This window comes from Perca fluviatilis, chromosome 2, assembly GCF_010015445.1.
Source record: "Perca fluviatilis chromosome 2, GENO_Pfluv_1.0, whole genome shotgun sequence".
Classification (NCBI taxonomy): domain Eukaryota; kingdom Metazoa; phylum Chordata; class Actinopteri; order Perciformes; family Percidae; genus Perca; species Perca fluviatilis.
This window is the reverse complement of record NC_053113.1, coordinates 6493704-6565792: the sequence shown is the minus strand read 5'-3', so window position 1 is coordinate 6565792 and position 72089 is coordinate 6493704. Positions and strand designations below refer to the sequence as shown.

General features: G+C 39.8%; 7 protein-coding genes across 7 annotated transcripts; 1 reads left to right on the top strand and 6 right to left on the bottom strand.

The window, feature by feature from the left end:
• Positions 1–14162: 14162 nt before the first annotated feature.
• Positions 14163–15103, bottom strand: LOC120545393 (olfactory receptor 142-like). Its single transcript, XM_039779672.1, has one exon. The coding sequence runs from the start codon at positions 15093–15095 to the stop codon at positions 14163–14165; it is 933 nt and encodes a 310-aa protein (XP_039635606.1). The 5' UTR covers positions 15096–15103.
• Positions 15104–18775: 3672 nt separating this feature from the next.
• Positions 18776–19702, top strand: LOC120545387 (olfactory receptor 49-like). The gene has a single exon (XM_039779658.1). It carries the CDS (start codon positions 18776–18778, stop codon positions 19700–19702), a length of 927 nt encoding a protein of 308 aa, XP_039635592.1.
• Positions 19703–23412: 3710 nt separating this feature from the next.
• Positions 23413–24430, bottom strand: LOC120552719 (olfactory receptor 11A1-like). The gene has a single exon (XM_039790945.1). It carries the CDS (start codon positions 24372–24374, stop codon positions 23448–23450), a length of 927 nt encoding a protein of 308 aa, XP_039646879.1. The 5' UTR covers positions 24375–24430; the 3' UTR covers positions 23413–23447.
• A 5961-nt stretch (positions 24431–30391) lies between these two features.
• On the bottom strand, positions 30392–31324 carry LOC120572775 (olfactory receptor 2A14-like). Its single transcript, XM_039822208.1, has one exon. It carries the CDS (start codon positions 31322–31324, stop codon positions 30392–30394), a length of 933 nt encoding a protein of 310 aa, XP_039678142.1.
• Positions 31325–39629: 8305 nt separating this feature from the next.
• On the bottom strand, positions 39630–40585 carry LOC120552698 (olfactory receptor 10A6-like). The gene has a single exon (XM_039790925.1). It carries the CDS (start codon positions 40560–40562, stop codon positions 39630–39632), a length of 933 nt encoding a protein of 310 aa, XP_039646859.1. The 5' UTR covers positions 40563–40585.
• A 4423-nt stretch (positions 40586–45008) lies between these two features.
• Positions 45009–55048, bottom strand: LOC120545383 (olfactory receptor 52D1-like). The gene is made up of 2 exons (XM_039779645.1): positions 55004–55048; positions 45009–45800 (listed from the first exon to the last, which is right to left on the bottom strand). The coding sequence occupies exons 1-2, from the start codon at positions 55046–55048 to the stop codon at positions 45009–45011; spliced, it is 837 nt and encodes a 278-aa protein (XP_039635579.1).
• LOC120572075 (olfactory receptor 11A1-like) lies at positions 49277–53616 on the bottom strand. The gene has a single exon (XM_039821263.1). The coding sequence runs from the start codon at positions 51153–51155 to the stop codon at positions 50238–50240; it is 918 nt and encodes a 305-aa protein (XP_039677197.1). The 5' UTR covers positions 51156–53616; the 3' UTR covers positions 49277–50237.
• Positions 55049–72089: the final 17041 nt, after the last annotated feature.

Here is a 72089-nt window from a genome sequence, read left to right as displayed (position 1 = left end):
CCATCCTATTGATCGACACATTAATGGCGTTTTTCCATTACACGGTACTTGCTCGATTCTACTTGGCTCCTCCTCCTTTTTCTATTGCAGATTTCGTACCGTGTCATGCCTGAGGCGAGCGTGGCTGGTCGTTATAGCGACGCCGCAGGAAACTACCGTGACCTAACGCGACACACAAACAGAACGTGGAAGGTGTGTTGTTGTGGCCACAGCCAGAAGACAAATTTTGTTTCTAAAGAAGCTGGAGGCAGCAAAAAAAAAAATGAATATGGCTAAACTATTTAAAAATGGCGGGTTTGTTCAGGACACCCCCGTCTGTCGCTAGCAATGATGATGCAGTGATTAGTGACGATTCTCTCCGACCAATCAGACAAGGGGCCTGGTTCCCTGGATCACAAGTGAACTATTCTGATAAATGTGAATCTTTTCAAGTTTCTTCACACCTCTGTGACACTAAACTCAATATATTCGAGTTGTGGACAACACTGTGATGTGTTGGGTGGTGTCATGTTCTTAAGTCTGTGGCCCAACAGGAAGATTAGCTCTCCAAGCTAAGGTTAAACAGTGTTGAGATATGAAAGCATCAGAAACGACAGAAACAACGCACTATAGCTTTAATGCTACAAGTCTAATATATTATATTACTCACGTGCTGCTGTTGTTTTAGCAGCTTTCTACTTCCAGAACAGACATTCACCATTTTGGTAATCATTTAAATGATCAACACAGCACACAGGAAACCGCTGTTCTGTTCCTTGATTTTAGCTCAGCTTTTAACACCATTATCCCTGTCAGACTGTACAACTCTCTCCTAGCCATAGGTATTAATGCTCTACTGTGTCAATAGATCTTGAACTTCTTGTCCTGTAGCAAACAATATGTCAAAATTCATAATCGTGTCATTAAGCAGGGTTCTTAACACCGGCACCCCATAAGGGTGTGTTCTGTCTCCTCTTTTATATTATCTTTATACCAACAACTGTACATCCCACTCAACATCAGTTAAACTGTTAACATTTACAGATGATACCACTGTATAGGTCTTATCTCTGATGGTGATAAATCTGTTTACCGGGGTGAAGTAGTACAGCTGGTGAGGTGGTGTGAGGACCATAAACTAATCCTCAATACATCAAAAACCAAAGAGCTGATAGTTGAGAGGTTGAGAGGATCCCCTCCTTCTTCAGCTCCACCACACACCAGTCTCCCTTATGGGACCTGAACATCAGTCTCATTGTAAACAAAGCCCATCAGAGGCTCTACTTCCTCCGTCAACTGAGGAAATTTGGGGTTAGCTAGAATGGCATGACTCAATTCTACCGAGCCATCTTGGAAAGCACACTGACCTCTATCCTGTCCTGGGACGGTAACGGGACAAGCCAGGATAAGCAACAGCTAGAGAAAGTAGTGCATAGAGCCTCCAAGATTATTGGCTGTAGTCTGCCTACCATAGCCTCACACTATGACACCAGAATCATCAGGAAGGCTAGAAACATCTCCACTGACCCCTACCACCCAGCACATCACCTGTTCAACCTGTTGCAATCAGGGAAGATTTATAGAGCGATACCAGTAGAACATCACGCTTCAGAGATAGCACCTACCTCCAAGCCATAAGACACTTAAACATGGCTTAACATTTTAACTTTTTCCCCGCGGTATTATGTACGTTTGGACTGTCCTCTCTGCACAATGGCTGCCCCCCCCTGCACTAGGGAAATTCCCATTCGCCATTGCACTGAGCTCTGGCTTGTGCCTCCTGCACCAAGCACTTTTTGGACTGGTCCACAACCCGTTTACACACCTCGCGAATTTCGGCCAGCGAAAGTTTGCCTCCAGGGGAGTGGTCGCGAAAACAACATGCAAGACAGCAAACATTTTTTAAATGTCCCGGGCTGTCAGAAGACAGGGCGGTAAAAATGCACAGCAGCAAACCATCGGTAAAATGTTAGCTCATAAATGCTCTGGTAACTTGGCTATGTAGCCTAGCTGCCTTGCTATGCTTACAATGAAATGCAATGTCCGAACATGCTAGCGGGTGACTTGTCGGCTAGCTGAATCATTTTGAGTGTTTAAACTATCTCCAGTGGTCAATTTGGTGGTGTGTGTTGGCCCTGTTTAAAGTGGTGTGACATATAAACAACAATCCGTGTTGCTACAAGCGTCAAATGTTTGCCAATAAAACATGTAATCAAACAAATGCACAAGTAGCCTAGCTAGCTAGCTACCTGGCTAGGCTACAATGAAATCCAATGTCCGAACATGCTAGCGATTAGCCTGTCGGCTAGCTGAAAAGTTCGAGTGTTTAAACTAACATATACAGTGATCTATTTAGTGGTGTATGTGCCCTAATTAAGTTTGTGTGTCATACAAAACACAATTTGTGTTGATAGAAGTACCGATGTTCGTGTAGAAACATTTTATCACATCAAAATTTTCATGATACGGCGCCGATGACCTCCGCCATCTTGGTCAGAATTTTTTTGTAATTCCCGCCTCCAAACACAAACACGCGGACCTGATTGGTTCTTGAGTGGTCCTCATTTGAATAAAGTTAAACTTTCGTCAACTTTATTTCGCTCCCCTCGGCGATTCGCTCTCATCTCGCTCAATCAGGGCGAATTTCGTCTCCATTCAACCTCAATGAGAGCAAAGCGAAATTTCGCTGTGTGGAAACCTACCGTTACACCCTCGGGTTTACAGTGCATGTGTACTTAGTCCACAGCAATCTCACCAATCGGTCCCAAAACGCACCACTTAGAGATGAAATGCCGTAAACATATTCTTTGTAAATCTTTACAAGTTTTACCCAAAAGTAACTTGTATAGAATATTTCTAATTTATGTGTGTTAATGTTGTGTTAAAAGTAAGAAAAAAGTGGCTCCATATGCGTTTTTCTTTTTATTCTGACGTATTGGCCCTTAGGCCTTCTTCAAATCAACAATCAAAGACAGACACATGCACTAAATGAACATAGGCCTCACACTTAACACGCACCTGATGATGGTTAGGTAATCATGTAGCTCCATTGGGGTAAGAAACACCATCACCAGTTTTGATAACCATGGTATAGTTGTAAAGTTGTTTCATGGTCCCTCTCCTCTCTGGCTATAGTCAACAGTTGTCTGGTTTTGTGTTGGCGACTGCTGTAGTTTGTCAATGACTGTCAATTTAGTACTGGGAAGTAAAAAACTACTTTAAACTAACTTTTGGGGGGGGGCAGTTGATATTGTAAACATTAACCTGGTGCATTATCAAACATATTTGAGGGTTGCATTTTGAATCAATTTCAATCAATTTACAGCACACGTTCTCTGAGAATCTCTTCTATATTCAAGCTAAACTGGTATCATATCTAAAATGTCCCTAACCTAATCAAAATTGATAAGGTAGACAAATCGTGATCTTTTGAATCAGCAAATCATTGGTGATACCCAGCTTTATTGTAATGTAAATTCCTTGTGTCAAGAAAAAATACTAATAATAGGTTAATAGCAAAAGTTAAAAGATTAAATATAGATTACAATTTGAAATGTCTTCTCTACCTCAGTTTATTGGATACTTAGAGAAAGTTGCTTATGAGGTTCATCTAGAGCTGATGACTGCTGCTATATGTATTGTATTATTCTTACCTACACTGTACAAGTTTTATACACCTCATGTCTATTGACTTGTTTTCTTTAGGGCTTAATAGTAAAACAGTAACCAATGAAAACGCTAAAATAATTACAAAAATCCAAAATAAGAACACAGCATGAATCTACTTTTGGTGATTTAAAGAAAACCTTTTGCTTAATGATTCAAAGCAACCTTTTCATCTGTGTTTTATTAAAACATGCAGTTACAGGTTGTCACATTATATAGATACAGTTGACAAAAGTGCTGTCAAAGATAACTCATTTAATAAATCTATTTTTATTTATGACAAGCAAAGCTCTTAGTTGTCAGATAACATTTACGTTACATTTTCCCCACAACGAGCAGACGTCTACATACAATGCGTATTTTGGACATTTTCAGTCCGTACAGTAAAGGGTTGATGAGTGGTTGGAATGTAAGCCAGTACAATGACAGAAAAATGCGAAACATATTCGGTAAATAGTTCATATTAAACCTGCTCTGTACTATTTCAAAGAAAGCTCCACAAGAAAAATTCAGCAGGGAAAAAAGTTGAGGTGTGCAGGTACTGAGAGCTTTCTGTCTGGTCTGTTTGGAACCAGAAAAACAAACTTTAAGAATCCTCATGTAAGAGAAAAGAATTAAGATTATAAGACCACAGTTTACTGTAAATAGATGAACAAGTCCATAAATGTTATTGGCTGTTGTGTCAGAGCAGGCCAGTTTGACAACAGAATAGTTGTCACAGTAAACTTTGTTAATAATGTTTCCACACAGCTGTAAAGGAGCAGTCAGACCAAACACTACCAAAGCATTGGCAAGAAAAGAGTACAACCATGTTAAAGCAATAAGCACGGCAATCTTTTTAGATGTCATACGAGTGTGATATTGTAGAGGATAACAGATAGCAAGATATCTGTCATAAGACATGATGGCTAAGGTCCAAAATTCTCTAGTTCCATAAGAGTACAAACAGAAAATCTGTATAAAACAAAGAGAAGCAGAAATAGTGTGAATGTCAGAGATGATCTGAACCAGAAGGAATGGAAACAACCCTGTACTACCATACAGTTCATTTACAAACAGGCTGCACAGAAAAAGGTACATAGGTTCATGTAAGCTTCTGTACATACAGATAACCACAATCAGCAAAAGATTGGTACAAATTATTACAATATATAAACATATGACAATAATAAAATATAAATATTTGAAAACCCTGGTGTCAAAATAGGCACTTAGTGTGAAAAATGAAACCTGCGTAGCGTTTACCATGATCCTCCTGACTCTGATAAACAAAAATTATAACATTTTACAAGATAACTTCATGTTACATTTTGTTAAAGGATTTCTGAAAGTTTAGTTCAACCTTTAAATCTTTCTTCAGACTGTGTACAGATAAAGCATTGATCACAAACAGTATTCAATCAACAAACAGCAGAGTAATTAATTCCTCATACTCCCCAAGTATGTGTTGTAATACTAAAGGTAAAACATTACACAACAGTTTATGACATTGGGTGAACTCTAACATTCATCTGCTTCTGTCGGACTGTGAGTCCGTCCTAACTGAGCTCAAACTATGGTTCTACGTCTTTTAACCTTTTCCAGTGAGGAGACGCCCACAGCAGCAGTCTGACCTCATTATCAGAACACCTGCTCGTTGTGGCAACAAGTAGGTGCTTGTTTCTAAGTGATGCTTGAAAAAAATAACATTTCAAATTTAGCGAAAGCTTTTCAGAAATTTTTATAACATTCTACTTTTGGTTTATACATCTTTGGTAATATTGCACACGCAAGCGTTGCACAGCCCAAATGGCATGGTGGTGAACTGCCACAGGCCCCGCCCCATGTTAAAGGCGGTCTTGGCTTTGTCTTCTGGAGCCATGGCCACCTGCCAATATTCACTCCGGAGGTCCAATGAGGAAAACCAGGCTGAGCCGGCCACATAGTGGAGCGACTCATCTATCTGCGGCATTGGATAAGAGTCTTTCACTGTTTTGTCGTTTAAGGGTCGGAAGTCAACACAAAACCTCCACTTCCCATCCTTCCTAGGATCCATAACAACCGATGACACCCATGGACTTTCGGAAGGCTCAATAATGCCCGCAACTTTCATTTCTTGTAGAATGTGGTTCGCAGCAGCTTGGCCGGCATAGGGGAGGCGCCTAGGCTGCTGGTGGATTGGCTGTGCATCCCCAGTATTGATGGAGTGCTGAACCAAGTGAGTGAGCCCCACGTCGTTGGGGTTGGTGGAAAAACTGTGTCGATACTCATGCAGGAGGTTCCAGAGCTTATTCTGCTGCTCCAAGTTCAAACCTTCACGATTTTTCTCCCACAGGTCCTTGGCGGTTGCACTGGCTGCTGGCTCTTTCTCGGACATGGGGGCTACACTTGTGGTCTGGATAACTGCAGGTAAGTATGGCTGGTTGTCCAATGGAAATGGGGCTGTGGGGTTGTCAGCTGTTAGTGGGCAAAGGTTTCCTGCAGAAGGGACTTACCCCTAAGAAGAGTCGGGAGAATGGGTCGGTTCTCGCATAATCGTCCTCAACTACATTACTAGTCATTTTGGGGATGAGGGGGTCACTCAGGAAGGGAATAGATACGTAATTGTCCGTGTGTGGAAGTCCAGTACAGTCCTTGCCTCACACAGAAAGTCCAGTCCAAGTATACAACTCTCTGTTACTTCAGCGACCCAGACCGGTTGGCAGGCTGAATAAGCCCAAACTTGGATCTGTGTTTCACACCTCCCCAGCATGGGAGCTTTTCCCCCAGTGACTGTGGTGAGAGGGACATTGGTGGCTTGGGGTTGAGTTCCAGCTGGAAGTAGATCAGGGCGAAGGAGAGTGGCAGTTGACCCTGAGTCGAGCAGGGCGTTGGTCAATTGGCCATTGACCAATACGGGTACTCGGCAGCTGTCATTGTTTAAGGTATTTTAGGTGCAAAGGGCATGAGTGACAGGGAGTTGTAGTGCTTTTACCGCAGACTGATTATCACAACCTCTGGGGAGCGAAGGTTGGCTCGGGTTGCTCCCCTCTATACCGAGCCTTGTGAGTTTCCAGGTACCAGGTTACCTGGTTGGTTAGCGGCCGCGTGTGAACTAGCTGGGGCGGCAGTAAGGGAGCAACACTTTTCAAGTCTCTCCACAGGGTGAGAATCTGAACTGATACCCTCATCTGAATGGTGGGTGGGTTGTGAATACAAGACATCCACAGGAACATTAGCATCATGGACATCAGCAACTGCAGCACGCTTATTTTCAGATGTGGCCATTTTAGCATGGGCATTGTTGGTGCCCACATTCTCCTGATAAGCGTTAGCCTCTGATTCACGAGGTTAAGTCACAAAGCTTTTCAGGAAAAGTCCAAAAGCCCGCTCCATTGCAAGGCTCATTCTCTGCATAAAGCCATCCTCTATTCTAGCTGTAATGTCTTTCTCTAACTCTGTGATAGAACTTGGTTGGCAATCCATTTTACCTTTGGGATCTGCCAGCGTAGTGACTGGTTGGCTGATGCAAGGTATACATGCGTCCGGATTGTTTACATTTAATCCTCCGGAGCATGGTCTGGCCGATGCGGCAACTTGAAACGGACTTTTGCCATAGCTTCGGGGATGTCCGTCAGCATTGTAGCTAGTGGTGAGTGAGTTATTTTTCCCACCTTTCTCCGTACAACTTGGTCGTCCTCTGTCGGCTTCCTCTTTGGTGTTTCAGGGGGAGTATATAGGGCATAGCGATCCCACTTTCCGTTACGTTCAGTCATCTTGTTTCCTCGGTGGTGGCTAGCAGTGGTAGCTAGCTAGCTATCATGCGGGGAATGGCAATGTAGTTGATCCCACTTCTGACACCAGTGTAGCGCTCGCGGCTCCGCCACATGGCTGGCCAGCTAGCTGTATGACAAGGAGACGATGGCTGAAGTTTAACCGGATAAACTGGGTTTTATTACCCTAGAATACAGGCTAATAACAAGGTTGGAAGACTGCCCAAAACAACAAAAAGGCTGGTGGCCGTAAGTAGCTAGTTAGCTTCCTCTCATAACATAAGCACCTCTCCCCTTTCCCGCTTCTCCTCCTTCCCTCTCCTCCCTTTTTCCTGCCCCTTTCTGAACCTGACCAATCAGCTGAACTAGGGCAACATCTTCCCCCAATGAACACCCCAAGCGTCTCTCCTATACTAGTCCTGTAGGGTCGCTACAATATCGAGTTTGACAAAATATTACCACAAACTATTTTATGATTCCATACATTTTTGTTTGCATGTTTACAAATATAAAGTATCTATACATGCCTTAACTTTTTTTAAGGATGATTAGCTCTCCAAGCTAACGTTAGTCAGTGTTGACATATAAAAGCATCAAACATTCATTTTAGATGGAGAGAGAGAGTATATCCAGTTGTTCCTCGCCATTACAGTGCATGTGTTTAATTCTTAACCTGCAGTCAGCAGTTCTTTACTGATGAAGAAAATTTGAACTGCAGCAGTTTGGTTAAGTTTAGGCACATCATCTACTTAGTTTAGTACAGAAAAAGATGGAGGTTTGGTTTAAAATGTATTTCCTGAAGGTAACGTGACGTAGATCCTTTTGCAGCTGAGCTGCGCGATCACGGAAGGCTTGTATCATGTGGACGCGCCGACAGTTTTGTTGTCATTACTTAGAATTCCTCATGGGGCCAACAGAAACTAAGCACTATAGCTTTAATGCTACAAGTCTAATATATTATGTTACTCACGTGCTGCTGTTGTTTTAGCAGCTTTCTGCTTCCAGAACAGACATTCACCATTTTGGTAATCATTTAAATGATCAACACAGCACACAGGAAACCACTGTTCTGTTCCTTGATTTTAGTTCAGCTTTTAACACCATTATCCCTGTCAGGCTGAACAACTCTCTCTTAGCCATAGGTATTAATGCTCTACTGTGTCAATAGAGCTTGAACTTCTTGTGCTGTAGCACACAATATATCAAAATGAATAATCATGTGTCATCAAGCAGGGTTCTTAACACCGGTGCCCCATAAGGTTGTGTCCTGTCTCCTCTTTTATATTAACTCTATACCAACAACTGTACATCCCACTCAACATCAATTAAACTGTTAACATTTGCAGGTGATACCACTGTAGTAGGTCTTATCTCTAATGGTGATGAATCTGTTTACCGGGGTGAAGTAGTACAGCTGGTGAGGTGGTGTGAGGACCATAACCTAATCCTTAATACATCTAAAACCAAAAAGCTGATAGTTCACTTTAGAAAGAAGGCAGCCCAGCACCTTCCCCTCTCCATCAATGGCCAGGTTGTTGAGAGGATCCCCTCCTTCCGCTTCTTCAGCCCCACCACACACCAGTCTCTCTTATGGGACCTGAACATCAGTCTCATTGTAAGCAAAGCCCATCAGAGGCACTACTTCTTCCGTCAACTGAGGAAATTTGGGGTGAGCTACAATGGCATGACTCATTTCTACCAAGCCGTCTTGGAAAGCACACTGACCTCTATCCTGTCCTGGTATGGTAACGGGACCAGCCAGGATAAGCAACAGCTAGAGAAAGTAGTGCACAGAGCCTCCAAGATTATTGGCTGTAGTCTGCCTACCATAGCCTCACACTATGACACCAGAATCATCAGGAAGGCTACAAACATCTCCACTGACCCCTACCACCCTGCACATCACCTGTTCACCCTTTTGCCATCATGGAAGATTTATAGAGCGATACCAGTAGAACATCACGCTTCAGAGATAGCATCTACCTAAACAAATTCCAACATGACACAATTTCATACGATCAACCTTAAAAACCTGGAGGACATTATACAACATCTGAAAACCTCCTCCTGTTGCCTTGATATTTATTGATATCTATCAATGTTTTGAATTGTTTGGCTTCTGATCTTCTACAGATTGTAAACACATCTCTGCTCTCAGGTATCTTCCCACAGGCCCTGAAAACTGCAGTCATCAAGCCATTCCTAAAAAAGAACAATCTAGACACGACACTAATGAGCAACTATAGGCCAATATCAAACCTTCCATTTTTAAGTAAAATCATAGAAAAAGTGTTTTTTCAACAACTCAACCTTTTCTTATCGCTAAACAACAGTTTTGATGCCTTCCAGTCAGGTTTTCGACCACACCACAGCACTGAGACGGCTCTTGTCAAAGTCTTTAATGACATCCACTTAAACACAGATAGTGGCAAAATTTCAGTATTAGTATTACTTGATCTCATGCTGCATTTGATACGGTAGACCATGACATATTGCTTGACCGATTGGAAAACTGGGTTGGTCTTTCTGGCTCAGTACTAAAGTGGTTTGAATCCTATTTAAAGAATAGGGACTACTTTGTGTCTATAGGTAATTATACATCTGAGCATACAAATATGACGTGCGGAGTTCCCCAAGGCTCAGTTCTGGGGCCTCTTCTGTTCAACATCTACATGCTTCCACTGGCTCAGATTATGGAAAACAACAAAATAAGTTACCATAGTTATGCGGATGACACCCAAATTTACATAACCTTATCGCCAAGGAACTATAGCCCAATACAACAATTAAATATGTGCATTGAACAGATTAATGATTGGTTGTGCCAGAACTTTCTTAAATTAAATGAAGAAAAAACGGAGGTGGTTGTTTTTGGAGCAAAAGAGGAACGATTGAAAGTCAGCGCTCAGCTTCAAACAACAATGTTGTAAACAACAGACAAAGCCAGAAATCTTGGTGTAGTCATGGACTCAGACCTGAATTTTAAAAGCCACATTAACATAATAAAAAAAATCAGCCTATTATCACCTTAAAAATATATCAAGGGTTAAAGGACTTATGTCTCAGCAGGATCTGGAAAAACTTGTCCATGCTTTTATCTTCAGTAGACTTGACTACTGTAACGGTGTCTTTACAGGTCTCCCCAAAAAATCAATCAGACAGCTACAACTGATTCAGAATGCTGCTGCCCGAGTCCTCACCAAGACCAAGAAAGTGGATCACATCACTCCAGTACTGAAGTCTCTACACTGGCTTCCAGTGCCTCAAAGAATTGATTTCAAAATACTTTTACTGGTTTATAAATCACTAAACGGTTTAGGGCCAAAATACATTTCTGATCTGCTACTACATTATGACCCACCCAGACCTCTCAGGTCATCTGGGACAGGTCTACTTGTTGTCCCCAGAGTCAGAACTAAACAGGGGGAAGCAGCGTTCAGTTTTTATGCTCCACATATTTGGAACAAACTCCCAGAAACCTGTAGGTCCGCTCCAACTCTCAGTTCTTTTAAATCTAAGCTAAAGACCTATCTTTTGATGTTGCTTTTCTTTAAATAATCTATTTTATTAACTTTAATTTCTTATACTGCACTGTACCTTTTATTCTTATACTGCACTATCAATTTTATTCTTGTCTTTTAATGTTTTTAAATTGTTTTTAATTGTTTTCTTACTGCTCTTTAATGTTTTATGTAAAGCACTTTGAATTGCCCTGTTGCTGAAATGTGCTATACAAATAAAGCTGCCTTGCCTTGCCTTGCCTTACCTCCAAGCCATACAACAGTTAAACATGGCTTAACATTTTAACTTTTCCCCCACGGTATTATGTACTTTTGGACTGTCCTCTCTGCACAATGGCTGCCCCCCCCCTGCACTAGGGAAATTCCCATTTGCCATTGCACTATGAGCTTGGGCTTATGCTCCCTGCACCAAGCACTTTATGGACTGGTTCACAACAATCAAATATATGTGAGGGTTGCATTTTGAATTAATTTCAATTAATTTACAGCAGAAGTTCTCTGAGAATCTCTTCTATATTCAAGCTAAATTGGTATTGTATCTAAAATGTAGTCAAATCGGGATCTTGTGAATCAGGAAATAATTGGTGATACCCAGCTGTAATGCAAATTCACGAAAGAAAGGGCAGAGCTGGCTATACTTCCTGAGGAGGCTGTAGTCCTTTAATGTCTGCCAGCATCCTCTATATGCTGTGGTATGCTGGGGAGGAAGTACTAAGAAGAGGGATGCTGGGCGACTGGACAGGCTGGCAAGGAAAGCTGGCTCTGTTGTGGGCACTGAACTGGAGTGCATCACTTCATTGTCAGATAAAAGGACCCTGAACAAACTGCTCAAGATTTTGGACAATGACTGTCATCCACTCCACAGCACTATCACAAAGCACAAGAGCATGACCAGCTCAAGACTACACACACTGCCATGCACAACTGACAGACTAAGAAAGACATTTGTCCCCAGGGCCATACAACTATACAATGCTTCTCAAAAAGGAAGAGGAGAGATGGACTTATCTGCGTAGTCTGTCTGCAAACCTTCCATTTTTAAGTAAAATCATTGAAAAAGCGTTTTTTCAACAACTCAACCTTTTCTTGTCACTGAACAACAGTTTTGATGCCTTCCAGTCAGGTTTTCGACAACACCACAGCACTGAGACAGCTCTTGTTAAATGCTTTTATCTTCAGTAGACTTGACTACTGTAGCGGTGTCTTTACAGGTCTCCCTAAAAAATCACTCAGACAGCTGCAGCTGATTCAGAACAGTGCTGCTTGAGTCCTCACTAACACCAAGAAAGTGGATCACATCACGCCAGTTCTGAAGTCTTTACACTGGCTTCCAGTGCCTCAAAGAATTGATTTCAAAATACATTTGCTGGTTTATAAATCACTAAACGGTTTAGGGGCAAAATACATTTCTGATCTGCTAGTAAAGTTTGAACCAACCAGACCTCTCAGGTGGTCTGGGACAGGTCTACTACACTATGAGCCACCCAGACCTCTCAGGTCATCTGGGACAGGTCTACTACACTATGACCCATCCAGACCTCTCAGGTCGTCTGGGACAGGTCTACTACATTATGACCCATCCAGACCTCTCAGGTAGTCTGGGACAGGTCTACTACATTATGAACCATCCAGACCTCTCAGGTCATCTGGGACAGGTCTGCTTGTTGTCCCCGGAGTCAGAACTAAACAGGGAGAAGCAGCGTTCAGTTTTTATGCTCCACATATCTGGAACAAACTCCCAGAAAACTGCTGGTCCGCCGCAACTCTCAGCTCTTTCAAATTAATGCTGAAGACCTTTCTTTCTCCCGAGTTGGACTTGGTTGACTTGTTCTTATACTGCACTGTACATTTTATTAAATTAATTTTAATTGTTTTTAACTGCTCTTCAATATTTTCATTTTTTTAATCATTTTTAACTGCTCTTTAATGTTTTATGTAAAGCACTTTGAATTGCCCTGTTGCTGAAATGTGCTATACAAATAAAGCTGCCTCCTATAACAACAGCTATGTACTGACTGTCAACTGACCCACTGTTTACTGCTTACACTGTTTACTGACTATATTAGCCCATATGCTCAACCCCTAACTCCCTCATTCCCCCAGCCTGGACTAAGGTCTAAATGAATACTTGAACAATGGCTGTAACACTATTACTTCAAACCTCTAATATTGACTGATTTGTGTCTGTCCTACTTCTACTATATTCCCTTATAATGCCCATATTTAATACTGTCTTTTTTAACTTTATCCTTGCACTGCTATATAGTTTTTATATTACTATGTGTACATCATTCTCTTATATTGTCCATATTTAATGCTGATCTCTAGACTTTATCCTTGCACTTATTTGCACTACCACCATGACACCCCCTCTCATAGAGCACCTACCATGCAGACTGAATCACTGGGTCAGTCCCTGCCCTGTCACTGCAAGCCTCTCATGCTTAAACATCCCTTATAGTACATTCATGTAGATTTTTTATTTAGTATCTTTTCTTTTATTGTCCATATTATTCATGTGGATTTGTTATTTTATCATCCTGTTTATGATGTATGTGTATGTTGTGTGTGATGTCTTTAAGCTACTGGGACCTTGGATTTCCCCTTGGGGATCAATAAAGAATCTATCATTGTATCTATCTATCTATCTATCTATCTATCTATCTATCTATCTATCTATCTATCTATCTATATATATCTAAATTCCTTGTGTCAAGAAAAAAAATACTAATAGGTTAATAGCAAAAGTTGAATATAGAAAATTAAATGTAGATTATGATTTGAAATGTCTTTGGTACCTCAGTTCATTAGATATTTAGACAAAGTTGCTTATGAGGTTCATCTAGAGCTGATGACTGCTGCTATTTATTTATATATATATATATATATATATATATATACACACACACACACACAGACACATATACTATTCTTACTATTCTTAGCTACAATGTACAGGTTTTAGACACCTTATGTCTATTGATTTTTGTTTTATTTAGTGCTGAAATAAATGAAAACACTAAAATAATTTAAAAAATCCAAAAGAAGAACATGGCATGATTCTACTGTTGGTGATTTAAAGAAAACATTTTGCTGAATGATTCAAAACAACCTTTTCATCTGTGTTTTATTAAAACACACATTTACAGGTTGTCACATTATATAGTTAGATAAAAAAAGTACTTTCAAAGGTAACTCATTTAGTGAATGTATTTATTTGTATTCATGACAAGCAAAGGTCTTAGTTGTCAGATAACATTTGTAGTTACCTTTTCCCCCCAAAGAGCAGACGTCTACATACAATGCGTATTTTGGACATTTTCAGTCCGTACAGTAAAGGGTTGATGAGTGGTTGGCATGTTAGCCAGTACAATGACAGAAAAATGCGCAAAATATTGGGTAAATAGTTCATATTAAACCTGCTCTGCATTATTTCAAAGGCACCTCCACAAGAAAAATTCAGCAGGGAAAAAAGGTGAGGTGTGCAGGTACTGAGAGCTTTCTGTCTGGTCTGTTTGGAACCAGATAAACACACTTTAAGAATTCTCATGTAAGAGAAAAGAATTAAGAAAATAAGACTAACATTTACTGTAAATATGTCAACAAGTCCAAAAATGTTATTGACTCTGGTGTCAGAGCAGGCCAGTTTGACAACAGAATAGTTGTCACAGTACACTTTGTTAATAATGTTTCCACACAGCTGTAAAGGAGCAGTCAGACCAAACACTACCAAAGCATTGGTAAGAGTAGGGTACAACCATGTTAGAGAAATAAGCATGGCAATCTTTTTAGATGTCATATGAGTGTGATATTGTAGAGGATAACAGATAGCAAGATATCTGTCATAAGACATGATGGCTAAGGTCCAAAATTCTCTACCTCCATAAGAGAACAAACAGAAAATCTGTATAAAACAAAAAGAAGTAGAAACAGTGTGAATGTCAGAGATGATCTGAACCAGAAGGAATGGAAACAACCCTGTACTACCATACAGTTCATTTACAAACAGGCTGCACAGAAAAAGGTACATAGGTTCATGTAAGCTTCTGTTCATACAGATAACCACAATCAGCAAAAGATTGGTACAAATTATTACAACATATAAAGACATGATAATAATAAAATATAAATATTTGAAAGCCCCTGTGTCAAAATAGGCACTTAGTGTGAAAAATGAAACCTGTGTAGCGTTTACCATGATCCTCTTGACTCTGAAAAACAAAAATTATAACATTTTAAAAGATAACTTCATCATAAATATGATAAAGGTGAAAAAGTTGAATTTAACATTCTAGGCAAAAAATGTTATTGAGCATAAATGACAAAAAACCCACAAATGGCCTTAAACATCTACTCCCCTCCCTCAGAGTTTTAAAAGACATTTAAATCTGTAAATGAAACATGAACACATCACACACACTTCCAGAAACTTCAAAGGATTTCTGAAAGTTTAGTTCAACCTTTAAATCTTTCTTCAGACTGTGTACAGATAAAGCATTGATCACAAACAATATTCAATCAACAAACAGGAGAGTCATTAATTCCTCATACTTACCATTCCCCAAGTGTGTGTTGTAATACTAAAGGTAAGACATTACACAACAGTTTATGACATTGTGTGAATCCTAACATTCATCTGCTTCTGTCGGACTGTGAGTCCGTCCTAACTGAGGTGAAACTATGGTTCTACGTCTTTTAACCTTTTCCAGTGAGAAGACGCCCACAGCAGCAGTCTGACCTCATTATCAGAACACCTGCTCGTTGTGGCAACGAGTAGTTGCTTGTTTCTAAGTGATGCTTGAAAAAAATAACACATTTACACAATAACACAGCACCATGAAACCATAAACATCACTGGCTCTACCCGGTTTGCTACTTCCTGTTTGGTGCTGGAGGGAGAATTGGTTGTTGACAGTGTTCACATGATTTAACTTCACTAGCAAGACTTCAAACTTCGGATAATATCAAACACGTTTGATTTTCTCGGAACGTCAAGATGGAAAAAAGACTGACTGGGAAGGAGAACTGGAAATTTGCCTCAAGAAAAAGAAACCATTTCATTAGGGTTCCAAGCTTGAGAGGGGTGGTAAAATAATTGAAATATAAAAAGTCAGAACAATCATTAAATATAAATATTAAAATACCACAGTGTCAACGGAATTGGCTTCCGGTAATGGCGGCGGACTGATTAGTCGCGTTTTCAACTCTCCCGCTCCACGTTCCTGTTATTCGTTATCTACCTTCACCCATCTTTCTCAAAAGCAATTATTTAGTTGCCTTATTGCTTTTTAAACATGCCCAAGCCATCAAAACAGAACAAGCCGGACCATTCTCGAGGTTTTTCGGAAGAATGTGCTGATTCGTGCGAGGGTGGTGCTAGCAGTAGCCATGCTGCTAGCAATGAGAGCTCGTTACCTGATTTATCACATGGGGCTTTGTTGAAACACATTGCCGAAGTTGTTGCAGAAGAAGGTCGAAACACGCAAAAGATGCTGAATGACTCTTTTGTTAAGCTGGAGTCTGGGCTGTACGTGAAAGTGGATTGCATCTTCAAACGCATCGATGAGGTTGCTGCAGCCACCGACTCCCTTGCGACGCGCCAGGCTGAAACAGAAACTCTTTTGTTTTGTTTTACAGGAGTTATAGACATGGGTGCGCCCAATCTTATCCTTGTTCTGTTTTTGTTTTTGTTTTGTTCTAATGTTAGGTTTTCAAAGCCTGAACCAGAGAAGTTCCTATTTCCTCCCCATCTTTTTCCCCTGTGGAAAGTTTGCTTTTCTTGTTTACTGCATAGTTTACCTTGCTATTACTTTTTAAATGGTTGATGGTGCAAAGTTGAATATTATTAGCCTAAATACAAGGGGCCTAAATAACCCAGTGAAACGAGTTGCTGTTTTGGACTTTTTGCGGAAACAAAGAATTAATATAGCCTTCCTCCAAGAGACTCATCTGTTAAAAAGGGATACAAATCGCATGTCTAATCTCTTTTTCCTTGTAGTTGCCTGCTCGTCAGCTTCAAATAAGTCAAAAGAGGTGGCTATCATTTGTCAGCGTAATTTGCGCTTTAAGTTGTTGGATACTTGGGCAGACCGCAAAGGCAGAATAACAGTTGCGAAAGTTCATATAGAAAATAGAAATGTTGCATTCATCTCAATTTATGCCCCTAATACTTTTGAAAAATAATTTTATGAACAGATCACTAAGGTACTGCTGGAGCTCTCTGACTTCAAACTCGTAATAGGTGCTAATTTTAATGCTGTTGTTGACTATTCAGTTGATAGATCGGGACATTCCGTAAATTTAGATCAAAAACGTGCTTCTGAGGCTTTATGTTCCTGGATTAATGATACTGGGGTGGTGGATCTCTGGCGTGTATTAAATCCTGGTGTTAAAGGCTTCACCCATTTTTCATCAAGACATAAATCTTAAACAAAGTGCATGAATTATTCTTTCTAGATCAGAGGGTGATAGGAATTGTCAATTTTGGAAATGTTGAGTTGAGTTGAAGGAACTGGACCTGACATTGGAATTTACCTGGCGGGTAAAACTTAGATCGCCATCAAATATAAAACCGAGGTTCTTAGCATGTGGTCTGGTGTAGGCAGAAAGGTCATTAACATTTGTATGGTGTGTTAGGGAAAGAGTAATATCTCTGTTGTTTTTGTCCCCGTCAACTAATCTTCGATGGCTTGGAGCCAGTTTTGTGGTCTTGAGACAGTTTTTATGTCAACGACTTGATTATTTGAATTGAGAGGTAAATCTGAGTATCGTCTGTGTAGCAGTTAAAAGAAATGTAATGTATTAGAATGATTCTTTCCAATAGGAGCATGTAAAGACAGAAGATTAGTGGACCTAAAATTGAACCTTGTGGAACGTCACATGAAATGTTTGATTTAAAACAATTGAGGGCGGACCCAGAAATGCCGACCCAGCTTGACAAGCAATCCAGCAGTGAAAGAATGATTGACAGTATCAAAAGCTGCACAAAGCTGAGATCTAAAATAATTAATATAAAGCATGTACCAGAATCTACTGCACAGAGGAGGTCATTTGTCACTTGTAAAAGAGCCTCAGTGCTCTGGTGTTCCCAGAATCCCAAAAAAGGTCTTAAATTTAACTGATTTATCTAACTCATGTCAGGAGGCAGGCTGGATCAAGTCATAATATTTATTGGTTGGACAACAAGGAGATTCTCAGAGAACTTTGAAAAAGCAAGAAGCAACCCTTAAATAATTATTTTATAATGCACCAGGTTAATGTTCACATAAAGAACTGACCCCCAAACAGTTTTTGTTGGGTTATATATCCATAGTGAAAAGCCAGATATTAAAAGATCAATTTCTGGATTTTATTAATCAATATCACTCACACATATCGAGTTTGATAAAATATTAAACGATTTTATGATACCAGAACTTTTTGTTGGCATTTTTACAAATATAAAGTATCTATACAGTCTCAACTTTTTTATCATCAATTAGATGAATTAGTCAGACTGGTGCTGTGGGCGTCCTTTGACTTGAAAAGTTTAAAAGACGGAGAAGCAGTAGTTTCCGCTCAGTAGGAGGATGGACTCTATCTGACTCAGCAGATACGTGAGGATTCACACAATGTCACAAACTGTTTTCTACATTGCCTTACGTTAGTGTAGACTTTAGACTTTATATAAGAAAATGGTACGTTTGTAAAAATAGTTCACATGAATATGAATGTTTTTACTTTGTGTCAGGTGAATACTATGTGTGTTTAAAATTTTGACTGCACATAGTCCGAAACAAGTGTAGATTGTATTCAGTTTTACAAAAACACAATGTAACACTTGAAATTAGTTTGTCATATAAACAGTGTTATGATTGCTTAATGAGGCAAAAGGAGATCATGATAAACTCTACTCAGGTTTCATATTTCACACTTAGTGCCTACTTTGATACCGGGCTTTTTAAATACTTCTATTTCCTGATTGTTATGTCGTTATATATGTTAATAGTTTGTGCCAATCTTTTGCTGATTGTGGTTATCTGTATGAACAGAAGCTTACATGAACCTATGTACCTTTTTCTGTGCAGCCTGTTTGTAAATGAACTGTTTGGTAGTACAGGGTTGTTTCCATTCCTTCTGGTTCAGATCCTCTCTGACATTCACACTGTTCCTGCTTCAGTATGTTTCCTACAGAATTTCCTTTTATTCTCTTATGGAGGTGTAGAATATTTAAACTTAGCTGTCATGTCTTATGACAGATATCTTGCTATCTGTTGCCCTCTGCAATATAACACCCAAATGTCATTTAACAAAATTGCAATGCTTATAGGTGCAACGTGGTTTTACCCTTTACTGATGTGTGTCGTGATGACATCCTTAAGTCGCTCTTTACAGCTTTGTGGAAACATTATTAACAAAGTTTACTGTGACAACTATTCTGTTGTCAAACTGGCCTGTTCTGACACCAGAGTCAACAACATTTATGGACTCTTTGTTACTTCACTCTCAATCATTTGTCCTCTTATTCTAATCTTTTACACGTACATTAAAATTCTTAAAGTGTGTTATTCTGGTTCTAAACAGACCAGACAGAAAGCTGTCAGTACCTGCACACCTCACCTCGCTTCCCTGCTCAACTTTTCCTTTGGTTCTTTCTTTGAAATAGTACAGAGCAGGTTTGATATGAGGAGTGTACCCAATAATTTGAGAATCTTTTTATCATTATACTGGCTTACATGCCAACCAGTTTTTAACCCTTTACTTTATGGTCTAAACATGTCAAAAATTCGCATCATATGTAACAGTCTTGTCTTTGCTAAAGTGTAAGCCACTTACATTGGGGCCACACAACAGACTTTCATGTTTCTAAGAAACTGAAATTGCATTAATGTAGTGCTGCATCTACTGATTATTTTCACTCTCGATTAATCTGTGGATTAATCTGGATAAATGGATTAGTTTTTTGGTCTATAAAATGTTAAATGGTGAAAAAGGTGGTTTCCCGAAGACCAAGATGACGTCCTCAAGTGTCTCAGTCCACAACTCAAATATATTTAGTTTACTGTCACAGAGGAGAGAAGAAACTATAACATAATCACATTTAACAAGCTGACATCACACAAGTTTTACTTTTGTTTCATAAAAAATGACTCAAATTGAAAATAATGTAATAGTTGACAGCTAATCGATGAATCTTTGCAGCTCTACATTTATGGTTGTTTAAGGTCTAAAGTATGACACTTGAAAAGAATCTGCACAGCTGCTGTGCATTAACAAGCACCTGATTAGATGTATTAGTTTTCCATGATGATTTTAAGTTAATGAACATTTTCCTATACTGTTATGAAATGCTTTTTTCACAAAGATCTATGAAATAAAGTGATAAAAAATACATGAAGTGTTTTTATTGAAAGCAAGGTTTAGTTAGTTTTAAGGCTTTTGACAAAGCTTCCTATAGTTGAATTATTTTGTATTTATTCATCACAGCCTTCGCCTGAACATTTGAGTCTTCTGGCAATGTTTGCCCTGTGAATGTAGATTCTGTGAATCCAAAGATCTGATTCAGAAAACATTTAAATAACCTTTATAAATTATATTTTCTCACAAATAAAGAAAAGTAAGCTTGCCCATGATATATATAATTATAGCCTAGAGCAGTGGGTCCCAACCTTTTTGGTCTGAGTTTCCCCACACAGTCCTGTCAGATGAACTCATGTACCCCTTCATCAATTCACAATGTATGTTCCAAATGTATAACAGGACTGTAATAAAAGGACATATGTTAATTACTTAATACAATTGAACTGTCAATATTAAGGTTGGTTTGGTCAACAGTTGTACTACTACAAACCTTCTAGGCTTCTACTACTTAGAGTGATGGCAAACCGTTTATCCATTAGAGTTTCTTTAAGCCATTACCTTTAGCTACCTTTAGCTAACTATTTTAACCATTTGCTATTTGAACCGTTTCTCCATTACTTTAGCTAATCATTCAAACTGTTTATTTATTAGTCTACTTTTAGCTAGTTATTTCTACCATTTATTCACCACTTTTAGCTGAACTTCTGTGCTCACTTGCTAACTAGTTTTCACACACTCTTACATAACGGTAACAAGTGCTGTTCAGGTGTTACAGTTGACTTCATGTTAATATGTGGATATGTTCTTCCAATGAAATCATAATTTCCTCCCACCACCAAATTTTGATATGGCAAGAGGAGTCCTGTGGAATCTCATTTTGATGTTCCATTCAAATTACCAGACGGGACTATTTATTTCAGGTCCCTCTCTGCATGATGATTCCCAGTTTGTATCTGAGATAATGGTGTTCATCTCAAATTCCCATTTTTCCTAAATATCCAAACTGTTATAAGTTGATTATGATACATTCTTCTTTCTGATAGTCCCTTTAATTGTCAACATAAAGAAATGTCCTATATTGGATGGTGATGTACAAAGATTATCCCATTATTTGTGTTTCAGCTTAGTAAGGTCTAAGCTGTGGGTATTTAAAAAGGTCATGGACTTAAAGTTGTTCGAAGGACATTAGGTATTGTTCTTCAAATAACAGACTCAGCCCCATCCCAACCCATATAAATCTAGGCCCACCATTTTGTTTTGGGCATACCATTCTTCAATTCTTCAATCCTAGTTCTGCAACATTTGAACTGTAATTTATATTTTAAATGTTTTTATATGCAGGTCATTGCTTTAATGTTTAGTTTACCTGAGGCCAAAGGCTAGTTGGTTGACAGTCCCGAGAGTAGCTGTTTGGAAGCCATTTTAACTTCAAATTTAAATTTTGAAAAATGTCATGACTCATGTACCTCTTTAGTATTCACCTTATCTGCGACATCTAAAATGTCTTTAACAAAGGAATGTTTTTTTGTTGTGCATTTGTAGTTTGCTCTTAGTTGCTTGCATCTAGCTCTTGTTCCATTTAAGACAAAAACATCTAGACCAGTGTTTCTCAAACTTATTTAGACCAAGGACCAAAAAAAAAACAACAACTCACGGATCACCTAACTGCCAAAATATTCCCTGAAACAATAGGCCTTATACTTCAACATTATATTATAAATCACAGCCACATTAAAGTGGCTATCTGTAATTTTTGGTTTGTGTTGATTCTAGCGACCGCTTTGGACAAAGGCGGGGGTGATTTTACCACACCTGCTGTCGTAAAGGTCTTTTCTTTACGGTGCTGTATTACCCACTGTAGATTACTGAGTTAGTGTCACCGGGAGGTCGTATAGTTGCGATGAATGTTTTGCTCAGAGAGAAAATCATTCATTTACAATAAGAGAATTCAAGTGTAGCATACAGTAACTTAGTCTACTTTGGATGTCTCATGAGCTAAACCAGGTATCACTGTCACTGGGTCATAAGCCAAAGCATTAAGAGATTGTTTAAGCAACCAACATAATAATATTTAGATTAATATAGCGCATGTCATGAAACCCACAGACGCTTTACCCAGATAGGCTACAGGGGGACAACAGAAAAGAAAATAGTAGGCCAACACAAACATGGAATGAAAGGAATGAAACGTCTGCGCTAAATGAAAGGGGGACGTAATTTAATGTTGGTTACTGACGTACAACCACATCATGCATTGTAAAGTTATTTTATGAATGAAATAGACATATTACATACCTTTGAATCATTTACAATCCCGTAATTGTCTCCAAAAGTCCAATCGAGTGTGACTCACGTTATTGCCGTTGTCTTTTACTTTCCCTTTTAGCTTTTAGTTGTTCTTCGTTTACTTTCCTTCTTTCCGGTGATGGTCCTGCCCCAGTATCAGCCATAACTACAGCAGATAACTTCTAAAGTAACATTAAAATACAATTAGGCCTATATAAAGAAATCTCCTGCTACCATTTACCTAGCTCAGCTGGCTGGATACTAACACAGGCTTTTCTGGTGTTACAAAGAAATCTGTGACCCATCAAAATGTGTTACTGTAGCGCCGTCTACCTGCCACAAAGCATTCTGTGACTTTGAAGGGAAAAATCTGACCCAGACAGAGGTATTAATAAAATCTATATAAAAATAGCGTTCTTTTCACTGTTAGTCTGTTACAGGTCTTTTTAGATCATTGTATGAAAAATGAAATGAAAAGCTTCAGAAACATTAAAAAGTTCCATATAGTCACTTTAAAGTTTTACAAAACAGCTGACTCACTCATTGTTTCAATGGGAAGAATGGTGCTGCTTATGCTGAGAATGGAGTTACCGTAAACTTCTCCTCACCGTTAGGCTTTGGGTCGCTGGCAGACAGTTTGAGAAACACGTTTTTGAATTTTAAATTACAAACGTGGTATTTTACCACTCTTTTAGGAGTACTGATCTAGACCATGTGTCTTAGATCAAGTGAAAAACATATAAACACAACAAAGCAAAAATCCAAAAAGATACATTTGTGCATGACATCGTTTGAAAAACAAAAACAACTTTAACCCGTCTTGTAGAACCACAAACACATATTACACGAGAGACATCGTTAGTGTTGATACAGTAAGGGGAGGCATTTATTATTGCTGTTTCATGTATGTAAAACTGAACTAATCTCACACTTTACCACACACCAGGCGTTTACAGATCATGCGGATTTTAGAAATTTTCAGCCCGTACAGCACTGGGGTAAAGAGCGGCTGGCATGTTAGAAAGTATAACGATAATAAGATGCTCAACATGTTGGGTACACTGCTCATATCAAACCGGCTCTGTATTATTTGGAAAGAACCACCAAAAGAAAAGTTAAGCAGGGAAGCGAGGTGAGGTGTGCAGGTACTGACAGCTTTCTGTCTGGTCTGTTTGGAACCAGAAAAACACACTTTAAAGATTTTCATGTAAGTGTAAAGGATTAAAAGTAGAGGAATGATGATGGAGATGACAGTGTAACAGAGTCCATAAATGTTGTTCACTCTGGTGTCAGCACAGGCCAGCTTAACAATGGAGTAGTTTCCACAGTAAACTTTGTCAATGATGTTTCCACACAGCTTTAGAGGTGCACTCAAAGATATCAAAACAGCAATTGCAAGAAAAGGAAATAACCATGTTAGAGCAATAAGCATGGCAACCTTGTTAGATGTCATACGTGTGTTATATTGCAGAGGATAACAGATAGCAAGATATCTGTCATAAGACATGACAGCTAAGTTGCAAAACTCTACACTGCCATAAGTATACACACAGAAAATCTGCAGGAAACAGAATGGAGCAGAAACAGTGTGAATGTCAGAGAGGATCTGAACCAGAAGGAATGGAAACAACCCTGTACTACCATACAGTTCATTTACAAACAGGCTGCACAGAAAAAGGTACATAGGTTCATGTAAGCTTCTGTTCTTACAGATAACCACAATCAGCAAAAGATTGGTACAAAGTATTACAATATATGAAGATATGATAATAATAAAATATAAATATTTGAAAACCCCAGTATCAAAATAGGCACTTAGTGTGAAAAGTGAAACCTGCGTAGCGTTTACCATGATCCTCCTGACTCTGAAAAACAAAAATTATATCATTTTACAAGATAACATTTTCTTAAAGGATTTCTGAAAGTTTAGTTAAACCTTTAAATCTTTCTTCAGACTGTGTACAGATAAAGCATTGATCACAAACAGTATTCAATCAACAAACAGCAGAGTAATTAATTCCTCATACTTACCATTCCCAAACGACATTGCCCGAACCCTAACATTCATCTGCTTCTGTCGGACTGTGAGTCCGTCCTAACTGAGCTCAAACTATGGTTCTACGACTTTTAACCTTTTCCAGTGAGAAGACGCCCACAGCAGCAGTCTGACCTCATTATCAGAGCACCTGCTCGTTGTAGCAACGAGTAGGTGCTTGTTTCTAAGTGATGCTTGAAAAAAATAACACATTTACACACAGCGCCATGAAACCATAAACATCACTGGCTCTACCTCTCTGTTTAGTGCTGGAGGGAGCATTGGTTGTTGACAACGTTCACATGATTTAACTTTACTAGCAAGACTTCAAACTTTGGATAATATCAAACAGGTTTGATTTTGTCGGAACTTTTAGATGGGGAAAAGACTGACTGGGACTGACGGAAGCTCCCCGACTCTAGCAAGACTCTGAGGATGTCATTCCCATATTGGACATTTGTCTGTGACACAGGAATCAATTGGAAAGTCATTTGGTGGAAGGTTGGCATTAGGTGAAGAGGAGGCTGGAGTGGCAGGATCAGGATCATGCAACAAACTTCAACCGAAAGAAATCCTATTCTTAAGCAAACTCAGGATGAGTTGACAGCATCCAACCTCATGAAGTCTGGCTCTTCTCCAAGAGAAACTTCCTTAGTCACCCCAAAATAATGCCAAGAAAATGGTTGCGTGCGAGGCAGCAGTGGCGGGATGAATTTAGAAATATGTGTAAACTAGTACATGTATTTGTTGATAATGACAACGCATAAAGACTACAGATTTGCCTCAAGAAAAAGAAACCATTTCATTAGGGGTCCAAGCTTGATGGGATTGGCAACCCAGTACCTGCGTGCATGGTGGGGTGGTGCAATTTTCAGGACTGGCTAAGTCCTCTACAGGGACCTCAGGCAAAATAATTTAGACAATTCTGCCAGCAAAGGGGGCCATAACAAAAAACACGTATTTTTCCCTATAACTCCTATACGTTACATCATAAATGTAAAAACCTTATAGCCACGCATTTCCTGAATGGAGGGTTGTTCTTCCAATCTGAGATATAGCATCTACAGATGGCCCAGACAAAGTTATGAAAATAATTTAGCTTGGTTCAAAAATACAAAAATAACATACAAACACATTTCTGTAGCTAGCGACCAAAACGCAAACTTTTGTATATGTTAAGTAAATGTTATTAACGCAAAACTTAAGATTTTTCTTTGCAATGCCACTCTGATGCTCTGGACCAAATTTGGCAAAGATTTGGGGGCGCTACAAATTTGAAAAAGTTTATGGGCCCTATCTTGCACTCAACGCAATTGACTTTGTACACCGACGCATGTATCATTCCTCTTTTGCACCTGACGCACAGCGGACTTTTCCCTCCACAGACTCACGTCGGTAAATTAGGGAATGAACTTGCGCTCCTGGGGGAGGATCAGCAAAAAGAGGAGGTGTGTTCTGGCACAAACGTTCCCTGGTGCTGCAGTTTCAGAAAACAATTCCGCCATAGAACAGGAAAAACCTGGTCTAAAGTCAGTGGTGCATTATTCAGATGCTATTTTATGGGCGAATGCTTGGCCGTAATGTAGAGTGTGCACACCGCGCATACACTTTGCTTCTCTCATCTCACGGACCCAGCAGTTCCGATTTTTGCAAACCATACATAATTACAAGGAAGAGTATGACCTTGTTTTACACAACATTTCAATGAATCATGAATGTGTTGATGACATTAATCTGAAGGGACTAAAGGGAATGTGAGATAACGCTCTGATTGGTTTATTGCACGTTACGCCCAAACCACACCTATGAGTAATGTAGCTACTTCAGACCAACCCATTTTAGATTTACGTCGGGCGCAAGATTCATTTATCCCACCGGTATAATAGCAACAACACCCGAGATCCGCCCACAAAGCTACTTGCGTTTGAGATCGTTAAAATAGGGCCCTAAATCTCATGAATTTTCTCGTGATTTTTACTAAATATGGAGGGTACGATCCGGTGCCACTCCTGAGGCCACACCTACAATGGTGTGCTGAAAAACTAAATGCATTCATGCTTTTTAAACGCATGTTTAAAATGAAGAGAAAATGGGACTTTTGCAATTTTAAATTACGACAGACTTTGCGATCTTTCTTGACATTTGCCTAGCAGCCATCGCACTTTCACATCAGACTTTCACAGACTCCGTTGGTCGTCGTTTGTTGAACGAAACACCCAAAAGAGAAGTTGAGTAGAGAAGTGAGGTGCGGTTTGCAGGTACTGACAGCTTCCTGTCTGGTCTGTTTAGAACCACAAAAACAAACTTTCAGGATCTTGATGTACATGTAAAGGATTAAACTGAGAGGACCAAAGATTACAAGACAAGTGTAAATGAGTCCATGAATGTTATTGACTCTAGTTTCAGAGCAGGCCAGTTTGACAATAGAGTAGTTATCACAGTGAACTGTGTTAATGATGTTCCCACACAGCTGTAAAGGAACACTTAAATATATTGTGACAGCAACTCCAACAAATGGGTATAACCATGATAGAGCAATAAGCACGGCAACCTTGGTGGATGTCATACGTGTGTTATATTGCAGAGGATAACAGATAGAAAGATAAGTGTCATAAGACAGAATGGATAAATTATGAAATTGTATATGATCATTCGTTTGGATCACAACACAACCTTTCAAGTTTGCACAGGATAAACAGTTGACAATGTTACATTTTGTAGGAGATTTGCAGAAATCAAATTAGTTTAAATGTCAAATTTACATTTATTCTGGACTCACTGCATTAACACACAAGCACTATTCAGCCTGCAAACAGTTAAGACATAATTTCTTGCAATAACACAGATTCTCCAAATTTACCAGCTACCATGTTCAAACGCAATATAATGTTTAGGTTAGTTTTCTATATATAGAAACTATTATACCAAAAGCTGCAATTCAATGTGAATCCCAAAACACAAACACAAATACATGTAAAAAGACAGATTAAGAAATAGGAGCATTTGAAACCGAAAACATCCAAAAAATGATCACATAGGTCGTTTGTACAAGTAGAAATTACGACCCATATTTCCGTTCATTGGTTGGCAGCGCCGCCCTCTAGTGCCGCAGTAGCGCACCTGGCACCACAAGGGGGCAAATGTTTTCACCCCCCTTGTTTTAGCAACTGACAAACACAACGACACATTTACTATTAGGTTACACGGTTTCCCTGGCGTCTTTATCACAACTACTGATATTGTGGCGATATTGGACACAGAGAGTGAGCGCTCCAGCCGTCCTCTTACTTCATTAACCCCACTGCGGTGCATAGAGACAATTTGAGCATCTGTACGATAACGGAGGACTGTCCGACCTTGACACCCAGAGGTTTTCTCTTTACTGTCAGTTATAGCTTACTGTGCAATCTAAACTAATTATACTTATTTCTATTTCTTAGTGTAGGCTCAACTATTACAGGATGTGTCTACTACTGGGAGCACGCACTGGGAGAGCGCAGTCACAGCCTTTGTGTGTGTGTTTGATCTGTAATGAAAGAGCCTACAGCTCATAAACCGACTCTTAAATAGATAGATAGATAGATAGAGATACTTTATTAATCCCAAAGGAAATTAAGGTGCCATCGGTAGGATTGCGAAGATCCAGGACTTAGCCCAAAAATGTGAACATCGACAACTTCTCAGTCCCTCCCCCCTTTCTACTAAAGTCCAAAACAGTCTCCTAAGCCCCTCTCCCCTACAGGGGAGAATGAATGTGTGTGCATGAGCAGTGATTGACACACAGTTAGACATCCCCCTTGGCCCTGATTGGTGCATCTGAACAAGGAGCTGTGGATTTTTGCAAATTGCACTACAGGCTGTAGACGGTGCCAGAGGAGCCAGATTCTTTTTTAAATTACCTGCTTTATGTAGTTCTACTGGAACATAGGGTCAGTTTCAGCAATTATGACAGAAAGTTAGTTTTATAAGTCTTACCTACTGCACCTTTAAATGTTACTTTGTCAAGTCGTACTTATTATTTAAAAAGATTTGCCAAAATGGACAAGCAATGCCACATTTCCGAGTGTTAACCCTGTTGCGGGTAAAGCCTTGATAAATAAATAAATTGTAGCCTACATTATAAAAGAAAAAAAATCACTCCCTCGCAATTTTTATGTGCCCCCTTATTCATTTTACCCTGGCGCCAGGCTTGCGTAGTAATTGTGGCAGGGAACAAAGCAGGAAGTCATGTAACCTCATATTAAGACCAAGCAGCAACTACCTTGCCTAAAGGTAATGCCAATGCATTAAACCTGCATTCTCACTACTTTACAGCAGGGGGCAACTCCACTGGCTCCAAAATTAAGTCACTTCCTATATCAGTCTATGAAAAAAATTACCCTACTTCTCACTTGATTTATGACCTCAGTAAACGTTTTCATAATGGGTTTATGATTTCAATCGCTTGCGTCGTTTGCATTTCTTTAAACCAATTGGAATCGTTAAACTCCGGACACTGACGATGGCTCTTTGAAATAGTCTCGGGAAGTGTTGAGCTCTATTCAGGCATTTAGCCCCCTGCTAAATACGTGCACCTAAGTCTACCACAGGCAGTGTTGAGCTCTCTTCAGGCTCAGCACAAAAAACCAAGTGAGGTCATTGCCCAGTGGGCTGTTGACCCACAAGAATGAGCATAAAGGTTTAGTTTATTGCTCCCCAAATTGCAAGCAAGGTCAGCGGCCTTAGTATGTTGAGCTAGAGCTAGAGAAGAATGTTGACCATAACAACTCAATATATAATAGTTGGGCTCATCTGTATGCACAGGGCCATTTCTGGAACCAAATTAGGGCCTTGAGTTACACAGTCAGAGATGCCTGGAAAGTGCGGGTATTCTCTAAAGTGCCTGAATGACTGCTGTGGTGTTGCATTTTCCCCCAGAGAACAAGTTGGTCACCTCTATGTCCCTGCACGTCATTGAAAGGAAACTGACTGCATCTGAAACTGTTACGCTTTTGTTTTGTGCTATTAGACCTCTTTGTTAATCATGTTCTCCATAAGAAGCACTGTATAGGAGTATATGGCAATTCAGACGGGTAGTTGGTACATGCACATTTTACGGCCAAAGCTCAATGACCGACCCTAGAAGTCTTGCCATTAAACCAGTGACCCGGTGAATCTTAATGCCAAACTCAAGCCTTAAGTACGGCAGCCCACAAACCAATGGATCACGTCACGGCTGTTAGGTTCACTATTATTTCAGTCTATGTGTTAACTACAAAACTGGTTCTAAGAATATTAAATGTAACCTCTCTTAAGCTCTGGAACCAGGAGCTGGCCTTTCCCTATTCCTATTTCCTTTAATTTCCTTGAACTTGCATTTCAATGTACAGAAATGTGTTGGAAAATTGAGTGACTTGCACGGCTTTCCTTTTTACAAGCAGTAATATCAACCCATTTTTAAGTTTTGTTGCACTGGCCCACCATCACAAAACTATTGATGCCACTTCCCTCAAAACATCAAAAAATGTTATGAAATCGTAGTGACATGACTCTGTTGAGCAGAGTTAAAGGGGACACTTTAGTTGACGTACACATTATATAACAGGGACCAAGACTTTCTTCTCCTTTGTTATTAGGACTGGGTTTAAGAAATTGATTTTCCAATTAAAATCGTTGTTCGTTTGAATGATACGATATTTGTTCATAAAATCCCGAGATGGATCTTTTAAGAGTCTCCATTTCAAAGCTTGTATGAAGGTATTGGTATCATATCAAACTAAACGATTTAAGGAATACATATTATGCTAAATAAAGTTCCAAAGTCAGTGGACATTAAACACATCTTTAACTTTAGTTTACATTTTACCGAAGACAAGACTTTTACATAAGCCACGTATTTTGGACATTTGCAGACCATACATTAAAGGATTAAAGATTGGTTGGCAGGTAAGAACATATAATGACAAAAAAATGCGCAACATCATGGGTACACTGCTCATATCAAACCTGCTCTGTACTATTTCAAAGAAAGAACCAAAGAAAAAGTTGAGTACAGAAGCAAGGTGAGGTGTGCAGGTACTGACAGCTTTCTGTCTGGTCTGTTTAGAACCAGAAAAACACACTTTAAGGATCTTCATGTAGGTGTAAAGGATTAAACTGAGAGGACCAAAGACTATAAGACAAGTGTAAATGAGTCCATAAATGTTGTTCACTGTGGCGACAGAGCAGGCCAGTTTGACAACAGAATAGTTATCACAGTAAACTTTGTTAATGATGTTCCCACACAGCTGTAAAGAGGAACTCAAAGATATTTTGACAGCAACTTCAATCAATGGGAATAACCATGTTAGAGCAATAAGCACGGCAACCTTGTTAGATGTCATACTTGTGTTATATTGCAGAGGATAACAGATAGCAAGATATCTGTCATAAGACATTACGGATAAATTAATCATTTCTATAGTTCCATATGCAAACACACAATAAATCTGCAGGAAACAAAGAGAAGCAGAAACAGTGTGAATGTCAGAGAGGATCTGAACCAGAAGGAATGGTAACATTGTTGTACTACCAAACAGTTCATTTACAAACAGGCTGCACAGAAAAAGGTACATAGGTTCATGTAAGCTTCTGTTCATACAGATAACCACAATCAGCAAAAGATTGGCACAAACTATTAAAGCATAAAAACAGATAATAATTGTGAAAAATAAGTATTTAAAGAGCCCAATATCAAAGTATGCACCAAAAGTAAAATATGAAACCTGTGTAGAGTTTATCATGATCATCCGTTTAGTTCACAACACAACCTTTCAAGTTTGCACAGGATAAACCATTTACAATGTTACATTTTGTATGAGGTTAGCAGAAATCAAATCAGTTTAAATGTTAAATGTATGCTTATCCTGAAATTATTGCATTAACACAGAAGCAGTATTCAGCCTGCAAACAGTAAAGACATCAATTCTCACAATAACACAGATTCTCCTAATTTACCATTTACCTTATTAAAGTCAATATAATGTTAAGGTTAGAAATTGCATGACATTCATGACATTTGCTGTGACTGAGATGAAACTCTGCCTCTGCTTCTTTTAAACTCTTCAAGTCAGAGGATGTGCACCTCAGCAGTCAGTCAGGCCTCATTACCACGGGACACATCTAACTGATATCTGAACATCTACTCTTAGCATGTTACAAAACAACATTGGTCGGTAAAACAAAACTAAAATAAGTAAACATAAATTGATTCTTTTCCCCCCATGACTGTATACTCTACTGTAGTTATTAATCAGTTAGTCAATCAACCTAAAATCGATCGGCAACTATTTTTGATAACCAAATATCATTTGTCAATTTTAATAATAAAGTAATGTTTTTCTATGTATAGAACTTTTATACAAAAAGCGCAATTTAATGTAATTCGCAAAACAATAGAAATACATGTAAAAAAGACAGATGAAGAAACAGGACCGTTAAAACTGAGACTGTCCTCCGAAAAACGACCTCATAGGTTGTTTGTACAAGAAGAAATTACGACCCATTTACATTTATTGGAAGCCACTGCTGCCCTCTTGTGCCATTGTGTATTCTATCCAAACAAGTCAGTTTCTATAGAAGTCTATGATAAAAATGACCCTACTTCTCACTTGATTTATAACCTCAGTAAACATTTTCATAATGATTTTTTTTATCCTAATCGTTGGCCTTTTTTGCATTTCTTAAAATCAATAGGAATCATTAAGGTCCAGGCACAGTGATGATGCCTCTTCAAAATAGTGTCAGGAAGTGAAAAGTGGGCAGGCAGTGTTGAGATCTATTCAGGCTTAGCGCAAAAAAACAGGTGAGGTAATTTCCGGGTTAGCTGATGACACACAAAAATGGGCATAAAGATTTGGTTTATATCTCCCCAAATGGCAGGCAAGGTCAGAGGCCTTAGTATGTTGAGCTGGAGCTAGAGAAGAATGTTGACAATATCAACTAAATAGACAATAGTTGGGCTCACCTGTTTGCACAGGGCATTTCTTGAACCAATTTTCTGGATAGGGCCTTGAGTTACACAGAGTCAGAGAGGCCTGGAAAGTGCAGGTATTCTCTCAAGGACCTGGATGACTGCCGCAGTGTTGGATTTTCCCCAAAAAAACAATTTGGTCACCTCTCTGCCCATGCACTGAAAACAAAGTGAATGAATCTAAAACTGAGGGTCTTTTGCTAATACCCTCTGTGTAAGTCACATTCTCCATATGGAACACCATATCAAATCATAAGGGTTGGTACATGCACATTTTATGGCCAAAGGTCAATGACCGACTCTAGAAATCCTAACATCAAATGGAATATCTAAATGTGTAGTGAGGGGGAACTGGTAATGCCTGGACAAAGCCAATGTGCACCAGGTCTTACACACTCACTGTGACACTCCACTAAGGTAGCTGTTTTAAACACAGGGAACACGTTAACGTGAATTCAAACAAAACTAAATGTCTAACTGACCGAAGGGTGCCCAAAGATAGACGAAAATATATTTAAATTACTGCCCACATTTGCCACCAAGCCCCCAACATTTTGTATAATGTATAGTTATTTATTCAAATTGAAAACGTTTTCTGACGGTCTTTTACTTCAGTCGGCTGCAGATCACCACTCATGAATGGATTATGGACTGCAATATCAAGATATTTCACAGAAACATGGTAACAACAGCAATGTTATCGATAGTTTCATTGTGCTAAAAGAGACGTTACATTCTCCGGTCTCATTTTCAAGAGAGACCTACATGGTGGCCCCAGAGTAACTTTTTGTGGCCACAGGCTATCGTGCCATGCTGTATGTCGAACCCTATTCAAAAGTGGTTGCAGTATCAGAAATCCTTTGGAGATGGAAGAGCTGGGAGTTATAAGCTTTATTAGGTATGTAAGCCTACCTAACCGATAAGACTGACTGACGTGTGTCGTCCTTTCCAAAAGTCTCTGTTTGTGCCCGTCCAGTCTGCAAAGCAACCCAGGAGTTTTCAAACAAAAAAAGGGTCAGCAGTGTTTTCAAATGTCTCCATTTTTAGGGCCTTGGAAACAGCGGACAAACAGCTGAGTCTGGTTAAGCAGTTTATTTACAGATGCAAATATAACTCTGAATGTTTAACTTGAATCACTGTTTATTTCATTCAAGCATGGTCTGTAGTTTTTTATTCTATTAAGGCATGAATGAGATGATTTATTTAATCTAATATGATCAAACAACTTTAGTGATAATATGTTCTCATGAGCCTTTATTTAAAAACACATTATTCATCTGCACACGTGAAACATGAGCCTCACACCTTACTGGCTGTTTTATTTTGTATATCTGCAGTATATATTGTAGATTTTATATTGTTCATGTGTCTTCTGTGGACAGCAAAGGAAGAATTTCATTGATCAGTTAGTCAGTCAACAGAAAACTATTTTGATAACCGTGTAATTATTTGTCAATACTAATAATAAAGTAATTTGTTTTACTATATAGGAACGTTTTTACAAAAAGCCGCAATTTAATGTGATTCAAAAAACATTACAAATACATGTTGATAGGACCATTAAAACAGACACCTGTTCTCCTTTTGGAGGTCGTTTTTACAAGCAGAAATTATGACCCATATTAACGTTTATTGGTAGGCAGCGCCATCCTCTTGTGCCATGGTAAATATGGCGAGAGATAAGCAGGAAGTTAAGTATCTTGGTATTAAGACCATGCAGCAACTACCATGCCAAGAAGTAATGCCAATGCATTACACCTGCATTCTATCTAATTTCCAGCAGCGGGCGACTCCACTGGCTTAAAAATTAATTCAGTTTCTATATTAGTCTATGAAGGAAATGACCCTACTTCTCACTTGATTTATGACCTCAGTAAACATTTTCATGATGAGCTTATGATTTCAATCGCTTGTGTTCTTTCTTTAAACCAATTGGAATCATTGATGGATCTTTTAAGAATCTTCGTTTCAAAAGGGAATACAAACAAGGAATACACATTATGCTAAATAAAGTTCCAAAGTAAGTGGACATTAAACACATCTTTATATTCATATTTTTGACATTTGCAGTCCATACATTAAAGGGTTGAAGATTGGTTGGCAGGTACAACACAGTCTCACTCCCTACTCGTCAAATGTATGACGCATGGCCAAGGACCCCTGGCGTTAAGTTTCAACAAATAGGGGTACCCGTTGCGTTATTTATCGACGAGGGGGTCCGTCAGATAGACATTCATGTTAATCCCTCACTGTCGGATATCGTCGAAAGAAAAAACACGCCCCCGCTGATCGCTGTCCGATTCTCTGATATGAATGCCCGCATTGCATTGTGGGATATCGGCTGTGAAAGCAACCAGCTCGGCTCATATCGTAATGTTCTGTATTACAGCATAGTGTAATATTTCACCGGTAATAAGACCGAAATAATATTATTAAAATAATGAAATGAATACCATGATAACATCTAAATAAATGCTGATAGATCTAGCGTTATAGTTTAAAAAAAATAAATAAACAAAAAAGCAACCCAGCTTACCTGGCTGAAACAGACCAAAATAATAACATTAAAAGAAATACATATAAACCACGATAACATCTGGTGAATAAATGCTGATTAAAACAGCAGTTATTGGGCTAAAAATACCAATAATAAAACTGTCACAGATTTGGAGTTAAGGGTGCGTGTTTTTTCTTTCGTCAATATCCGAGAGTGAGGGATTAACATGAATGTCTATCTGACGGACTCCCCCGTCGATAAATAACGCAACGGGTACCCCTGTTTTGTTGAAACTTAACGCCAGGGGTCCTTGGCCATGCGTCATACATTTGACGAGTAGGGAGTGAGACTGTGTTGAGGATGAAGTCAGTGGCGTGTTATTCAGGTGCTATTTTAAGGGCGCATGCTTGGCTGTAATGTAGAGTGTGCACACTGCACATACACTTTTATTCTTGCATCTCACAGACCCAGCAGTTCCCATTTTTGCAAACCATACATAAATACAAGGAGAAATATGACCTTGTTTTGAACATTTCCATGAATCATGGATGTGTTGATGACATAAATGAGGAAATATTGGAGGACTTAAGGAGACGTGATATTGAACTGCATGTGCCGATGCCACTTAACCCAAATGCCCCAGCAGCAGCATGGGAGAGGAGAGAAGAGCTGCATTGTCTATAGTGAGGTAATCCCAGGCTAATGTTAGACTACATTGCAAAAATATCACCATGCATTCATAACCTAGTGATTCAGTGAGAGTGAGCCCAAAACATCGGAAAGTATGTTTTTGTGACATTTCTTTATTTAAATTTTGTCAAAAATAAAAATAAAAAGCAAACGTCGGTCTCCTCGGCTGTGAACCGCTCCTGGCGTGAGCCCATGGATGTATTAAGAGTGTGCGCCTAGCAAATCAAAAAATTTTAATAGCAATGTGCCATGGAACAAGCCCGCCTGCTTTTAAAGGGAATGTGAGATAATGCTCTGATTGGTTTATTGCACGTTACGCCCAAACCACACCTATGAGTAATGTAGCTACTTCAGACCAACCCATTTTAGATTTGCATCGGGCGCAAGAGTCATTTATCCCACCGGTATAATAGCAACAGCGCCCGAGATCCGCCCACAAAGCTACTTGCCTTTGGCGTTTGATACTTGCATTTCAGATTGTTAAAATAGGGCTCTAAATCTCATGAAGGACTCACGTGATTTTTACTAAATATGGAGGGTACAATCTGGTGCCTCTCCTGAGGACACGCCTACAATGGTGTGCTGAAAAACTAAATGCATTAATGCTTTTTAAACGCATGTATGAAATGAATGTAAATGGGAATTTTGCAATTTTAATTTACGACAGACAGTGCAGCTCAGACTTTGCGATCTTTCTTGACATTTGCCTAGCAGCCATCGCACTTTGTGTCAGACTTTCACAGACTCCGTTGGTCGTCGTTTGTTGAACGAAACACCCAAAAGAGAAGTTGAGTAGAGAAGCGAGGTGAGGTGTGCAGGTACTGACAGCTTCCTGTCTGGTCTGTTTAGAACCACAAAAACAAACTTTCAGGATCTTGATGTACATGTAAAGGATTAAACTGAGAGGACCAAAGACTACAAGACAAGTGTAAATGAGTCCATGAATGTTATTGACTCTAGTTTCAGAGCAGGCCAGTTTGACAATAGAGTAGTTATCACAGTGAACTGTGTTAATGATGTTCCCACACAGCTGTAAAGGAGCACTTAAAGATACTATGACAGCAACTCCAACAAATGGGTATTACCATGATAGAGCAATAAGCACGGCAACCTTGGTGGATGTCATTTGTGTGTTATATTGCAGAGGATAACAGATAGCAAGACATCTGTCATGAGACAGAATGGATAAATTATGAAATTGTATATGATCATTTGTTTGGTTCACAACACAACCTTTTAAGTTTGCACAGGATAAACAGTTGACAATGTTACATTTTGTAGGAGATTCGCAGACATCAAATTAGTTTAAATGTCAAATTGACACTTATTCTGGATTCACTGTATTAACACACAAGCAATATTCAGCCTGCAAATAGTTAAATAAATAAATTCTTACAATAACACAGATTCTCCAAATTTACCAGCTACCATGTTCAAACGCAATATAATGTTTAGGTTATTTTTCTAAACCTAGCACAAAAAGTAAGGAAATTTGTGTTTGGTAGATTATTTCTCTGTGGTAACAATGCTTTTTGGCAATACATCTTATACCTTTGGAAAGCCTGTTTAGTTCCCTTTCAAATGTTGCCCCATTTGTAAGGAACATGCATTTGTGGGATGAGCAGCAGTGCTGAGTATGTGGGTTTGGTGGATTGGATGATTGAAGTTTGAAGAAATAAGACATATTGGCAATGTATTCATTTCACAAACAGGAGCCTACTGGAAGAACCATACACAGCCACAATCAGCCTGGCACCTCCTCCTCATGCTGGTCACCAGCCTGGTCACGCACTGCTGTGGGATGGCATCCCATTCTTCAACCAGCATTTGTCGCAAGTCAGCCAACGTGGTTGTGTTGGTCAAAGGGGTTGAGGTTGAGGCAGGCCAGTCCATCCTCTCCACTCCCACATTCTGGAGGTAGTCTCTGATGAACTCCGCCCTGTGGGGGTGAGCGTTGTCATCTTGGAGGATAGAATTCGGTCCCAGACTGTGAAGATATGGGATTGCCACTGGTTGCAGAATCTCATCTCTATATCTCTCTGCATTGAGATTGCCTCCTCTTCTCTTTCTGCTCTCAGCGAAGGCGGTCGCTTTCTCTCCCTCTCCCTCCCAGGCCTACCCTGCTTGCTATCTTGTCTCGTGTTGTCTGCTGTTAACTTTTTAGAGACTCTCCCTGCAAGGCTCAGGCTCTACAAACCCAAATTATGGAACTGATTAACTGGTCTCTCGGCGCAATTGACACTGTATTCTCGAGGAGCACTGGTACGGGTGAGCCAGCATGTCCTGACGGAACGTTTGCTGCGGGGTATACGATTGACGGCTGCGAGAAATGGCGTGTCGTGTGTCTCTCTGCTCTCTCCGTGGAGGACGTTGAGGATATCTTTTGTTTTGTGCTATTAGACCTCTTTGTTAATCATGTTCTCCATAAGAAGCACTGTATAGGAGTATATGGCAATTCAGACGGGTAGTTGGTACATGCACATTTTACGGCCAAAGCTTAATGACTGACCCTAGAAGTGACCTGGTGAATATTAATGCCAAACTCAAGCCTTAAAGCGCCCATATTATGCTCATTTTCAGGTTCATAACTGTATTTTAAGGTTGTACCAGAATAGGTTTACATGGTTTAATTTTCAAAAAACACCATATTGTTGTTGTACTGCACAGCTCTCTCTCACTGCTGCAGATCCTCTTTTCACCTGGTTTCTGTTTTAGCTACAGAGTGAGACCTCTTTTCTTCTTCTTCTGTACTATCTTTGATTGCACTCACACATGCTCAGTAGCTCAGATGTAGATCATGTCAGCTAGCTAACTCTAGAGACAGTAAAAGAAAGCCTGTTTCTCCAACTTTGGTCAGTTACAAGGCAGGATTAGCTGGGAGACTTCTAAATGAGGGTGCACATGTAAGTAGTTCTTTTGGAGATTATGGTGAACTTGTGTGTGTTGTAGCAGTGCTTTGCTATTGAGAACGACGGAGCGGGGACGTATTAGCGTTAGCCGGCTAACGCTAACGCTACGAGCTAACGGTTGTGGTTAGCCAGCTCATTTCGGACTGTGACGTCACAGTCCGAGCCGATTTTGAACAGCTCACTAGGAGACTGAAAACAGGACACATTCAGAAACCATATCTCACTCAAAACAGCATGGATGGATTTTTTTCAAAGTTTGTATGTGTGTGGAAGCACCAGAGACACAAAATAACACCCCAAATCCCAGAAAAAGTGTTTTTTTCATAATATGGGCACTTTAAGTACAGCAGCCCACAAACCAATGGATCCCGTCACGGTTGCTACGTCCACTATTATTTCAGTCTATGTTAACTACAAAACTGGTTCTAAGAATATTAAATGTAACCTCTCTTAAGCTCTGGAACCAGGAGCTGGCCTTCTTCCTATTCCTATTTCCTATAATCTCCTTGAACTTACATTTCAGTGTACAGAAGTGTGTTGGAAAATTGAGTGACTTGCACGGCTCTCCACCGAAAAACAACCCTTGAATCCTTTTTACAAGCAGTAATATCAACCCATTTTTCGCAACACTATTGATGCAACTTCCATAAAAACATAAAATGTAATAAAATTGTAGTGACATTACTCTGTTGAGCAGAGTTAAAGGGGACACTTTAGTTGATGTACACATTATATAACAGGCACAAAGATTTTATTCACCTTTGTTATTAGGGCTGGGTTTAATAAATTGATTTTCCAATTAAAATCGATGTTCATTTGAATGACACGATATTTGTTCATAAAATCCCGAGATGGATCTTTTAAGAGTCTCCATTTCAAAGCTTGTATGAAGATATTGGTATCATATCAAACTAGACGATTTAAGGAATACATATTATGCTAAAGTTCCAAAGTAAGTGGACATTAAACACATCTTTAACATTAGTTTACATTTTACCGAAGACAAGACTTTTACATAAGCCACGTATTTTTGACATTTGCAGACCATACATTAAAGGGTTAAAGATTGGTTGGCAGGTAAGAAAGTATAATGACAAAACAATGCGCAACATCATGGGTACACTGCTCATATTAAACCTGCTCTGTAATATTTCAAAGAAACAACCAAAGAAAAAGTTGAGTACAGAAGCAAGGTGAGGTGTGCAGGTACTGACAGCTTTCTGTCTGGTCTGTTTAGAACCAGAAAAACAAACTTTAAAGATCTTGATGTACGTGTAAAGGATTAAACTGAGAGGAACAAAGACTATAAGACAAGTGTAAATGAGTCCATAAATGTTGTTCACTGTGGCGACAGAGCAGGCCAGTTTGACAACAGAGTAATTATCACAGTAAACTTTGTTAATGATGTTCCCACACAGCTGTAAAGAGGAACTCAAAGATATTTTGACAGCAACTTCAATAAATGGGAATAACCATGTTAGAGCAATAAGCACGGCAACCTTGTTAGATGTCATACTTGTATTATATTGCAGAGGATAACAGATAGCAAGATATCTGTCATAAGACATTACGGATAAATTAATAATTTCTATAGTTCCATATGCAAACACACAATAAATCTGCAGGAAACAGAAGGGAGCAGAAATAATGTGAATGTCAGAGAGGATCTGAACCAGAAGGAATGGTAACATTGTTGTACTACCATACAGTTCATTTACAAACAGGCTGCACAGAAAAAGGTACATAGGTTCATGTAAGCTTCTGTTCATACAGATAACCACAATCAGCAAAAGATTGGCACAAACTATTACAGCATAAAAACACATAATGATTGTGAAAAATAAGTATTTAAAGAGCCCAATATCAAAGTATGCACCAAAAGTGAAATATGAAACCTGTGTAGAGTTCATCATGATCATCCGTTTAGTTCACAACACAACCTTTCAAGTTTGCACAGGATAAACAATTTACAATGTTACATTTTGTAGATTAGCAGAAATCAAATTAGTTTAAATGTTAAATGTACGCTTATCCTGGACTCACTGCATTAACACAGAAGCAGCATTCAGCCTGCAAACAGTAAAGACATCAATTCTCACAATAACACAGATTCTCCTAATTTACCATTTACCTTATTAAAGTCAATATAATGTTAAGGTTAGAAATGACAGAACCCAGTTCATGACATTGAATGAATCCTTACATTCATTTGCTGTGACTGAGATGAAACTCTGCGTCTGCTTCTTTTAAACTCTTCAAGTCAGAGGATGTGCACCTCAGCAGTCAGTCAGGCCTCATTACCACGGGACACATCTAACTGATATCTGAACATCTACTCTTAGCATGTTACAAAACAACATTGGTCGGTAAAACAAAACTAAAATAAGCAAACATGAATTGATTCTTTTTTCCCCATGACATATACTCTACTGCAGTTATTAATCAGTTACTCAATCAACCTATGTAAAAAACATGTAACATGTAAAAAAGACAGATGAAGAAACAGGACCGTTAAAACTGAGACTGTCCTCCGAAAAACGACCTCATAGGTTGTTTGTACAAGAAGAAATTACGACCCATTTACATTTATTGGAAGCCACTGCTGCCCTCTTGTGCCATTGTGTATTCTATCCAAACAAGTCAGTTTCTATAGAAGTCTATGATAAAAATGACCCTACTTCTCACTTGATTTATAACCTCAGTAAACATTTTCATAATGATTTTTTTTATCCTAATCGTTGGCCTTTTTTGCATTTCTTAAAATCAATAGGAATCATTAAGGTCCAGGCACAGTGATGATGCCTCTTCAAAATAGTGTCAGGAAGTGAAAAGTGGGCAGGCAGTGTTGAGATCTATTCAGGCTTAGCGCAAAAAAACAGGTGAGGTAATTTCCGGGTTAGCTGATGACACACAAAAATGGGCATAAAGATTTGGTTTATATCTCCCCAAATGGCAGGCAAGGTCAGAGGCCTTAGTATGTTGAGCTGGAGCTAGAGAAGAATGTTGACAATATCAACTAAATAGACAATAGTTGGGCTCACCTGTTTGCACAGGGCATTTCTTGAACCAATTTTCTGGATAGGGCCTTGAGTTACACAGAGTCAGAGAGGCCTGGAAAGTGCAGGTATTCTCTCAAGGACCTGGATGACTGCCGCAGTGTTGGATTTTCCCCAAAAAAACAATTTGGTCACCTCTCTGCCCATGCACTGAAAACAAAGTGAATGAATCTAAAACTGAGGGTCTTTTGCTAATACCCTCTGTGTAAGTCACATTCTCCATATGGAACACCATATCAAATCATAAGGGTAGTTAGTACATGCACATTTTATGGCCAAAGGTCAATGACCGACTCGAGAAATCCTAACATCAAATGGAATATCTAAATGTGTAGTGAGGGGGAACTGGTAATGCCTGGACAAAGCCAATGTGCACCAGGTCTTACACACTCACTGTGACACTCCACTAAGGTAGCTGTTTTAAACACAGGGAACACGTTAACGTGAATTCAAACAAAACTAAATGTCTAACTGACCGAAGGGTGCCCAAAGATAGATGAAAATATATTTAAATTACTGCCCACATTTGCCACCAAGCCCCCAACATTTTGTATAATGTATAGTTATTTATTCAAATTGAAAACGTTTTCTGACGGTCTTTTACTTCAGTCGGCTGCAGATCACCACTCATGAATGGATTATGGACTGCAATATCAAGATATTTCACAGAAACATGGTAACAACAGCAATGTTATCGATAGTTTCATTGTGCTAAAAGAGACGTTACATTCTCCGGTCTCATTTTCAAGAGAGACCTACATGGTGGCCCCAGAGTAACTTTTTGTGGCCACAGGCTATCGTGCCATGCTGTATGTCGAACCCTATTCAAAAGTGGTTGCAGTATCAGAAATCCTTTGGAGATGGAAGAGCTGGGAGTTATAAGCTTTATTAGGTATGTAAGCCTACCTAACCGATAAGACTGACTGACGTGTGTCGTCCTTTCCAAAAGTCTCTGTTTGTGCCCGTCCAGTCTACAAAGCAACCCAGGAGTTTTCAAACAAAAAAAGGGTCAGCAGTGTTTTCAAATGTCTCCATTTTTAGGGCCTTGGAAACAGCTGACAAACAGCTGAGTCTGGTTAAGCAGTTTATTTACAGCTGCAAATATAACTCTGAATGTTTAACTTGAATCACTGTTTATTTCATTCAAGCATGGTCTGTAGTTTTTCATTCTGTTAAGGCATGAATGGGATGATTTATTTAATTTAATATGATCAAATAACTTTAGTGATAATATGTTCTCATGAGCCTTTATTTAAAAACACATTATTCATCTGTACACGTGAAACATGAGCCTCACACCTTACTGGCTGTTTTATTTTGTATATCTGCAGTTTATATTGTAGATTTTATATTGTTCGTGTGTCTTCTGTGGACAGCAAAGGAAGAATTTCATTGATCGGTATTCAATCAACAGAAAACTATTTTGATAACCGAGTAATTATTTGTCAATACTTATAATAAAGTAATTTTTTTTACAGGAAAGTTTTTACAAAAAGCTGCAATTTAATGGGATTCACAAAACATTACAAGTACATGTTGATAGGACCATTAAAACCAACACCTGTTCTCCTTTTGGAGGTCGTTTTTACAAGCAGAAATTATGACCCATATTAACGTTTATTGGTAGGCAGCGCCGCCCTCTTGTGCCATGGTAAACATGGCGAGAGCAAAGCATGAAGTCAAGTATCTCGGTATTAAGACCATGCAGCAACTACTATGCCAAGAAGTAATGCCAATGCATTACTGCCTCACACCTGCATTCTATCTAATTTCCGGCAGGGTGCGACTCCACTGGCCTAAAAATGTATTCAGTTTCTATAGAAGTCTATGAAAAAATGACCCTACTTCTCACTTGATTTATGACCTCAGTAAACGTTTTCATAATATATGTATATTATTTCAATCGCTTTCGTTGATTGCATTTCTTTAAACCAATTGGAATCGTTATCATTTAGCTCCGGACACAGTGACGATGGTTCTTTGAAATCTCGGGAAGTGAAAAATGGGCAGTTAGTGTTGAGCTCTATTCAGGCATTTAGCCCCCTGCTAAATACGTGCACCTAAGTCTACCACAGGCAGTGTTGAGCTCTCTTCAGGCTCAGCACAAAAAACCAAGTGAGGTCATTGCCCAGTGGGCTGTTGACCCACAAGAATGAGCATAAAGGTTTGGTTTATTGCTCTCCAAATGGCAGGCAAGGTCAGTGGCCTTAGTATGTTGAGCTAGAGCTAGAGAAGAATGTTGACCATAACAACTCAATATATAATAGTTGGGCTCATCTGTATGCACAAGGCTATTTCTGGAACCAAATTAGGGCCTTGAGTTACACAGTCAGAGATGCCTGGAAAGTGCGGGTATTCTCTAAAGTGCCTGAATGACTGCTGTGGTGTTGGATTTTCGCCCAGAGAACAAGTTGGTCACCTCACGTCATTGAAAGGAAACTGACTGCATCTGAAACTGTTATGCTTTTGTTTTGTGCTATTATACCTCTTTTTTAGTCACGTTGTCCATAAGTAGCACCGTATAGGAGTATATGGCAATTCAGAGGGGTAGTTGGTACATGCACATTTTACGGCCAAAGCTCAATGACCGACCCTAGAAGTCTTGCCATTAAACCAGTGACCCGGTGAATCTTAATGCCAAACTCAAGCCTTAAGTACGGCAGCCCACAAACCAATGGATCACGTCACGGCTGTTAGGTTCACTATTATTTCAGTCTATGTGTTAACTACAAAACTGGTTCTAAGAATATAAAATGTAACCTCTCTTGAGCTCTGGAACCAGGAGCTGGCCTTTCCCTATTCCTATTTCCTTTAATTTCCTTGAACTTGCATTTCAGTGTACAGAAGTGTGTTGGAAAATTGAGTGACTTGCACGGCTTTCCTTTTTACAAGCAGTAATATCAACCCATTTTTAAGTTTTGTTGCACTGGCCCACCATCACAAAACTATTGATGCCACTTCCCTCAAAACATCAAAAAATGTTATGAAATCGTAGTGACATGACTCTGTTGAGCAGAGTTAAAGGGGACACTTTAGTTGATGTACACATTATATAACAGGGACCAAGACTTTCTTCTCCTTTGTTATTAGGACTGGGTTTAAGAAATTGATTTTCCAATTAAAATCGTTGTTCGTTTGAATGATACGATATTTGTTCATAAAATCCCGAGATGGATCTTTTAAGAGTCTCCATTTCAAAGCTTGTATGAAGGTATTGGTATCATATCAAACTAGACGATTTAAGGAATACATATTGTGCTAAATAAAGTTCCAAAGTAAGTGGACATTAAACACATCTTTAACATTAGTTTACATTTTACCGAAGACAAGACTTTTACATAAGCTACGTATTTTTGACATTTGCAGACCATACATTAAAGGGTTAAAGATTGGTTGGCAGGTCAGAAAGTATAATGACAAAAAAATGCGCAACATCACAGGTAATCTGCTCATATCAAACCTGCTCTGTAATATTTCAAAGAAAGAACCAAAGAAAAAGTTAATCAGAGAAGCGAGGTGGGGTGTGCAGGTACTGACAGCTTTCTGTCTGGTCTGTTTGGAACCAGAAAAACACACTTTAAGGATCATCATGTAGGTGTAAAGAATTAAAATGAGAGGACCAAAGACTACAAGACAAGTGATAAAGAGTCCGTAAATGTTGTTCACTGTGGCGACAGAGCAGGCCAGTTTGACAACAGAGTAATTATCACAGTAAACTTTGTTAATGATGTTCCCACACAGCTGTAAAGAGGAACTCAAAGATATTGTGACAGCAACTTCAATAAATGGGAATAACCATGTTAGAGCAATAAGCACGGCAACCTTGTTAGATGTCATACTTGTGTTATATTGCAGAGGATAACAGATAGCAAGATATCGGTCATAAGACATGATGGATAAATTAATAATTTCTATAGTTCCATATGCAAACACACAATAAATCTGCAGGAAACAGAAGGGAGCATAAATAATGTGAATGTCAGAGAGGATCTGAACCAGAAGGAATGGTAACATTGTTGTACTACCATACAGTTCATTTACAAACAGGCTGCACAGAAAAAGGTACATAGGTTCATGTAAGCTTCTGTTCATACAGATAACCACAATCAGCAAAATATTGGCACAAACTATTAAAGCATAAAAACTGATAATAATTGTGAAAAGTAAGTATTTAAAGAGCCCAATATCAAAGTATGCACCAAGAGTGAAATATGAAACCTGTGTAGAGTTTATCATGATCATCTGTTTGGTTCACAACACAACCTTTCAAGTTTGCATAGGATGAACAATTTACAATGTTACATTTTGTATGAGGTTAGCAGAAATCAAATTAGTTAAAATGTAAAATGTATGCTTATCCTGGACTCACTGCATTAACACAGAAGCAGTATTCAGCCTGCAGACAGTAAAGACATACATTCTTACAATAAAACAGAATCTCCAAACTTACCATTTACCTTATTAAAGTCAATATAATGTTAAGGTTAGAAATGACAGAACCCAGTTCATGACATTGAATGAATCCTTACATTCATTTGCTGTGACTGAGATGAAACTCTGCGTCTGCTTCTTTTAAACTCTTCAAGTCAGAGGATGTGCACCTCAGCAGTCAGTCAGGCCTCATTACCACGGGACACATCTAACTGATATCTGAACATCTACTCTTAGCATGTTACAAAACAACATTGGTCGGTAAAACAAAACTAAAATAAGTAAACATAAATTGATTCTTTTCCCCCCATGACTGTATACTCTACTGTAGTTATTAATCAGTTAGTCAATCAACCTAAAATTGATTGGCACATACATTTTATAAACAAATATAATTTGTCAATTTTAATAATAAAGTAATGTTTTTCTATGTAAAGAACTATAAAAGCTGCAATTTAATGTAATTCACAAAACAAAAATACATGTAAAAAAGACAGTTAAAAGGACCGTTAAAACTGAGACTGTCCTCCGAAAAACGACCCCATAGGTCGTTTGTACAAGAAGAAATTACGACCCATTTATATTTATTGGAAGCCACTACTGCCATCTTGTGCCGTAGTAGTTATGGCGAGAGCAAAGCAGGAAGTCATGTACAGTAACCTGGTATTAAGACCAAGCAGCAACATCCGTGCCAAGAAGTAATGCCAAGGCATAACTACCTTAAAGCTGCATTCTATCTAGTTTCCAGAATGAGGTGACTGTACTAGCTCCAATAAGAAGTCAGATTCTATAGAAGTCTATGAAAAAAATGACCCTACTTTTCACTTGATTTATGCACCTCAGTAAACATTTTCATGATGAGTTTTTGGTCCCAATCGTTGGCCTTGTTTACATTTCTTAAAACCAATCGGAATCGTTAAGGTCCAGACACAGTGACAATGCCTCTTCAAAATAATGTCGGGAAGTGAAAAGTGGGTAATCAGTGTTGAGATCTATTCAAGCAGCCAGCAGCGAGATCATATACCAAATGAAGGTCTGTCCACAAGCGTATGTAAGTTTATAAAGTGAATGGCGCAATACCAATAGCATGGCAAATATTCAGCTCGAACTAGACTTTGAGCAATTTTAGTTACCAATTCAGATTTCCGGATGCCTGGAAAGTGCAGGTATTCTCTCAAGGACCTGGATGACAGTGTTGGATTTTCCCCCAAAAAACAATTTGGTCACCTCTCTGCCCATGCATTTCACTGAAAAGAAAGTGAATGAGGGGCTTTTGCTAATACCCTCTGTGTAAGTCATATTCTCCATATGGAACACCATATTCGAGCATAGGGCAAATCATAAGGGTAGTTAGTACATGTACATTTTATGGCCAAAGGTCAATGACCGACTCTAGAAATCCTAACATCAAATGGAATATCTAAATGTGTAGTGAGGGGGAACTGGTAATGCCTGGACAAAGCCAATGTGCACCAGGTCTTACACACTCACTGTGACACTCCACTAAGGTAGCTGTTTTAAACACAGGGAACACGTTAACGTGAATTCAAACAAAACTAAATGTCTAACTGACCGAAGGGTGCCCAGAGATAGACACAACTATTTTAACATTTGCCCACATTTGCCACCAAGCCCCCACAGTTTTGTATAATGCATTGTTATTTTTTCAAATTGAATACTTAAGTACTTTGTAAAATATATTTTCTGATGGTCTTTTACTTCAGTTGGCTGCAGATCACCACTCATGAATGGATTATGGATTGCAACATCAAGATATTTCACAGAAACATGGTAACAACAGCGATGTTATCGATAGTTTCATTGTGCTAAAAGAGACGTTACATTCTCAGGTCTCATTTTCAAGAGAGACCTGCATGGTGGCCCCAGAGTAACTTTTTGTGGCCACAGGCTATCGTGCCATGCCATATGTCGAACCCTATTGAAAAGTGGTTGCAGTATCAGAAAATCCTTTTGAGATGGAAGAGCTGGGCTTAATCAGCTTTATTAGGTACACTGAACAAAATTATAAACGCAACACTTTTGTTTTTGCCCCCATTTTTCATGAGCTGAACTCAAAGACCTAAGACTTTTTCTACGTACACAAAAGGCCTATTTCTCTAAAATATTGTTCCCAAATCTGTCTAAATCTGTGTCAGTGAACACTTCTCCTTTGCCGAGATAATCCATCCACCTCACAGGTGTTGCATATCAAGATGATGATTAGACAGCGTGATTATTGCACAGGTGTGCCTTAAGCTTGCCACAATAAAAGGCCACTCTTGTGCAGTTTTACTGTATTTACTGTATACCCATTATCTCAGCAAAGGAGAAGTGCTCATTAACAAAGATTTAGACAGATTTGTGAACAATATGTGAAAGAAATAAGCCTTTTGTGTACATAGAAAAAGTCTTAGATCTTTGAGTTCAGCTCATGAAAAATGGGGGCAAAAACAAAAGTGTTGCGTTTATAATTTTGTTCAGTATATGTAAGCCTACCTAAACGATAAGACTGACTGACGTGTTTCATCGTTTCCAAAAGTCTCTGTTTGTGCCTTTCCAGACAACACATTCTCAATCCCATGGCGTAAAATATGGATGCTTGGTCAGGTGCCTTTGGCATTGTTATTGACGCTAAAAGTCTCCTTTAGCGTCATATCTAAACACGCTTTATCAAAACGCGCTCGGTCGGGACTATTGCCGTCACTTTTGACGCAGAAATATTGCGGGTGGGCTTATGTTTCCATGACACGCGGGACAGTTGGGTTTAGGTAAAGAAGAAAGCGTTGATTGGGTTTAGGAAAAGAATCACAGGACTCATACTACTCGCTACCGTTGGCGCTCTTAGTGCTACGTCATCTTCAAACGTAGCTGCTGCTCTCCCTGGTGCATTGTACACACACGCTGAAGGGCGCTTTTTACGTGGTATCTGATGCAGACAGCCACTGCCCAAACGTCGGTATTTTATGAGTTCGGAGTGAGAATGGGTTGGTGCAGACTGCAAAGCAACCCAGGAGTTTTCAAACAAAAAAAAGGTCAGCAGTGTTTTCAAATGTCTCCATTTTTATGGAATCAGAAACAGCGGACAAACAGCTGAGTCAGGTTAAGCAGTTTATTTACAGCTGCAAATATAACTAAATGTTTAACATGAATCACTGTTTATTTCATTCAAGCATGGTCTGCAGTTTTGTATTCTATTAAGGCATGAATGGGATGATTTATTTAATCTGATATGACCAAACAACTTTATTGATAATATGTTCTCATGAGCCTTTATTTACAAACACATTATTCATCTGCACACGTGAAACATGAGCCTCACACCTTACTGGCTGTTTTATTTTGTATATCTGCAGTATATATTGTAGATTTTACATTGTTTGTGTGTCTTCTGTGGACGGCAAAGGAGGAATTTCATTGTACAGGGAAACATGTTTCCTTACTTTGCATATGACAAAAAACGTTGAACTTGATATGCTTTTAACAGTGGATTTCACGATATGGTGTCCTATTCGTCAAACAAAAATTGGAGCCCTTGTGCCAGTCTGCTCTTCAGAACTTGCGCTGCTACACAAATGACATCTGAAGTCTGCGATGGTTCAGTACATGGGTCTTATGGTCAACATTAAAACAAGGCCAAGTGCTGCACTGACAGGTACCAAGTTATTTAGAATCTTTGTTCAATTCAATTTGGATTTAAAAGATCTAACGGATTTACACCACTGTCATCCGGAGGGTACAAGTTTTTCACCCTGGATATGTAAGGCCCCTCCATGAATAATAATGTTGTCGTTGTTGGGGGTTTGCGTGTCCATTGGACTAGTGTTGTCAGGGAAAACCGCAACTCCTCCTTTTGCATGCTGAGCTTGTGCTAGAAATGAATGTTGCCAATAACAACTACTGTAAAAATACAATAGTTGGGCTTACCTGTATGCCAGTGCAGGTCACAGTATTATGAGATTTTTTTCACTCAATAAGACAATGTCAGGAATGCTTACATTTATAATTTTTTTTCTAAAATGAGCAAACATTTCAATGCAAGATATTAAAAATAATTGACATATTGAACTAATTTATGTCAACATCTTATGTCTGTGACAAGTCAACATTTTACAACAGAAGAGATTTTTTACATGTATTTCGTATTTTGGACATTTGCATTCCATACATGACAGGATTGAAAAGTGGCTGTATGATGACAAAATACAGTGACAGAATGATAAGCAGCACACTGGGTACACTGGTCATATCAAATCTACTCTGAAGTATTTCAAATAAACACCCAAAGGAAAAGTTTAGGAGTGAAGCGAGGTGAGGTGTGCAGGTGCTGACAGCTTTTTGTCTCGTCTGTTTGGAACCAGAAAAACAAATTTTGAGGATTTTCATGTAAGAGAAAAGGATTGGAAGCAGAGGGACAAAAATGGAGAGAACAACACCAATCAATCCATTGATGTTATTCACTTGAATGTCAGAGCACGCCAACTTAACAATTAGGTAGTTTCTGCAAACCAAACTGTTTATGACATTTCCACACATTGTCAAACGGATGTTTAAGGATAAAGTAATTAAGCATTTCACAAAAGAGTATAACCATATTACCACAATAAAGGTGAACACATTGTTAGTTGTCATACAAGTGTTATATTGTAGAGGATAACAGATAGCAAGGTATCTGTCATAAGCCATGGCGGCTAAGTTACAAAACTCTACATTTGCATATGTATATAAACAGAAAATCTGCAGGAAACAGAAGGGAGCAGAAACAGTGTGAATGTCTGAGAGGATCTGAACCAGAAGGAATGGAAACAACCCTGTACTACCATACAGTTCATTTACAAACAGGCTGCACAGAAAAAGGTACATAGGTTCATGTAAGCTTCTGTTCATACAGATAACCACAATCAGAGATGTGTTGGTAATAACAATTAGAATGTATAATATTGCAGTTATTATGAAATAAAAATATCTCAAAGTTCCTACATACACATAAGCTCCAAGAATGAAATATGATAAAGTTGAATTTAACATTCTTCAAGGCGAAAAGATTTATACAACTGAGCAGAAATTATAAAAAACCTGACAAACATTCACATTCACATCACCCTTCAGTTTATATCTGTAAATGAAACATGAACACATCCCACCCACTTCAGTGTGTGTTACCTGTTGTGCTGCAGAGTGCTGCAGTCACTTCTGTCAGCTTCAGTAACATCTGCTGCTTTATACCTTTTCAGAACAGTAGAAACAAACAGGCCGGTCCTACTTTATCATCAGGGCCCATACCATCCTATTATTTGTCACATTCAGTGAACCCTCCAAAAGTCACCAACCCAAGGGGGCCGGTTCGCCAGGTAACAGGCGAACATGGGGCCCGGGTGTGCTTACCCCAGACAACAAAATCTGGTTCAAGGGAGGTGCAATGTCACCTCTCTGGTAAGGAGCCAGAGTTAGTGGGGGAAATGGAACTACAGTGATATAGTTGGGCTCACCTAGGCATAGCTCCGGCTCTGAAATATGGCTGGGTTAAATTAAGCAACTCTCCAATCGCTAAAACTCCTACCTTATTGATATCAAATCAGAAATGTTATCAAATTATGACCTTTTGAATCAGAATCAATTCAGGAAATGTATTGCTCCCCAAATGGCAGGCAAGAGCAAAGGCTTTTGCATGGTGAGCATGAGCTAGAGAAGAGTGTTGACAAAAACAACTAAATATACAATAGTAAGGCTACCAGTATACACAGAGCCATTACTGGAACCAAACACCTAGATCAGGCCTTGAGTTACACAGAGTCAGAGATGCCTGGCAAGGAGCCGGTTGCACAAACAGGGCTTAAGACTGGTCTTAAGCTAAGTAGGTTTTAACTCAGCGTTCTAAGTCTGACCTAATAGTTACGCCAGTCGCGCCATCCTGGCTTAAGCTCTCTTCTCGCTAAGAGCGGGCGTAATTCTTACACCTAGTCAGTAGCAGATGTAAAGTCCAAATCTAAGCACGTTTCTACACACCTTCCCAATTCACACTCTCGCTGCCTGTATGGACGACCTGGAGAGACAGCATTCTCTTCCAGGTCGGTACCGCCACTTTCTGCACCGACTAAACCAGTAAAAGCTGTGAGTCCTCTCCAAATACATCCACAATTATGTCACTAGAAACTGATGTCTAAGGGGGAGTACCCCCGCCAGTTGGATGTTATTTTTTGAGGACTGGTCTTTCTTTGCTCTGCTCAGGAGGTCTTTCCACTTTTTTCACATATATCGCTCTCTGTATGAAGTCTACCTGGGTCAGAGCAATCGTTGATGGCCTCCATTATCTGTCTCCATGTTGTTTGTTTTTGTGTGTTATAATGTTGGACTGCTTGGCAGTCAACATATGTCTGTTCTGACTGTACAGCTCTATACATTTTCTTCTCTCAATGTCAGTGAAATTGCTTTTTCTTATTCTTTGATCCTCCATTGAAATTGCTACAACTTTACAAAACAGAGGGAAATCGTTTATAACGTATCCTAGCAGCGCACGTTGCTAGTCAAAAAGCCATAGTTCTGTTGTCATTCCCATGATCACGCATCACTTAAGTTTGGTTGGTGCAATCGAGGTGAAGTCAATTCTAAAGACTGGTCTCAACAAACACTAACTTAGCAGAAAGGACCAGGCTTAGTAAAGACCAGTTGGTGCAAGCGGCTCCAGGTCTTACACACTCACTGCTACGGTTGCTGTTTTAAACACAGGGAACACGTTGTTAATGTGAATTCAAACAAAACTAAATGTACAACCACTAAGTTAGATTTAGGAAAAGATTGAGTGTGGGAAAGTGATGCACAGGACACGGGCCACGAAAAGCTGTCTTCTAGGTGAAACTCCTGTGATGTTTGACCCATCCACCACCCCGTCCTCCTCCTTACGTGGACTTTGTCACTCTTACTTCTGGATAACTTGCTCTGAGCATGTAATATGAGCAGAAAGGTTTACAGTTTAAAGCGCATATAGACACTGACTGAAGGGTGCCCAGATATAGACGCTAATATCTTTAGGCACTGGCCCCATTTGCCACCAAGCCCCAAAATTTGGTGGCCCAAATGTAAACTTATAAAAAAAAGAAAAATATGTAACACATGTTAACACAGCCTTCCTTAACTGTAACACTTCCATAAATGAAAAGACATTGACAGAATGACATGATTATTTATACAAACTGGAAACTTAAGTTCTTTGTAAAATATATTCTCTGACAGTCTCTTATTTCAGGCTATCTGTTAAGATAGATTGACTCCCAGGGAAGGAGAATGGGCTGGAGTCAACCTTTACAGGTGTTGGAAAATTAGATTGGAAATTCATGAATAATATAAATCTAAATATAAAGTCATATTCCAACACTATGAACTCTAACAGCAGTAGAGTTGAAGTAATTTCATCCCCTTTTCTTAACTGTTTTGTATTTTCATGAGTTTTGGTATTCATTCTGAAGTTGTATTGTTATGAGCCATTTTAGCATTTATTATTAAATAAGTGAAATAAAAAAAAAATCATACTACACTAAATCCTGTCGTATGGGGTAACATTTTGCCATATTTATTATTTCATTTCAGGCATTGTATTTCAATACACTACATTGCATATTATTTAGTTATAGTAGCCTAAGACAGTCAGGAATGCTTACATTTTGCAGGACAAGTCAACAATAACAAAAAATATATTATTACATGTATATCTTATTTTATGCATATTTATTCCATTAATGATAGGAATTAAAAAATGTGTTGCAGTATCACAAAATACAGTGACAGAATACAGTATACTGGTGATATCAAATCTACTGTGAAGTATTTCAAAGCAGCAGCCAAAACCAAAGTTTAAGAATGAAGCAAGGTGAGGTGTGCAGGTACTGACAGCTTTCTGTCTGGTCTGTTTGGAACCAGAAAAACAAACATTAAGAATGTTCATGTAAAAAAGAATATTGCAAGCAGAGGGACAAATAAGGGAGAATATTAAAAATTAATGTATTTTATTTTTGTTAGTTAGAAAGCCTTGTCAATAATAAATTACTGATATGTTGTTATTATGTCTACTTAGTCTCCCTGCGACAAGGAAACATCTTATAACAGAGGACATGTTTACAAGTATTCCGTATTTTTGACATTTGCAATCCATACATGACAGGATTCAAAAGTGGCTGTATGATGAGAAAATACAGTGAAAAAATGATGCGAAACACACTGGGTACACTGGTCATATCAAATCTACTCTGAATTATTTCAAAGCAGCAGCCAAAAGAAAAGTTTAGGAGTGAAGCGAGGTGAGGTGTGCAGGTACTGACAGCTTTCTGTCTCGTCTGTTTAGATCCAGAAAAACACACTTTAAGAATCCTCACATAAGAGAAAAGGATTGGAAGCAGAGGGACTAAGATGGTAAGAACAGTACCAAAAAGACCATAAATGTTATTCACTTTGACGTCGGAACAGGCCAACTTAGCAACAAGGTAGTTATGACAATACAAACTGTTTATAATGTTTCCACAGAGTGTCAAATGGATGTTTAAGGATAAAGTAATCAAGAATTTCACACAAGAGTACAACCATATCACAATAACTAAGATAACTGCCTTGTTAGATGTAATACGAGTATTATATTGTAGAGGATAACAGATAGCAAGATATCTGTCATAAGACATGATGGCTAAGTTACAAAACTCTACATGTGCATATGTATACAAACAGAAAATCTGCAGGAAACAGAAGGGAGCAGAAACAGTGTGAATGTCAGAGAGGATCTGAACCAGAAGGAATGGAAACAACCCTGTACTACCATACAGTTCATTTACAAACAGGCTGCACAGAAAAAGGTACATAGGTTCATGTAAGCTTCTGTTCATACAGATAACCACAATCAGAGATGTGTTGGTAATAATAATAATAATGTATAACATAGCAGTGAACATAAAACACAAATATTTTAAAGTCCCCACATTTAAATAAGGGCTAAGAATAAAGTAAGATGAAGTTGAATTTACCATCATTCTTGTTTTAGGTGAGAAAACTAAATCATAAAAAGATGCTTCTCGTTGCTTCTTATGTTTTAACCCATTGCATTGACAACACTGCTTCACGGTTGTTTTTCATTTGAAATGATCAAGCACATAGTCCAAAAACAACTCACAAAACTCACAAGCAGAAAAAGCTTACCATTTACTCCAGTCTCATTAAATGTAAAAATACATTTAAATAGATTTTCTTTAAAGGAAACAGAAATATTTATGTTACACACAGCTTGACATTTGCCCAAAAATATTAATGTATAAACAAGTTGAATTAAAATTTTTTACAAAGGATTCTAAAACCACCAACTACTTTCTAAAAAGTAAGAGAGCTGCACCGATTAAACAGGCCGTTAACTTAACTCTCCTATGCAACAACAAAAGGAAGCGTAAACGCTCTGCCTCCAAAAGAAAGTAAGATTACCGACCTTGTTACAGCACAACTCGAGTAAAGACAATGAACACACAGCTTCAAAGCTGCCAATTTGCCCACTGGCCCATCTGTAGCTCTCTCCAGGTCCTTTATACACCAGCCCTGATGAGCAACAACTTGTTGACGGGTAGCAGGGCGTCACCTGGACACCACATGAAAGAGACCGGAAGGAAACACAATACCTCGGCACATTACAAAAAGGGAGACTGTCCTTACCTGAAAAATAACACCATAAGTAATTTTTCAAGCAGCAATTGTGAGACATATTTTATTCATCATCATTTTTGGTTTGTCACATGAAATCGTGACAATTTCAAAGTACTCCCATTATCTCTTTCCAGCTGTGCATGATTCATCATGAAGCAGAATGTGGCTGTCAGACCGGGGTCAGCCCTATGTTCCCTCAATTATTTCCCCCCAAACTAGGCCCTATGCATATAACTTTGTATTCATTGATGCAGGGAACCATCACCTTATCGTGGTGGAAATGTTTCTGTGTCCTTAAGAACCTGAACATAGGGATGCTCATAAGTGTACTTGGTGCCAGAGCACCCTAGGCCGAAGGTCAATGATCGATTTTATAATCGTTTATTCTGATCTGAGGTTGTATGTTTTGGAGACTCGGGTAAAGAGAGGGGCGGAGCCCTCAACCGATCACCATCTGCTGGTTAGTTGGGTCAGGGGGTGTGGGAAGAGTCTGGACAGACCTGGTAAGCCCAAACGGGTAGTGCGGGTAAATTGGGAAAGTCCGGAGGAGGCCCCTGTCCGACAGACTTTCAACTCACACCTCAGGTGGAGCTTTTCGTGCATCCCTGTGGAGGCTGGGGGCATTGAACCCAAGTGGACAATGTTCAAAGTTTCCATTGCTGAAGCTGCGGCGGGGGGCTGTGGTCTTAGGGTCAAGGGACGGTAACCCACAAACACCATGATGGACACCGGTGGTCAGGGAAGCCATCCGACTGAAGGAGTCTTTCCGGGATATGCTATCCTAAAGGACTCGGAAAGACAGTTACAGGGAGAAGGACTTTCGGTCTGCACCAAGGTGCTTCTGGAAAACCGTTTGGCACCTCAGGAGGGGGAAGCAGGGAACCATCCAAGATGCGTACATTAAGGATGGGACGCTGTTGACCTCAACTTAGGACATAATAGTGCAGTGGAAGGAGCAAGTATCAGGTGAGGGTTGGCCTCCGCCAGGGCTGCGCTTTGTCGCCAATCCTGTTTGTTATATTTATGGACAGGATATCGAGGCGTAGTCGGAGTGGGGAGGGGTTGCAGTTCAGTGGGCTGGGGATCTCATCACTGCTCTTTGCAGATGATGTGGTCCTCATGGCATCATCGGCCTGTGACCTTCAGCACTCACTGGATTGGTTCGCAGCCGAGTGTGAAGCGGCTGGGATGAGGATCAGCCTAAATCTGAGGCCATGGGTCTCAGCAGAAAACCGATGGAGTGACTACTCCAGGTAGGGAATGAGTCCTTACCCCAAGTGAAGGAGTTCAAATACCTTGGGGTCTTGTTCGCAAGTGAGGGGACAATGGAGTTGGAGATTGGTCGGAGAATAGGCACAGCAGGGGCGGTATAACATTCAATTTATCACACCGTTGTGACGAAAAGAGAGTTGAGCCAGAAGGCAAATCTCTCGATCTATCGGTCAATTTTCCTTCCTACCCTCACCTATGGCCATGAAGGCTGGGTCATTCAATTAAATTCAATTTCAATTCAATTTTATTTATAGTGTCAAATCATAACAGGAGTTATCTCAGGACACTTTACAGATAGAGTAGGTCTAGACCACACTCTATAATTTACAAGGACCCAACAATTTCAGTGATTCCCCCAAGAGCAGCTGTGTGACAGCGGCAAGGAAAAACTCCCTTTTAGGAAGAAACCTCGGCCAGACCTAGGCTCTTGGTAGGCGGTGTCTGACGGTGCCGGTTGAGGGAACAATGGCAATAATAGTCACAATAAAGAAAATGACTAGAAGTAGTAGTTGTAATAGTTCATGGTGTCGCAGGGCACAGCAGGGCACAGCAGGGCACAGCAGGGCACAGCAGGGCGTAACAGGGCGTTGGCCGGACATAGCAAGTTGAAGCTGGGCATTGCAGAGCGTAGCAGGGTGTAATAGGGCACATCAGGGCATACAGCAGGACCACGGCGACAGCTGCCACCATGATTTAGGTGCCATCCTGATCCAAGGGAACATGCTGGGCGGAAAAAGAACATAAGGACTCCGGGGAATAAGCTCCCCGGAGCTAGGTTAGTAACAAGTATGTCTGGGACATGGACACACACAGATGGAAAGAGAGAGCAGAGAGAAGCTCAGTGTGTCAAAGCAGGTACCCCAGTAGTCTAGAACTATAACTGCGTAACTAAGAGCTGCAGGGAAGGAGAGATAGGGAGGCTGTGTTCCATGATTGTGGCTACACACCCTCCCCCGCCAGTCTAGGCGAACGCTGCGACTCCTTATTCCCTAATTATACATAAGCTTTCTATGGGGAGAAGCAGAGATAGGGTGGGGGTGCACCATGACTGTGGCTACCCACGCTCCCCGCCGGTATAGTCGAACGCTGCAACTCCTTATTCCCTAACTATAGGCTTTATCGAAGAGGAGAGTTTTAAGTTTACTCTTAAAAGTGGTGATGGTGTCTGCCCCCTGAACCCAGATTGGGAGCTGGTTCCACAGGAGAGGAGCCTGGTAGCTGAAAGCTCTGGCTCCCATTCTACTTTTAGAGACTCTAGGAACCACAAGTAACTCTGCATTCTGGGAGCGCAGTGCTCTAGTGGGACAATAAGGTAGTATGAGCTCTTCAAGATATGAAGGTGCTAGACCATTTAGAGCTTTGTAGGTCAGAAGGATTTTAAATTCAATCCTGGATTTTACAGGAAGCCAATGCAGAGAAGCTAATACAGGAGAAATATGATCTCTTTTCTTAGTTCTTCTCAGAACACGTGCTGCAGCATTCTGGATCAGCTGGAGAGTCTTAAGGGTTTTATTTGAGCATCCTGATAATAAGGCATTACAATAGTCCAGCCTGGAAGTAACGAATGCATGGACTAGTTTTTCAGCATCGTTTTGAGACAGGATGTTCCAATTTTTGGCAATGTTACGAAGGTGAAAAAAGGCTGTTCTAGAGGTTTGTTTTAAGTGGGCGTTAAAGGATGAATCCTGATTAAAAAATAACTCATAGATTTCTGACAGTATTGCTGGAGGGCAGGGCAATGCAATACAGAGTAATTACATCTTCGGATAACGAAGTTCGGAGGTGTTTAGGGCCCAGCACAATAACTTCAGTTTTGTTTAACATCAGAAAATTGTGTGTCATCCATATAACAGTGAAAGTTAAGTGTGTGTTTCCTAATAATATTGCCTAGAGGAAGCATATAAAAGGAGAATTGAATTGGTCCAAGCACTGAGCCTTGTGGAACGCCATGGCTAACTTTAGCGTACCTTGAGGATTTATTGTTAACAATAACAAATTGAGATCGGTCAGAGAAAGAGGATTTAAACCAGCTTAGTGCGATTCCTTAAATGCCAACTAAATGTTCCAATCTCTGTAACAGGATGGTACGGTCAATAGTGTCGAATGCAGCACTAAGATATAGTAAGACAAGTACGGAGACAAGTCCTTTGTCTGAAGCAGTTAGAAGGTCGTTAGTAATTTTCACCAGTGTCGTCTCTGTGCTATGATACATTCTAAATCCTGACTGAAAGTCCTCAAACTATTGCTATGTAGAAAATCTCATAACTGATTAGCGACTACCTTCTCAAGGATCTTGGAGAGAAAGGGAAGGTTAAATATAGGTCTATAATTGGCTAAGACATCAGGGTCGAGGGTGGGTTTTTTCAGAAGAGGTTTTATCACAGCTACTTTAAAATGACTGCGGTACATAACCTGTTAATAAACACATATTGATCATATCTAATAATGAAGTGTTAACCACGGGTAACACTTCTTTAAGCCAGCCTCGTTGGGATGGGGTCTAAGAGACAGGTAGATGGTTTAGCTGAAGATACCTTTAACATTAAATGTTGAAGGTCTATAGGATAAAAGCAGTCTAAGTATATGTCAGGTCTTGTTGTTCTTTCTAGCAGTCTTTCGTTTAAAGGTGAACTGTTAGAGGTTGAGGGCATGACCGGAAGAACGAGATCCAGGGTACAAGCGGCCGAAATGGGATTCCTCAGGAGGGTGGCTGGCGTCTCCCTTAGAGTTAGGGTGAGAAGCTCAGTCATCAGTGAGGAGCTCGGAGTAGAGCCGCTGCTTCTTTGCATCAAAAGGAGCCAGTTGAGGTGGTTTGGGCATCTGGTAAGGATGCCCCCTGGGCACTTCCCTGGGGAGGTGTTCCATGCACGTTCAGCTGGGAGGAGGCCTCGGAGAAGACCCAGGACAAGGTGGAGGGATTATATCTCCAACCTGGCCTGGGAACGCCTCGGGATCCCCCAGTCAGAGCTGGTTAATATGGCTCGGGAGGGAAGGGAAGTTTGGGTTCCCCTGCTGGAGCTGCTGCCCCTGCGACCCGATCCTGGATAAGCGGACGAAGATGGATGGATGGATGGATGGATCATTGCTGCAGTATCACTGATTATCTTGATTTAGGGTTTAGGGTTAGGATTGGATTAGGTCTGAGGAAACATACATGTTCCTGTCAGACTGGCAGACAAATAGTCATCCGGCTAAGTGACACTGGCACTTCAGGATCCAGCCAAGTCTTGGCAAAACGACACCACAGCTCATGACATCTTGCTGGAAACAGACACAGGGATGACCAACCAAAGAAGTGCTACAACAGCACCTTGATCTTCTGCACAATTTCTCCCAGGCCTGGGCTTTAGACAGTGAACCAACAAAGACAAAACTATGATATTGCAAAAAAGACCCAGCCTCCAGCATCTTAGACATATTTTTAGACATAGCCGAGCTTGAACATAGAAAAAACTATACCTACCTTGGCTTAAACATCAGCAACACAGGTAAAAGTCAACAAAGCTGTGAAGGGATTTTACGCCATCAAAAGGAATATCAAGTTGGAAATTGCAATGAAAATCTGGCTTAAGATACTGGACTCAGTTATAAAACCTAGCTCCCTTTATGGTTGTGATGTTAGGGGTCAACTCACCAACCAAGACTTTACAAAATGGGACAAACCAACTCTCTGCACGACTCTGCATGCAGAATTTTGCAAATCCATTTTCCAAGTGCAACCCTTTGCTGCATGTCATTCCCCCTCTCTCTCCCCTTTCATTCTAAGCTGTCCTGTCAAAAAAAAGCCTAAAAATGCCCCAAAAAAAAGAACATTGTGAACTGAATCCTGCTTTGTGTCACTTTGTTCCCTGAGATCTCGTAACTGCTTTCAGAGTCAACTCACAGTGGATGAAAGGATACGAACCACAAAACAATGGTGATTGGACTGTTTAATAACCAGTGAATTTTATATAGTTAATTGCAAACCAGTTTGCCATCTCTTTTCCATGGATCTGACACCTGATGGGCTATGCTTCTTTTGGACAGTCACTTAGCCTCCCTGGCTTCCCACCTGCTGCCAGGGCATGGCTAACAGGAGTTTGGTCCACATTTCGGAGTCTCAAAGTAGTCAAATCTTCCAAATTCTGTTTTGATTTTTGCATTAGTACAGTTTGAAAACATCAAGGCCGGCCAAACTTCATTGTGAACCTAAATTGATATGTGGGCCAGACCAAAATCTGAGAGGGGTTGTCTGAGAGGGACAGGTTTGGCCCGTGGGCCTTGAGTTTGAGACATCTGCTTTACTTCTACTATTGGAATTATATTCAACTTTCGGAATGTGTTCCAACACCCCTAGATCAAACTGAAAAGTTAGGTGTGAAAGGTGCTAAAAAGTGTCATGGAACAGTCACTGATTGTCTGACCCAAATGCAATCTGTGTATTTCTTTTACAGTTTTCAGCAGTGATTCAGAATGAAAAGCTGAAAAATTTTAAAGACTGGTTTTCTGCTTGTACTGGGGATGTGTTAACAATCTGAGCTCAGTTTTAGTTTTTAATTTGTGTAAATACTGCAAAACAAAGACACAGATTTCGTGTGGCCTTGCTGATTATAGAAATTCTTGTAAATGTTTGCAGGGTTCAACCCAACAGTGACCTCTGATTCTACACTTAAAGATTCTGAATATTACAATTCAAATCCAACAATTACAAACCAGTAAAACTAGTATTTTCTGTCCACCCTGAAGTTGTGACAGAGCGGTCTGATGGGAGGTCATTATCAGTCTCTGAGGACCGTGCTGATTGGTCTCACTGGTCAACAGCTCTGATTGTAATTTGCTTCAGAGGGAATAAGTGGAAACTGTGGCTAATGTGAAGAGACCTCAGGACAAACATGTTGACAGGCTGAAATGACCTTTGAGATGAGAGACTTAATCAGTGAGATGCAGTGATGTAACTTCTCCTAACACCTTTGAGAGGTTACATCACTTACAGAAGATTGTAAAGTTAGTTTATTAATTAGCATCCCTTTAGATTGTTTGTCAGAAGTTTAAAGCTCCATATTATAGACTACAACAATCACTTTCCGGGAACAAATGGCCATAGATTTAAAATGTGAAATCTTGTTTATTTCTGTTGTCATTTTCAGCCGTAACTGTAACCTTTAAAGAAATATGGTCAAACACGAAGGTTTTGACTAGAGCTGCAAGGATTATTCAAATAGTTGTCAAGTATTAAATTAATCGCCAACTATTTTGATAATCGATTAATCGCTTTGAGAATTTTTTATGGAAAATAAGGTCAAGATTCCGTATTCCCTGTTTCTTAAATGAGTTGTGTTAAATTAGTTTCTTCACTCCTCTGTGACGGTAAACTGAATGTCAAAACAAGACATTTGAGGACAACATCTTGGGCTTTTGGGCCTGATCGATTTTGTTTTCTTTTTATGACTTTATAGACAAATCGGTTAATTAAGAAAATAATCAATAGATTAATCCACAATGAAAATCCAACAATTACAAACCAATAAAACAAATATTTTCTAATGTGTCTGTCCACCCTGAGGTTGTGACAGAGTGGTCTGATGGGAGGTCATTACCCGCCAGTCTCTGAGGACCATGCTGATTGGTCTCACTGATCAACAGCTCTGACTGTAATTTGCTTCAGAGGGAATTAGTTCAAACTGTGGCTAATGTGAAGAGACCTCAGGACAAACATGTTGACAGGCTGAAATGACCTTTGACCTGAGGGACATCATCAGTGAGATGCAGTGATGTCACTTCTCCTAACACCTTTGAGAGGTTACATCATGTACAGAAGAAAGTAAAGTTAGTTTATTAATTAGCATCCCTTTAGATTGTTTGTCAGAAGTTCAAAGCTACATATTATAGACTACAACAATCACTTTCCAGGGAAAAATGGCCATAGATAAATGGTGGATTTGCTAGGCGCACGCTCTTAATACATTAATACATCGTTATATGTTCTAGTTTATTCTCTCCTCTGTGACAGTAAACTGAATGTCTTCGAGTTGTGGACAGAACAAGAAATTTATGGACGTCATCTTGGGCGTTTGGAAACACGGATCCACATTTGTTATCCCATTTTCTGACATTTTATAAACCAAACATGTCATCCATTAATCAGAAAAGAATCCACAGATTAATTGACGATGGAAATAATCATTAGTTGCAGCCCTAATAAAATGGTGTATTCAGTTTTAGATAGTTCAGATCTTTTAAATATATATATATATATATTATATATATATATATATGTATTTTACTCTGTCAGATTTACTGGGGTTCTGCGGTGTATGATTATTTGTGATGGCCCTAAATGACAGACAATATTCACATTTAATAAGCTGCTTGTACAAACCTTCCCAACGCATAGAAGAAATTTCGCCAACATGCGGAGCTAATGTTCTCTGGACCGCTACACAGCAAACGGCAGGAAGAAAAGTGTAGCTATCTACTCCTATGGATTGGCGAAAAAGGAAGTGATATATTTAGCACATGGACACTCACAGAAGACAAAAAGAAAGCACTCAAGACATACTCGACAGGTTTGAGGCCTATGTTAAATCCAGAGCAAACACCATTTTCGCGCGGTATAAATTCCACCAGAGGATACAAGGGGAGGGTGAAAGTTGCGACCTGTTTGTAACCGAGCTAAGACTGCTTGTGAAATATTGTGATTTTCCTAACAGTGACGAAATGATTAGAGACAGAATCGTCTTTGGCACAAACTCTCCTAAAGTGCATGAGAAGCTGTTATGCCACACAGACTTAACGTTGGAAAAGGCTATTGATATTGCACAGACACATGAGCTGTCGCAGCAGCAGCTAAAAACCATGCATAGTCCCACTGCTAGCACAGCTAATCAGTCAGCTTATGCAGTTAGCAGAAAACCGTTCAAATTGGAGCATACACGTAATGGACGCACAACAAAACGGCTCCAAAAATACAGTATGGAACAAGGAATGTGGAGCATGCAGGGGAGAGCACGGACGCACAGAGGAATGCCCAGCCAAAGGACGCCAATGCAACAAATGTAAGAAGCCCAACCATTTTGCTAAAGTGTGCAGGACACAAACACAGCAACCAAAGACAAAGTACAAGCCCAAAAGAGTGCATGTTATCGCCGACGGAGCGGAGCAGCCACCAGATGAACTGTATATTGACACTATCACAAAGCTACATGCTAACACTGCCAAAGGACAGGCATATGCAGAGGTGCAAATAGGGGAAAAGAGGCACAAATTGAAATTTAAAATAGACACGGGTGCCCAGGCCAACATAATACCAGCCCACACATTCCACAAAATGTTTGGCAATAAAGTGCTTAACCCACCAGACAGTACTATCTCAGGATATGGTGGACAGAGACTCGTAGTGGAAGGGTCATGCAAGCTCACGTACAGATAAAAAGAAAAAATAGTCGTGCTAGACTTTGACATAGTCTGTCCAAGAAATGCACCTCCTGTTTTGGGAATGCGAGCATGCTTAGATCTGAACATGGTCAAGCTAGTGCACATGGTCAACGCACTGCCACACACTAGCATCACAGATGAGTTTGCTGACGTATTCAATGGCATTGGACTGTTTCCTGGGGAGTGCACCCTGCGCCTTCAACCTGCCATAACACCAGTGGTGTGTCCGCCTCGCCGCATCCCATATGCCCTGCGGAGCCGACTCAAAGATGAACTAAAAGAGATGGAAGAAATGGACATTATACAGAAAGTCACAGAGCTGACTGAATGGGTAAATGCCTTGGTAGTGGTAGAAAAGCCCAAAACAGGGAGGCTTAGAATATGTTTAGACCCCCGCTCTCTAAACAAAGCCATTCAAAGACCCCACTATCTGCTTCCCACTCTGGATGATGTCACACCCAGACTAGTTGGTGCACAATACTCCAGTGTACTAGACGCCACGTCTGGGTACTGGGCGATAAAACTCAGCCACAAGTCATCCATGCTAACTACATTCAACACCATCTATGGTAGGTATTGGTTCAAGAGGCTCCCCTTTGGGATCATCTCTGCACAGGACGGGTTTCAGAGGAGAGTCGATGAGGCTTACGAGGGCCTTCCGGGCATCGCCGCTATTGTGGATGACATCTTGATGTATGGCCGCACCAAAGACGAGCACGATGCCAACCTGCGTGGTATGCTGGAGAGAACAAGAGAGAAAGGCATTGAGCTGAACAAGGATAAAAGTGTCATCTGGTGACAGAGGTGAGCTACTTTGGGCACAGGCTGACACGAGACGGCATCTAGCCCGACCCCAACAAGATAAAGGCCATAAAAGACATGGCTCCCCCACGCAACAGAGCAGAGCTGGAGACCATATTGGGCATGATCACTTACCTTTCCAGGTTTGCCCCCAAACTCTCAGAGGCCACAGATCCATTATGGCAGCTGCTGAAGGAGGGCAACGAGTTTATATGAGACTCAAACCTTAACGCTGCATTCACATAGGTAAAATACCTCCTAACACAGGAGCCTGGCCCCATCCTCACATACTTTGACCACACCAAAGATGTGAAACTGCAAGTTCATGCATCCAAATGCAGCTTAGGAGCTGTCCTGCTCCAGGGAGAGAAACCAGTTGCATATGCATCCAAAGCACTAAATGAGACTGAACAGAACTACGCACAAATCGAAAAGGATCTCTATGCAGCGCTCTTTGGATGCAAGAGGTTCCACCAGTACCTGTATGGCCGACAGGTGATTGTCGAATCAGATCACAAACCGCTAGAGGCAATCATGCGAAAGCCGCTGCATCGTCCAGGTTACAACGCATGATACTGCAGCTGCAAAGGTATAACATCACCATTACACACAAGCCCGGAAAGCAGATCCCAGTCGCGGACACTTTATCCGGAAAGCCAATTGAATGTAATGAACAGTCACTGAGCGAAGGTATGGACTCACAAATACACACAGGGTTCAGCAGCGCTCCGGTGAGCGACAGGAAAATGGCAGAGATCAGAGCTGCAACAGCCCAAGACGAACAGCTCTCAGTGCTGACACAGGTTACCTTGGCAGGGTGGCCTGAGTCAAGGAAAAAATGCCCACATGCTGTCACAGATTACTGGAATCATCATGATGAGATCTCCAAGGTGAATGGCATCCTGCTAAAAGGGGGAAAAAATCATTCACACAAATCATGAGCATTCACTCATGCATGGGACTTTGAGCACGTCACAAGCAGTCCACTGTACACACAGAGCAACGGATTGGCTGAAAAGACTGTGCAGACAGCCAAGGCCCTCATGGACAAAGCATGTGCACAGGGGACGGATCCTTACCTCAGTTTATTAGAATACAGAAACACCAAGGTTGATGGACTGAAGTCACCAGCGCAGCTGCTGATGAGCAGACGCCTGTGCTCAATTCTCCCGGTCACTGAAAAGCAACTGCAGCCAGAGCTTGCCTGTCGCAGCACAGTCCACTGCAGGAGAAAACTGTGCCAAAGGCGGCAAAAGCAGTACTACGACCGAACAGCCAAAACACTGCCTGCACTACCAGTGGGTGCCACAGTCCGCTACCAGCTCCCAGCAGGGACGTAGAAACCTGCAATAGTCACAGAAACAGCAGGTACTCAGAGGTCATACAACATCTGCACTGATGAAGGTCACACGCTCAGGGGAAACAGGCGTCACCTTTTGCAGACTCCAGAAGGTGGTACAAACCACGAAGGTCCACAAAATGGCCACCGTTGCCAAGCAAGATAAAATGACTGAATACCATAAGACGACATAGTTCATAAATATGTATGGCAGCTATCATGTGTATGTTCGTGACCATGTTTTGTTTTCAAAAGAAGGGGGGATGTAACATCCTTGGAACTTCCTGTTAGAATGTTCTGTTTTACGGATGTCATTGAAGTGCGCACCAGTGGAAACCGGATGTAAAACAATAAAGATGGCAGCGCCGATATGAGCAGTTGATGAGTAGTCCAGTCTTATCTTTTATTCAAAGATAACAGTAAACATTACAATGAAGACATGTTGGGTGGGTGAAATTAGAAAGCTAGCGTTAGCTAACGAGCAGCAGTCGCTCCACTCCCACTGTAGGGAGACTCATTTGCCAAGAGAACAGCTGACAGCCTGGGAGAGGCACTGTCTGGTTAACACAAGTTTTTAGCTGTGACTGTCCTTCCTTTGCATTGTGGCTGCTGTCTGGAGATTCCTTCATGAAGAACTCGTATTCTTTTGAATGTTTCGTACCAAATGTTGTAACAGCGGCCATGCTGTGTAGTGTTTAGGGTCCTCGCCACCACCAGACAAATCGGTATTGCAAATTGAACATGTAGCTGGACTTGAATGGCCTTCTTTTGACTGAAAGTACTGCCAAACAACACTTTTTCTGCTCACCAGTTCCATTTTCACTTGCCTACTGCATCGAAGCCTCCACCTACGTAAACACCTTCCCGTAATCAACGGCGCCGTCATTAGGTCATTACATAGCATGCATAGTGCAATTATAACTCTACAAAGAGTATAGAAATAACAAGAGGCTAAACTCAATAGAATGTTGTGTTCCGTTCAGTCCAAGATGGCGGTGCTGCAGCTCGGTCATGGGTGCATTTGTTGCAATGGAACGTTCTATTGAGTTTCGCCTCTTGGTACTTCTATACTCTTTGACAAGAGCAGAAACTCAACACAACATTCGCCTCTTTTTCTCGAGTTTCACCTCTTGTTACTTCTCTTTGGTAGAGTTCGGTTCGGTGGAAAAAAAATTCTAAAGTTCAGCAGAACCCGAACTCCGTCAAAAAGCCCAAAGTTCGGCCGAACCCGAACTCTGGGTTCAGTGCATCCCTAATTCAGACATCAGTTAGATGCAGTGTTGTAATGTAACAAACAAATGTACAAATTTATTCTGTTTCTGTTTTTCTCTTTGTTGATGTCAGACTTTGTATTGGATGTTTGAGAGGGTGTGGAATTATGCTTTACTATAAGGAAGACACAATAAAGTTCATAATCAATTTTACTTTACTTTTACTTCTAAAAAATAAGTACAGTAAATATCAGATACTTTGAGACTTTGACTCAAGTAATATTCTAAACTGTGACTTTAACTTATTAATTCATTTTCTGGGAAGATACTTGTACTGTTACTCAAGTACTTCTTGAGTACTTTATGCAAGACTGCTAAGATGTGTCCCGTGATAATGAGGCCAGACTGCTGATGTTCACATCCTCTGACTTGAAGAGTTTAAAAAAGCAGACGCAGACTTTCATCTCAGTTGCAGAACAGTCACTGCAGATGAATTTAAGGATTCATGCAATGTCATGAACTGTGTTCTATCATTTCTAATCTTAACATTATATTGACTTTAAATAAGAGAGATGGTAAGTTTGGAGAATCTGTGTTATTGTAAGAATTGATTGTTGATTAATTATGACAAACTTTACACAGGTTTCATATTTCACTTTTGGTGCATACTTTAATATCAGGCTCTTTAAATACTTATTGTTCACGATTATTATGTGTTTTTATGCTTTAATTATCTGTGCCAATCTATTGCTGATTGTGGTTATCTGTATGAACAGAAGCTTACATGAACCTATGTACCTTTTTCTGTGCAGCCTGTTTGTAAATGAACTGTATGGTAGTACAGGGTTGTTTCCATTCCTTATGGTTCAGATCCTCTCTGACATTCACACTGTTTCTGCTCCGTTCTGTTTTATACAGATTTATTGTGTTTATAGTTATGCAAATATACAATTTATTAACTTATCCATCATGTCTTATGACAGATATCTTGCTATCTGTTATCCTCTGCAATATAACACACGTATGACATCCACCAAGGTTACAGTGCTTATTGCTGTAACATGGTTATTCCCATTTTTTGAAATTTCCGGCCCTATATTTTTAAGTTCCTCTTTACAGCTGTGTGGGAACATCATTAACAAAGTTTACTGTGACAATTACTCTGTTGTGAAACTGGCCTGCTTTGACACCACAGTCAACAACATTCATGTAAAAGTCTTATCTTTGGTAAAATGTAAACTAATGTTAAAGAGCAAATTGCTGGTTGCAGGCCCTGTGAATTAAATTAGCTAAGGTTTTCAATAAAAACAAAATGCAATTTCACATTAGTTTTCACAATTATTATGGCCATGTCTGTGTTCATTTTAAAAAAAGCTGAAGCAGTCATTAACACAGGCATAAAACCATAACAGCTAGAGTATTCATTCTTTTTGCGTCAGAAATCTAAGGCCTTGACACCATTCTATTGCAGATGACACTATAAAAACACCGTTACACTCTGCTCATAAAAAATGATAATTTCTCAAGAACTAAACTTTAAATAGTTCAAATAACTAATGGGTTGTCAAGAAATAATTTGTATTATGTTTTGTGTGTTTATCTGGTAAAGTCTGATGAAAACCTGTCAGATTTTTTTTTTTTTATTAATGACACAATTTCAATAATTTTATTAATTGACTTCCATAAATGTTTGGCTTAGGTTGTACTGCTTTTAGGGATATGAAGCTTTTAAAGATACTGAGGACCTTCCTAAAGACAATGTGTTGTTTTTTAATTAAAATTAATTAATTAAAACAACATTTTGTAACATTATTATTACCATGTACAGTATGTTTCTAAAACGTAGGAAAGACTAGAGCAGAAAATAAAAAAAAAAGACTCAAAAAGCTTAAAGAGAAAACAGAAGTCCACTGGGGACCAACTACAATCATTAGATCTGAGAGAAGTCTTTCACTTAGTTTTGATGCATATATTGATTTTACATTCATTTGGCCCAGATTATGCCCAAAAAAGGCTTGGGTGCTGCGCCTAAGCCTTATAACGATAAGGAAAACCCTACATTTTTAGGAAAATTATGTAGAAACTAGAAAACATGGTCATCTGTGAGACATTGAGTTGTGTTGGGAACCAGAGCAGGTGTCTAGGCAAATGTTGGGCTAATAATAGCTAATGCCGGTCACATCCCATCATTGTAACGTTTGCAAACTCTTATCTCATCAACAAAACTGGTTGTCTTATAGTGGCAGAGTATACCTGTGTGGGAACTGTCAGCCCAGAATGCCTCAGGGGAGGCCTTGTGGGCCCTGGTGCAGAATCTCAACCCTGGGCCTGACATAACATGCCCAACACTGCAACCAGGTATTGAAGCATGCTGTCAGAATCTCTTTGTGCTACAGATAGCCTTCATGACATGAACTTGACTGATGATGTAATCAGGTTTAGTCGCATCCGGTCAGAACAGAGGAGTTAAGATTTAAACATTTTTTTAACAAGGGCTGCACAACAGCATGTTTAAAAACAGCTGGACCATTACCAGAGACAAGACAGGTATTTATCAGTGATAGAACACATGGTCCAACAGTGCCAAGGACTTCCTTGAGTAGACAAGAGGGAATGCTGTCTGAGGGACAATTTGTGAGCCGCAGATGGTGGACCACCTAAGTTAGGGAGGTGAGTGAAATGGGCTCAAACTTGTCCAGGACCGCAAGGCACATTGAAGGAACAGAGGGGTCTTGGTCAAAACATTTGGTCACAGAAGATCGAAGGACAGAAATTATTTTCAAAAAGTTATTTAAGAAAGGAATCACAGAGGTCAGATGTGGGAACGATAGGGGTAGAGTCACAGGGGTTTATAAGAGTGTTAAACATTTTGAAAAGAACCTGAGGCCTGTGGCAGTTATGAGAAAACAGGTTAGAAATATACTCAGTTTTTGCAGATTTTACAGCTCTCTGATAATCAGACAGACTGTGCTGTAGAATTCATACCTGTCAAGTTTTGGATTTGAAAATAAGGGAAATTTTCCGGTGCCCACCTCGTGCAGTCCCACCACCCCACCCAAGCTCCAGTATCCCTTACATTTTAAGACGGGTGTACAAGAAAGCTAAAATCACCACTTGATGCAGAATGCTGAAAACATTTACAATTTATAACATTGCTTGTCTTTACATTTTATTTTCATTCCACACATTCTTTTCATTTCATATTGCTTTTCTTTTACAGTTTTTCTTTAATTTCACGTAACTTTTCTTTAGTGAGTTATTGTTCAAATTTGTTGCAGACTTTGCATTCTTTAAGACTGTTTTGGAAGGAGTGTATTTGTGGGCGGGGCCAGAGTGGTTCATTTTACATGAGAGTAGAGCGCAAACAGTTCTGTTGTCTAACGTCATCCTATTCTCTGGAACAATCTTTCGTACCATGCTAAACACCCTTTCTCAACTTGCATTGCTATGGGGAATGCATAGTAAAGCCTTCAGAAGTTTTGGCAGCGCACCATCTCGGTCGTAGCGACCATCATCCGTCTCTGTTTTTTTCTTTTTTTTCCCTGCGTTGTCACTCATCATCTGACCTCACACACTAACCTCGCGACAACTGCCACCTACAGTACCTGTGGTACATGCTGTAGTAGGCTACTGCAGGTGGCAGTTATCGCCAGGCTAGTGACAGAGCTCAGATTGGGAATGTTCTTTTTTTTTTTACTCCGCTCGAGCCCGGGGTATTATTATTTTTTAATAACGCAGGTTAAAATACGAAAACGGGATACTTGACAGGTATGGTAGAATTTCATAGTTTGTCCTTTTTCCATCTTCTCTCAGCTTGCCAACATGTTCGTCTGAGAGCACGGGTATAGTCATTTAGCTAAGGCTCCGAAAGTGCTTTTGTGTGATTCATCCTCAGGGGAGCAACAGAGTCTAAAATGCTTGTGGAAGTTGAATTAAAAAAGAGTAATAATCTCATCAGCACTGGGGGCATTAGCATTGTCTAGATTATAAGCACAGAACCTTTAAAAAATAGCAGAGAACCGCGCCAGAGTTTCACAGTTAATTACATGACGGCGGCATGCAGGCGAAGACTTCACCACAGAGCATCGGACTGTACTCGTAAATAAAACAGGGAAATGATCGGATATACAAGTGTCACAAATTTCATTGATATGAACACACAAGCCATGGGACAGTACAAGATCTAATTTGTGCGCCTTTTCGTGAGTCGAGCCAGACACCCACTGGATGAGGTTAAAGGAATAAATGAGATTCAAA

What these genes read in the sequence shown, in the direction of transcription:
- LOC120545393 (XM_039779672.1), bottom strand. Translation starts at nt 15,095, where the DNA reads ATGGTAAACGCTACACAGGTTTCATTTTTCACACTAAGTGCCTATTTT.
- LOC120545387 (XM_039779658.1), top strand. Translation starts at nt 18,776, where the DNA reads ATGATAAACTCTACTCAGGTTTCATATTTCACACTTAGTGCCTACTTT.
- LOC120552719 (XM_039790945.1), bottom strand. Translation starts at nt 24,374, where the DNA reads ATGGTAAACGCTACGCAGGTTTCACTTTTCACACTAAGTGCCTATTTT.
- LOC120572775 (XM_039822208.1), bottom strand. Translation starts at nt 31,324, where the DNA reads ATGATCATGATAAACTCTACACAGGTTTCATATTTTACTTTTGGTGCA.
- LOC120552698 (XM_039790925.1), bottom strand. Translation starts at nt 40,562, where the DNA reads ATGATCATGATGAACTCTACACAGGTTTCATATTTCACTTTTGGTGCA.
- LOC120572075 (XM_039821263.1), bottom strand. Translation starts at nt 51,155, where the DNA reads ATGTTAAATTCAACTTTATCATATTTCATTCTTGGAGCTTATGTGTAT.
- LOC120545383 (XM_039779645.1), bottom strand. Translation starts at nt 55,048, where the DNA reads ATGTTATACATTATTATTATTATTACCAACACATCTCTGATTGTG. An exon ending in CCAACACATCTCTGATTGTG is followed by an intron (nt 45,801 to 55,003) that starts GTTATCTGTATG and finishes TTGCTGATTGTG; the next exon opens with GTTATCTGTATGAACAGAAG.